The following is a 72,089-nucleotide window of genomic DNA, read 5'->3' as shown; positions in this document are numbered from 1 at the left end:
ACTAGGACCATGATTTATCCCTAGTGCATGAATTGACATTTTAGGAGCCTATTCTCTTTGGAGGGATACCTTGCTTAGCCTAGATGTAGTGGGGAGGACCTTGATTTTGCCTCAAAGAGATGTGCTAGACTTTGTTGAGTCCCCATGAGTAACCTTATCCTCTCTGAGGAATGGATGGGATGGATTGGAGAGTAGGTGGTTGAAGCAGAATGAGGAGAGGGAGTGGGAACTGGGATTTGTATGCAAAATGAGAAAAGATTGTTTTAAAGTAAAAATTATAAAAATAGGGCACATTTAATCATTACTTAGAATTAGCAGCAATAATAAAAAAAGTACACACATAAAAATCTCTAATTTCTTCAGTATATAACCTGACAAATACACATTTATAAAAATCATGTTCACAATGATATATTTAGTTTTAAATATAATTCATAATTTTAAATTAGAGCTTGATACCTTTTCTGGAGGGCATTTTTGTTTAGTAAGCTGACATAGTTTAATATTCCAGTTAATTTTTACCTTATCTGTAAAAGGGAAATTAAATTCCCTTAGAATCAGGCAAATGATTGGCCAATATGACTAAACAACAAAACCTAGGGAATATGTTTATTTTTGGTATTGTGATGATTAATTTTATGTGTCAGCTTAACTGGGCCATGAGGTGCCCAAATATGTAATGAAATATTCTAGGTGTTTCTATGTAGTAAATTTGGATACAGTTAACATTGGGTTCAGTAGACTGAATAATGCATAGTGACTTATCTAATGTGTGTGGGCTTCAACCTGAACATAAAAAAGCGAAAACAAAACAAAAAACCATAGCTCTTTAGGTAAGAGGCAGTTCATATATTTATTTGAAGCATCAGGTGTTCCTGAATTTTGAGGCTGTCTGTCTTTGTCCTGGAGGTGTACTATTGTTGCTTCTGGTTTTCTAATTTAAAGGCACTTCTACATATCAAGGAAACCATAATTCTACATGTTAACTGGACCAGTCCTTATTCCATATATACAGTATTCATGCATTATAAATATATACACCTATGTGGAATTATACTTTCATTTTTATAAAAAAAAATAGTTTTAGTTCATTTGTGCTGCTACAAAAGAACTCCATAAATAGGGTGGCTTCTAAACAATAAAACTTTGTCAACATCAAAGCTCTAGATACTAAAAATTGCAAACTTTAATAACTGACAGAATTGGTTTCTGGTTAAGACCTGCTTCATGCTTATAGATGGCCACTATTTTCAGTGTTCTCTTACGAAACAAAGGGGTCTTTTTATAAGGAACTTAATACTATTTATTATATAATCATCCTCTAGAGGTACCACCTGCAAATAATAGGTAAGTTATGTTCAAATTAGAATATACATGGTATTTTATTGTCATAAAGTGGACATACAGTGTTGAAAAATATGGAGAAAAAGCTAAATTTTTCACTCACAGGACAGGAACAGTACTGATAGTTTCTTCTCTTGGTTCATACTCTTTTAGTGGCAAGTTAATTAGCCTATATAAATTCATGCACACACACAGGAACATATATACCCATTTATATTTTCATGTGTATGTATATGTACCTCAGTTTGCATCCAGGTTATCATTATAGTTTATGTCTAATGTGTATTGGCTACCAATTAGTTGGAAACATTTTAGTTTCATAATAATTTTGGTTGTAAATGTGAATTATTAATATGAAATAGCTTCAGCCACCTGCTTCAAACAGCTCAATGCAGCTTAAATGACTAGACATGAAATTCAGTATATTAAACATTAAGTAATAAAAGAGTGTGACACCTCAGGCATCAAGAATAAACATGAACCTGTAGTCACACCTTGCTGCCATGATCACAGACTGCCGAGAGGTAAAGTTCAGATTAAACCTGGCCTTCTTTGTTGAGAAGGTGAATGTAAAGACAAGAAAAAGTCCATGTAGATCGAATTCACAGAGAAACTTACTGGAAGTAAGAGAGATGAACATAAAAACAATTTCTGGACCCCATAAAATATCTTCCTGATCTTGCTAATTCGAGTCTGAAGGCATGCCATGCCCAGGACAAAGGAGCAGAAATTGGAAGGAACAGAAAGAAGGGAAGGGGAAGAGAGAGAGAGACACAGAGAGATAATATTCAACAGTAATATTTGTGTGCAAATGCAAATTTAGTCCTAAATGCACAATACTCTGATGATGCCTAATCAACCTTACAGGGAATAATTGCAGGTTTCATAGAAAATACGTATGTATACAAAAGTAGTATGTTACATACCAGTGCTTTATGAACATGAGCTTGAACAAATTCATTACATTTGCCATCTAATTGGATTAGCAGGCGTGTAACAATGCAGAATACAATATGCTTAATTAATAGATTATAACTATGTATAACACATCGCAGTATACACCATAAGTAAACACAATTAGTAGCTGTCAAACTTGAAAGTCAATGTATCAAAGTTGATGATAAGATGATAAATGACCAGTGGCAGAAAAAAAGAATTGTTAAAACTATAATCCATATGAATTGGAAATGGACCTATGAAAATACATGTATTTCATGAAAAATGAAGAATTACTCAAAAATAGTATAATATATGACAAAATATCATTGACTAAAGAAAGGATCAGTGAAACTATGGATGTCAATATTATGAACTGTTTTATGGTGCAATTGTTTTAGTTATAAAAATAGAATCACCTTGAAAGGGATATTTATCTTATGCTACATTCACTACTGAGAAGACTGACAAATGTATTATTAATAATATAAAGTAGGCTATTATGTTTTCATTCTATTGTTATTATAATTTGGCTACAAGCATATAGGCACCATAATTTTTTGTGTTTAAAATGTTTAAATGCCTAACAGCAGAAAATGACAACTGTGCACAAGAAATGAATAAATTGCTTATTAAGGCAATAAACAAAATTCAAAACCTGAATGAAAAAAGAAAGTTTATCCCTCAGTGCTCTGGTGGTATCCTGGTAATATAAAATGCTTGCTTAGCATCCCTGAATAAAATCCTCAGCAACACATAAAAGTAGGAGAGGTAGGCACTGGTGAGTTAATGAACAAAGATGCTTTCAACTTGTTCAGTCACCTAAATGTTATGGAAAAAAAAACATTAAAATTTGTTATAGAAAAAAAAAAAAAAACATTCCGTGTTTGACAGCTTCTAGAAAGCCCAGATTTATATTGAAACTCTCAGTAGCTTTAGAGACTACAATATACTGGTAGCTTTGTAATAACAGATCAATACTAAATTTTTAGTTGTTGAATGATAATTCCAGACCATTGAACATACTGATCATGCAGTGTACCACTGAGCCTTATCTTTAGTCCTCTGTAGAAATTTTTGTTTTCAGAGTCTCGTTAAGTTGTCCATACTGACCTTGAACAAACTTTAGCTAAGGAAGGTCTTGAATTTGTAATCTTCCTCTCACAAGTAGGTGGAAATTCAAGTTATGTCTCAAGTCAGCCTAGTTTTTCATCTTTCCTATGCAAATTAAGCATTCATGGGTTTATTGAATGAAAATCTCTCCCATATTGTCTTATATATTTGAATACTTGATCCCCAAGAGGTGAAACTGTTTGGGAAGGATTAGGAAGTGTGAATTTCCTGGAACAGGTGTGTCACTGATGGAGAGATTTGAGGTTTTAAAAGCCAAAACCATTCCTAATTAGCTCTCTCTCTACCTCATGCTTGTTGTTTCAAAATGGAACCATCTGAAACTGCAAGCCCAATTAATTTAATAGATTATTTTAGAATAATTAAAACAGCATGTCTATTTTGTAATATTTGTGTTACTATAATTATATGTCTAATTTGAGAAGTTGGGTACTATATTAAGAAAATGTCTTTATTTACCTTGTAGTTCTGGAAGGCAAGGACATGTTACTAGCATTGATTTGACTCTGGTGACTATGTGACACCATGGAAGATAACATCATAATGAGAGTGCATGTGAGAGTATCATGTAACAAAACAAGTAGTCACAGATTGGGAAGCAGCCAATTTCTAACTTTTGTAAATATTTTTTGTCACTCTTTGGTACCTTATTAAGACAACTAAATGGGGTCCTATAATAACTGTATCAATAATTTTTTTTATGCTGATGCCCCTGGGACTTCTCTCTATACTCTAGTTCTTTTATTCTTTTATCCCCTACTTTTGACGATTTCATATATATAGCAATATGTTATGTTTATATTCACATCCACATTCTCCACTCAATTCCCATTTTTGTTCTTCTGATCCCCCTTTTCCTACCTAGCACCCCATTATAGGAACTGACACCATCTTCTCCAGAAACTGTTAGCAGTTATAAGCTCCTCAAGGAGGGATGGGGCCTCACAGGAAACTCCTATATTCATATAAACAAAACAAAACAACACAAACAAAAAAATAAACAAACCTCAAGGGCCCAATCTTCTATGGATATCTATAGTTGCTGTGTGTTTATGGTTGCAACAGCAATTTCATATCTGGTTGGCAGCATTTCATGACACTCTTCCCCATCTTCTAGTTATTAAATTCTTTCAGATATCACTTTTATTATGTTCTCTGTGCCTTTGAGATTTGATGCAGATATCACACTTAGTGCTAAGTGCTCATCAGTCACATATTCTTAGAACTTTGACCAAATATGAGGCTCTGTCTTAACTGTCTCCCTTTGCAAAAGTAGCTTCTCCACTTTATGCTATAAACTTGATGTGTTACGTATATACTTATTTCCTCTAATAATATAAACTGATTCTCAGGAAACTTGAAAGCTATGAAGCTGTGTCTTTTGGGAAATGCTTAATATATGTCCTCTTCACCTCTGAAGCTTAGAATTCTAATAATCATTTTCACTATGATCAGCCAACCACTTTTCAGCTTAATAACCATAAATTTTTTTGCCCACCTTGTCTGAGACAGTCTGTCCCATAGATAAGAATACACTTTTGGCCCTATATAGGGCTTCCTTTGATCATTGAGGGCTCCCAAGATCAACTTTTCTAGTATGTCACAAAGAATACTGGCTACATATAGAAGTAGGGGTATATAACACCCATCCTGGCTTGCAAATCTTGTGACTACATTACTAACCATTGGTTTTGGAGCAATCCTTTGTTTACCTTGGTCAATTCTTCAACAGTCTCTATTTGTCTCTCTATTTTTTTCCATCTTTCATATACTATCCATATATTCATATACTATCTCTTTCTTGCATTAAGGGTGATGTTGAGATGGACAGCAAACTTCTGTCTCCCTCAGTAAACAGCCATAGTCAGGGTTTGTGTTAATCACCACAGACAGGAAAAACAGGTCACTCCATGTTGAATCCTGTTAAAGAGATTTTACTGCTAGTGGACAGGTATAGGTTGCAGTCATCCCAATTGTCTCTGCATATGTTTGGAAGTAAGGCAATACTTGCAAATGATTGGTTGTTCCAACAGTTACAAATCTAGTGATGAATCCTTTCTCTTAGATAATTTTGGATTTCATGTTTTGTGGGGAACTGAGGAACCCTTGAGTGGGTGTGTGAAGAGTGGGTAAAGTCCTGAGTGAATGTATATTATTGACATATTTTGAAGCTTATAGAGTGCCAGTATATTTAGAAGCCTCTAATGTGTACAAGTATGAACATGATAAACATACAAACAAAGGCTTCTATTCACATGCATCAGACAGCAGGAGAAGTAAAGGAAGCATTGATTTTACAATGTGAGTTATGAATGCAGCCAATCTAGAGATACTCTCACCTGTCTCCAGGAATGCAGATTTGGTCCCATAGTAATGTACAGGGAAGAAGTATGTCTTTTCATAACAGAGGCTATTATCACTAACCTCATTGTTTCTCCAAAATTTCTTAAATTTTTAAACAAGAGTGTGTCAGAGCCTTATCCTTTTTCTGACTGTCTATATTATCATTCTTCCTACCAGATACTGTGACAGAATGTTGCCAGTATTATTGGATTGTAAGAATTCCATGTATATGCGCTTCTCCAGCAGTTTTGATACTTTTGCTCATCACTCCTCCCTCTCTACAACTGGATTCCAGGAGTTTGGCTCAGTGTTTAGCTCTGGATCTCTGCTTTTTCTTCCTTCAGCTACTGACACTCACAGACACCAGACTGACAGCTGGGGAACCAGCATAGGACCAAACCAGGCCCCTTGAAAGTGGGTGTTGCCAGGTGGTGATAGCCCATGCCTTTAATCCCAGCACTCAGATGCAGAGGCAGACAGATCTCTATGAGTTTGGACCCAGCCTGGTCTACAAGAGCTAGTTCAAGGACAGACTCCAAAGCCACAGAGAAACCTGTCTTGAAAAAACAAATAAACAGAAAAGAAAGGGAAAAGAAAGGAAATAAAGAGAAAGAGAAGGGAAAAGACAAGAAAAGAGAGTATATGTCATTTGGGAGACCTGGGCAGTCTATGGGGCCTCTGGCAGAGGAATATGTATTTATCTCTAGTGCGCAAATGGACTTTGGGGGCCTATTTCCTATAGAGAGATACTCTCCTAGCCTAGACACACATGGGGGGGCTATGCCAAATGATGTGACAGACTTTGATGATCACCCAAAAAAGGCCTTTCTATGGAGCAGAATAGGATTGGGATGTGGGTTGGTGGAGGGCATGGCAGAATGGGAGAATGGGAGGGAGAAGGAACTGTGATTGATATATAAAATAAGATTTTTTCTAATTTAAATAAAAAAATTAAAAAAAAATTCCATGTATATAGGCTTAGATTCAGCCAGTATGCTTCCATTCAAGATGTCTCCTGGTAATTAATAGTCTCAGACATGGAGTATAATTCAATAGAATTCTCAAATGCTGTCCTTCCAGGCCAGAAAAATCACTGTCATAACTAATCAAAGCTCTTAATTCAACTATTATTTGTAAGAACCAAGCATTTTTCTCAGACTAGGACCAATAATACTTTTTTCACCGGGGATGTATATACTCTCTCAGGTAACATTATACATGAGGTATGGCTTTTACCTTACTCCATAGGAAGCTAGGATTATAGCAATATACTATTTCTTACTTTTCTGTAGGCTGACTTTCTAATCCTCCATACTTTTTAGTTTCTGTCTCCTCTATATTGACAACTAAACTTCTCTTTCCCTCCCAAGAATTATTTTCTATCCATTATATCACTCTCCTTACTGGAAGACTCACATGGAGCAACTTCCTAATCCTTTGACTTAATCCAGAGTTTAAGGACTGATGTTTTAATGCAGGTCCCCATTGTCTCTAATGTCCCATTATGAGCACTACAATAGAATTACAAGTGACTGATGCTTTAGTTGCCTTGATGATACCTGAGAGAAAGATTTATCCATTTCTTCTGTGCCTTAACAGTGTGAGTTGTTTGAGACATAAGGAAGAGTTAAATAGCACATATGAGGCCAAGTAGCCTTTATAATGGGCACCAAGCTTCCTTTTCTGGTGCGGATATGTGCTCAGAGACAGCAGGTAGGAACATGACCACACAGGCAGGATCTTGAATTAAGAAGAATAATTTAAAAATATCTAAAGTAGATTCCATGATTTTAACTGACACTTAGTATGTAAGTTTCTACAAGAACACTGCTATAGATACCCATAGTGTTTATGTATTTTCCAAAAGGTCTGCTGTAGGGATAGAATGAGTCTTAGGTTACATATTTCCACCTTTGCCTGGGGCAAACTCAAGTGATAGCAGAAACTACATTTATGACTTACTGTATCCTGGAGAGGAAGGGGTCTCATCAGTTTATATTCACAATCATTGTGTCAAATATTGTCAGAAAACTTACTTTCAAAGGCCACTGGAAACACATAAAGTAAGAGAAAACAAAAGACTAAAGCACTCAGGGATGAAAAATCTAGGACACTCTGTCACAGGGTTATTTGGTCTTCATTCAGAGTTGTAATGCTGCCTTCCTTTAAGAAGTGGAATACAAGCTTCTGTACTTTCATGGCTTCCTTTTCAGTCTATGGAACTTACTTGTGTTTACCTGTTTAAAAAAAAAACTGAGGATTTCTCTGCCTGTCATCCCTACCCTGGACCTCTGAATAATGGAACCTAGTTTGGAATCAGAATTTTTGTAGTCCCACATCTTGGATACATTAAAATATGTTGCTTTATTTGTTTCAATTGCCATAATAGAACACTGCCGTGATTTGTGCAGTATAAACATGTATTGGGTTATAGTCCTGAAGAGTGGGGAACTAAGGAACTGTAGGAAACACTTTCTTCATGATGGTTAGTGTTAGCTTACAAGTTAGTGTAACTCATGAAGAGACATACACATACAAGAGACATTAATACTTGAACCAATTGTTTATGAATAGACAAATCTGTAAGTGCCCCTTAACAGTTAATCCTGCACCAATAAGACACAATGAAAGTTTTTAAACCTGGGTTTTGATGAAAATATACATATGAATGCAATTATATCTGATATTCTGAGGATCCATTCAGTGTCCTCATTTTGAATCCAGAGAAAGTCTGTGGCACTTATTTCCTTTGAACTGAAAATATCTTCTTATAAGAAGGCATATAACTCTCTGAAATTGAGTTGAGGGAAGGGGAGGCAATTTTATTTATCCATATTTGCCAGTAGTCTCCTTAGACAAAGCTGTGTTGAACAAATCGAGACTTCCAGATAAATTGCCCTCACAGGTCCTGTGACAGGATCTTCTGAGACTCATGGCAGGACATATGCTCATCACCCACATGGCTTACTATGCCCCTTCCCAGCAATACTATTTTTTTTGTTTTCTTTTATGAAAAATTATGTACTATCTCACTCTTATGGGTCTTATGATCTATTATTCCCCTCATGTCTGGAACAATATAGGAACAACTGTGTGTTGAGTCAGTCAGCAAGTCGGAATGAATCACATCTGGCAAAAGTTTCTTGATGATTCATATATATATATATATATATATATATATATATATATGTATATATATATTCAAGAGCTTTATTTATTTTTTATTTTTTACTTTACATATAGGTCCCAGTTTCCTCTCCCTGCCTCCCTTCCTTCCTTTCTCCCTCCCTCTCTCCCCCCTCACATGCACACCAACCACCCTCCCCTCCCCACCCACTCCACATGTAGGGTGATGCCATCCAGGAGGGGTCATCTAAAACAGTCAAGTCATTTGGAGTAGGGACTAGGATTTCTCGCCTTTCTCTAGGTTAAGGAAGTATCCCTCCATGGGGGATGCACCCGCAAGGTCCTTTTGTGCACCAGGACTACATCCTGGTTCCACTGTCTGAAGTCCCTTAAACTTCTCAGTCCTTCTAGTTGAGACCCATATTCAGGGGGGTCTGAATCAGTCCCATGCGGGATTCCCAGGTATCAGTCTGGGGGCCCTTTGACTCCTCCTTGTTAAGGTCCACTGTCTCTATGTGTTTCTGTAGCATAGTCTTGTCCTCCCTCTCTGCATCCGGATTCTAGTTTGGCTCAGTGTTTAGTTTTGGGTATTTGCTTCTGTTTCCAACAGGTACTAGATGAGGGCTCCCTGATGGTGGATAAGTTAGTCGTTGATCTCATTATTGGGGGAAAGGTATTTATGGTAGCCTTTCCACTGTTGCTCAAATTGTTAGTTGGAGTCAGTCTTGTAAGTCTCTGGACATTTCTTTATGTTCAGTTTTCTCTTCAATCCTATAATGGCTCCCTCGTTTATACTCTCTCTCTCTGTGTCTCTCTATCTCAGTCTCAAAGTCATTTACTTGACTCTTGTTAGGAGCAAGGTTTCTATTTTCAGTGTGTCTGCTCTAATGATCATAAGACCCTTACCTGTTGAAGACTAATTTCATTAGAAAGGAAGGCACACTCCTTCCTGAGAGGTTTTCCCTGTTGTGACTGAAGCCTATAGGTATTGCATACTCCATATTGTTCGAGTGGACTGTTTATCTCATTCTAGGCCCTCACATTTTCTGGTAATCATACCTGAAAATTGTACATCAACCTAAGGCCACTCTTAGACCAATGTCAGCGTCTTTCTTGAATCTCCTATGTCAGAAATCATATCTAGCCTTGAGCATATGGGCTTTTCTAAGGAATTATAGCAGTGGCAGAATTCCATGAGAGTTCTTTTGATGTTGGTGGCTCTTTTATTCCATACCCATTTTTATTTTTTACTTTGATTTACAATACAAGGCAGGACTTGTACCTCTACTGATAATGAGATTCTTAGCCTCATACAAAAGAAGCAAAGAAGAAATTAGGGTGCTACTCATATGCTACCCTTTTCTGGAACATCTATCTGTTTACCTACTTTTGTGGGAAAGTCTGGACATATCAGCATTTGATTATCTAACATGAAACTCAATAGAACATGTTAAGATTTATTATTCAGCTATTATGTCCCTTAGCATGTTAAAAAAATTAATGACAACTTTCTTTTGTCAATCTGGTTGGAGGACTCTAGGTCTGGGAGTAGACATCAATTGCTCTTCACTTAATCTTATGTTCTAGGACATTTACTTATAGAGCCAAACTTATGGGATCTTCATCATCATGCCTCATTTTCCTTTAATTAAAATCTGATTTCTACAATTGATCTGAACCACTATTGCATTTGTTAAAGATACTGACTACTGGTTCCAGACTCAATGGAAGAAATTGTACTGTAAGTCAGGCCTAGGACATTTGTTCTGACAGAGAAAAAACAGACCATTTCATTGCTTCCCTCACTAGATGTATCCTATTATGAAATTTTACATTGTATCAGTTTCTTTTCTACAGAGAAAAGGTAACAAAATGACTTTGAGAGCTATTGATAGTTTTATGTTATCTGACATTGTATATGTAGAAGATAATTTTGCAACTGAAGATTATTGTAATCACAAACATTATATATTTATTTTGAATTTTTATTATTCTGGATTTGTATTTCCAAAATATGGAGCATGGGTTCTCATGTGTGGTGATAAAAATGAATTATAAAATATAAAGTCCACCTTGGGCTTGGAACACTGGAAGATTGTATACCACAGATAAGTGCTTCTTAAGCAATCCCTAAATTCAGATGTAAAATCCTATATGGAGTAAGAACTCATGATTATACAACCCTATGTGGAGTGAGAACCCCTAAAAGCTATGCTAAACTCAGACAAGAAATTTAGTTCAGGTTTGTTAACTGCATGAGGCACCCACATTTGTCAGGATCTTATCTGCTTTTCTGGCACTGGATGTTGTACTTGGTGATATAAAATGTCTAGTTGGTATATTGTCTCCTCCATTATATAAAAACTCCATTTAAATTATTTTCATATATGTGCATATTTTAGGAAATTTCTAAAATAGTAGGTTTCCATAATGTTTTTCAAAAGGCCTTTGTGTGAGATAGCCTTCCCTAGGGTCCCTCCTTTACTGTACATTCCCATCCCTTCACCATTTAATCTTCTTATTCTAGTTTCCTCCTTAAATCTTTACAATACTATATTCTATTTTTCTCTACCTTGGAAAATTCCTGCCTCCTTGGTCATTCACTATATACCTAACCTTTGTAGTTATTTGGATTTAAGCTCCTATATTGAAAGTGTAAAAGTTAGCATCTTCGTATAAGAGAAAACATGCTATTTTTATTTTATTTTATTTTTTTATTATCTGAGTTAACTTACTCAGGATGATTGATTCTAGTTCCACTCATTTCTCTGAAAATTTCATTTTTCCATTGTGTAAATGTGCCACATTTTCAATTTGGTGGATATCTAGGTTTTTCCTAATTTCTTGCTATTATTAATAGGTTAGAAATGAACATGGATGAGCAAGTGTCTCTGTACTAAGTTGTAGAGTCCTTTGGATATATGAAAAAGAGTGGGATAGCTTTTTCTATTCCACAATGGTTTCCATATTAGCCACTAAACATGTTGCTTTTTAATGTGTATGTATTTGTGTAAGTGGCTGCATGTATGTATATGTGTACCATGTACATACATGGTACCCTCAGAGGCCAGAAAAGGGTGCCAGATTCCCTTGAGCTGGAGTTATGGGCTGTTGTCACCCACTCAATATAGGTGTTAGGAACCAAACCTGGATCCTCTGTAAGAGTAGCAAATGCTTTAAATATCTGAGCCATTTCTCTAGCCCCACATTTAACTTTTTTCACACTGTCATTTACATTGTGAAAAATTCCTTTACTTGGCTTTCTTTGGCTTCACACTTCATCCAATACTAAGTCATAAACAACAAAAAATGATTGGTGAACTTATTGATTATTTAATTAAACAATCCTTCATGAATAATACCTTGAAGATCACCAAATTCTAGTAGCATATATCCCAATATACAAAAATGAGTCAGCACCCCAAGGCTATGGGTATAGAGAGGAAAATCAAAATTTTACAGCACAGTAATGGTGTTGAAGCCTGTTGTTTTGGAGGCTTTGCCAACTAAACCTAAAGTTCATCTCAATTTTGTGCTCTGAGAGACTGCTTTCACTCATGACTGCAGCAGTATTATCCTGTGCTGTAGGTCACATTTCCAAATTTAATTGTTTCTACTCATTTTGCCACAGCTGTTTATATCATAACTGAAATCCAATGAGCTGGCTTCTCAGAGGACTTCAAGTTACCCTTCCCAACTCCATGACAAGAATTATATTATAAACCAGGATTTTGCAGTACTATAGATCATACCCAAGGTCTGCACTATTGGTTTTTGCCACCAGTCCCTAAATCAAATATTTATGTGGAACACTACCTACTTCTACATAGTTAATGATGGCATTCCCCCTCAGCATTTACTGGATTTTTCTACACTAAGCATACACTATTATTCCAAGAAAGGAGAATGAGAACTTCTCAGGGACTCCTTAGTCAATGATCTCAGCCTAGTCCACTGAGAAAAACAGTAACTGTACCAACTTACTGTGTATAAAGTGCCAGGCACAGGACTAGTGCTCAACCTCCAGCATTGCTTTATCTCTACACTGAATATAGGTAACCTGAGACTAAGTCAAGGGCCTAGATGTATGAAGCTAATACAAGGCCCAGCTGGCTGACTGAGTGCCACACTCTACCACACTCTAATGTGTCCCTCAGGGCAGAAGCATTAATTTAGCTATTGCCAGAACCCAAGTAGAAGGCTTGAAGAACAGATCTAAAATATTTGAAAAGTTTTTCTTAAATATGGACTTTATCTAGGAAATAGGAAAAAAATAAATGTAGGAAGATGTGTGATCTTCAGTCTATCTTTAGGGAGGTGCCTGCCTTATTCCTATTTTAGTAAAAGTAAAAGTGCATTAAAAATAGACCCAGGTTTGATTCCCAGCACCCACATTGAGGCCCACAACTTCTGGAACTGGTGTTCAAAGAATATGACTCCCTCTTCTAGCCTCCAAAGCTAATGCCTTCCCATGGTGCACAGATATATATGCAGGCAGAAACACTCAAATACATAAATTAAAATTAACTAAATCTTAAAACAACAAAATACCCTCTCCATTTGTCAGTTTGTGGGCACATACTTTGTTGCACTTAATTTTGTTCTACATCCAGTTCCCAAATGAGACATATTTATTCATCTTTTAAACCTTCACAACTCACACAGGACTGGGCACATGGGAGGCACTTGATAAATGCTTGGCCATTCATGAACCCATGATCCTTCTATTGTACAGGAGGCTGACATTCAGCATCAGTACCCCATGTCTGTTCTATAAAACACACAATGACACAATCAGCTTTTTAAAAAGTGAAAAACAGTTCCTGTTAAATTTTCAAATCAAGATGAGTCTGTCAGGTGGTTGTGAGACATAAAATACCAAGAGTTATTTGCCTGAATACCATTTCCTCATTTTGTTTTCCCTTAGCAAAGGATTAATCTTACTGTCTGTCAGCTGAACCATGGTTTTTTATGCTATACAATAATTTCCTTCAGTTTTATCATGTATAAAAGATGTGTGTCCTGACCAAAGGTCATCTTCTATCTTCTCTATCACTATTACTTTTGCTATTTCATCCTCTGACAGTGGTAACTTGGTTCCTGAGTCTTTGGTTACAATGACCACAAAGGATTGAACTGACTCAAGATTATTGGACACCACCACTTGATGTTGATAAACTTCCACAGCTATCTGAGCACAATTAATCATGATGGCAGTGTCAGTTTCCAGCTTTAAGGAAGCTACAAATGCTTTGGAAGCCCAATCTTTAACCACAGGAGAAAACATTTTTGGTACCATCTGCACTGTTATCTGTAGTGGGCCTCTAGATGAATAGATTTTGTGTTTAGGCATTTCAGAGACAGGGATATAGAAATGTGATGCTTCAGCAACCAGGCAGAACATCACAGCAGAGGCTACTGGGTTGAGAGCCAGGGCAGCAGCCTGCAGCAGATACAGGTAGTCTGCCAAAGTGGTAAACTCGATGGCCAGGAAGGTGCTGGCAGCAGCTCCCTCTTGGTTGCTCTGCAATGCTCCAGAAAAGCCCAGGAGTGCATTCTCTTCCAGCTATAGACTCAGCCATCCCCATCCCTTTTCACCTCCCCCCTCCAGACTGGGCTGCCAGCAGGCTGTAGGGCCTACCCTCAGGCCTGGAGGAAGAAGCTGAAGGCATAGGAGAAGGCAGAGCGTGCTTGGTACAAGAACAGAACCCAATGACCCACAGCCAGAAGACCTTGGCTGATTCTGCCTGCTGCTGAGGTTGTTCAGAAAGTGCACGGCTACACTTCCAGAGGAATCCTGGTGCCTCCTGATATGACTGGCACCATCTTCTTGCCCTGTACGCCAAGCTTGGCTGCAAAGAGAGTCATAACATCTTACCTTTGAATAACCCTTCAGGCCGCAGCTGATACCGCGAGACCAGGTCCGTTTTCACCATCTGCTGGATTTTTTGTCTGTTTCTTTCTTTCTTTTTCTTTTTCTTTCCTTTTTTTTTTTTTTTTTTTTTTTTTTTCTAGACACGGTTTCTCTGTGAAACAGTCCTGGGTGTCCTGAAATGCAAGCGGTAGATTAGGATTAGATTAGGATAGCATTAAACTCACAGGGATCCACTTACCTCTTCCTCCCAAGTGCTGGGATTAAAGGCGTGTGACCAGCTGCCGAATTTTTTTTAAGACTAAAACTGTATAGTAGTTTATGTGAGACAAAATAATTGATATGATTATCTGAAGCAAAGTAACAGTTCACTTAAAAGTACAAACACTTAAAAGGGTGCCAATTTAAGCAGAAAAAGAAAGGACATACTCATTTTTATCCTTCGTCCACTAAAGTCTACTGAGAATACTGTATGTTCCCTGCAAACAGAAAGTGAAAACTGTACCTCATGCTCCCTCAACTAGATGAGGGACAAGCTGTTTGATATGTCCTTAGGATGTAAGCTAGAATTGTCAGAAACACCAGGCCAATTTGTAGCTCTCTTTGCTATTCATTCTGCCTAATTGCACAACATTTCCTCATAATGTATTATGGAACACAAAAAGTATGGTATTACTAATCCTAGGAGAAATCCTTCTGGATATTACTCTTGCTTGTTTCTGTTTAAATTATCAAACCTGTAGGGACTCATAGCATGAAGGATCACACCAGACACTTGGAAGTCACCAGGTAGATATTGGCACCAAACCTTTGCTAATTTGCTTTTGGGTTCTCAAAGATGAAATGGTTCTTCCCACCAAAGAACATGTAATGCCAGCACTTTGGTCACAGAAGGACAAGAATTTCTACTTCTAGGCAAATTTGGACTATTTGGTGAGACTATAGACAAAATGCTATAAAGTGTAAGATAAAATTTAAAATAATATCTAAATGTTAATGTCATAAAAACAGAAATAGTTATTTCTATTGTTGTTTAGAATTCTAGTATTTGCAGAGAAACATTGAAGAATATTTTCACTTAAGCCAGAAATATTAGTCACTTTTATTAACTGTATTTAGAGTATATTAAATAAAACAAAATGAGTGAAGCACACTAGAATCTCAAATGTAAACATTTCTCCAGTTTTGGATGTTCCCCACCCTGACTCACAAAAAAAAAAAAAAAAAAAAAAAATTCTCAATTTAATTCACAAATATAAAATCTACCTTTATGCTCAACATATACCAATAGTGTATGAACCAAGGACTGAGAAACATACTCAGAAAGTATTTAAACTATCTAGTAAAAACGAAATGTTTGAAAAGTCACAGAGACAAGAAAAAGAATGGGGTATAAGGTGTAAGAAAGAGAAAGATGCAGTAAGAGCTATCCCACAGGTAAGGCTCCAAAAGTGAAAGAAGTGGGGAAGACCCTAGGGAAGGATGTTGTACTGTGCAAAGACCTAGAGGTAAGCCTTATACCAGCTACTTTCAGGCGCCATGGACCTAGGAAAACAAAGCTTAAGGTCAATATCTAATTTTTTAATCTGTTCACTTGCCTTTTACAGACCTGTTTTTATTACTTTGACTACTAGAAGCATTTTGTTGTCTGAGAGCCCTTCTGGAATAGTGAAAGAGAAAAAGAAGTGAACTGGAGGCAGAGGAATAGGAGGACTGAGGAATGCACCAGATAAATGTATACAGAGCTTTTGCCTTATTGTTTTATCTATAAGTCTTAAAAAGAAAACTACAAACTCAACATCCAGCCAGTGAGTCTGAAGTAGGTTCTATCTGGATGGAGTACACAGCTAGAAATTACAGTACTTTGAAAAACTACTGTAATTATATTGGTTACATATAGAGTACATGTTATTCTAATATCTTCAAAGTGTTAGATCATATAAAACAGTATCATAAAAATATAATACACAGGGCAAAAGTAATGTGTACAACCATGTTAAAGTTCAACATAACAGCACTAATTTGAGTGTAGGGTGGCCTGTCCTGTATGACTACATTTTTAGGTCTTAGATTTTGTGATAAGGCTAAATCCTTCCACTGCCCCTATGATGTCCTTCTGTCCAGCTGTCTCATTTTAGTCATTATTCACTTAGCCACATGTACCCTTTGATAAATGTCTGTGAAATAAAAGTTAAGATAACTTTAATGTTCAATATTATTCTCATCAGTTGGGATCTATTATTCATTGCAAGTCAAATGGTGTTGATGTAGTGGTTAATATGGATCTTCTCACTCTAGGTATCACTCAAAGTGCTGACAGAGTGTGGAACAAGCACTTGATTTTCATTCTTTCATGTATTTTTAAATTATGAAATTGTTGGCCGGCTACTAGTCTTTCTTATTGACTCACTTATTAACCCATTTCTCTCAATCTGATTGTTTCCATGAGGTCTTATCTTATTGGGGCAAGAGTGAAGACATCTTACTTCTCTCATGTCATACATCTTGATTCTTCTCTACTCCATCTCCAAGAATCCTCCTTGCTTCCTAGTTTTGCCTATCTTGCTTTCCTTTTGGCCAACAGGGCTTTATTCATTAACCAATAAGAGAAACATATTTACAGAATGACATCTCCCACAATAGCATCTTTTCTGTCTGAAATAAAAGGAAGGGTTTTAACTTTAACATAGTAAAATATATAACAAAACACCTATAATGTAATGAAAAATATTTATTTCATTAATATTATCAGGAACTAAACAAAATATTCTATCACCTATCATATCTTTGTGAGTATAAAGTCTTACATGTAACTTATCTAAGGAAAACTATATCCATAATTATCTGTCTTCAACTCCATCAAAGACCACAGAACAATAATATATAAACTCTAGAAATGACAAAGACATCTTGCTATCTGTTCACTCACCCAAAGTTCTTCTGTAATGTTCCACATTCAGCATATAGGCCATAGTATGTCTGGCAAACTCCTCAGCAAAGCAGGATGTTATGAGTAGGTTTTCTGGCAGCCTTGTCACACTGCCATGCCTGCCCCAAATAATACACAGAGACTTTGTATTTGATATATTGCTGTTGGCCAGTTACTAGTTTCTTATCAGCTAGCTCTGTCCTAATTATTAACCCATTCCCATTAATCTAAGTACTTCCACATGGTCTTATCTTACCGGAGAGAGGGGCTGGTGTACTTCTCTCTCTGTCCTCCATCTTGGATCTGTCACCTATCACTTCCTCTCTCTTTCTAGTCTCCTAATCCCCCTGATCATGCTTTCCTATTTGCCAACAGTGCTTTATTAATTAATCAGTAAGAGAATGACATCTCCTATCATCTCCTCTTTTCAGTCTAAATAAAAGAAAGTTTTTAACCTTAACATAGCAAAATATGTAACAAAACAGTTATCAAATAAGAACCACAGTTAACAATATTTAGTCCATTAACATTTGCAAGATTTAAAGAAAATATTTTATCATCTATCCTATCTTTGTGAGTCTAAAGTCCTATATGTGACCTATCTTTAATCCTAACTAAGGAAAACTATAACCATAACTACCTGTCTTCAACTCCATCAAAGACCACAGAAGAATAATATATAAACTTTTGATATGACAGAGGCAACTCGCCTGGTCAGTCACCCAAAGTTATTCTGTAATGTTACATCTTCAGCCCATAGGCCATAATGTGTCTGGCAGACAACCTCAGCAAAGCAGGAAACTTTAAACTATCAACCTGTATTGGCAGTTTGTCAGTCACTTTTCTCTGTGTCTTGCAGAATGTCTGGCAGACTCTTCCATAAAGCAGGAACCCTGTAGCAAATATCCATCTTGTAACAGCAGTCATTTTCCTGTGGGTCCTGCATGTTCAGTTCATACAGCACAAAGTCAAACAGTCCAGGCAAAAGTAATTTCTCGACCAAATGGATAGTATTGCCATATTGGGAGTAAACTGCATAACAAGTTTCTTGGATGTCCATCTTCCTTTCTGATGCAAGTAGTGTTGCCAGGAGCAGTTGAGACTCACTGTCAAGAAAAACCCTAAACCATTTTAAATGTCATATTCTATAGGTATTTGAAAGGTTTGAAGAATGCCTATCTATCTTAAATACATATCTGTATATCTAGAAATCCTAACTAACTTAACTATAAGTTCTGGCTACCATAGGAAACTATCTATAATCTGCATTGAATTATACATTACATTTCTAAATGAGCTATACAAATATAATACCTAAACAAGAGGAGAAATATACGTATCACAAAATTGACCTTAAATTGTATCAATAAGTGAAAATCCATTTCAAAACAAAGTATTCATATCTATACCATAATCCCCTTTTTATCTTTAAAAAGAGATTGGTTGTGGTCATTAATTTATAACCAACACCATTTAAAGGAAAACAAACATATATAGACAATATTTGGGAATTTGGGCATCATTCTTTCCAAACTGTTTCCTGCTGGTAGGGGGCACTGTCATGGGGATCCTAAGAAGATGCAGAAATCCTGGATGTAGTGGTCTGCAAGGCTGCATTGTCCCATAGATTTTTTGCTTTGGGGGGTGGTCTTTCTTCATCAAATCATGTTGGTCAGGAAGGAATCAACAGCTTATAATTGTCTGTGGGAATAAAAATAGAAATACTATTCCCCAGTAATCTGACCTTGGACTTAAATTTTGTAGTCAAAGCATTTTTAAAATATATAAATTGAATTAATCCAGCAGCATTTCCTTTAACTCTGGCTGCTATTTACACAGAAGTCAAAGGATTTAAAGATAACAGAATAAAATATACTATCCAAAGTTACTCTGTGCTTTCCATCTTTATGTGGCTTTTTTTTTAACTGTATTTCTTCTACTTCTATTTTTTCATTATTTGAGATATGGTTTCTCTGTGTAACATTTTTTTTATATAACCAAGTCCCTTTAAATGAAAACAAATATTTATAGACAATATTTGGTAATTTGGGCATCATTCCTTCAAAACTAATTCCTGCTGGTAAGGGACATTGTCATGGGGGATTATAAGAAGATACAGAAATTCTGGCTGTAGTCTGCAAGGCTGCTTTGTCCAGCTGTTTTGTATGTAGGATCACCTGGTACTCTGTATCGGGCGGTGTGGCTTGATCAAACCACATTACTCTGGAAGGAATCCATATCTTTTCATTTTCTATGGAAACTAAAATAGAAATCATTTTCCCCAGTAACTTGTCCTTGAACTTAAAATTTGGAGTCAAAGCATTTTTTTAATTTATTATTTTACATGTCGTTCCTAGTGGCCTCTCCTCCTTCTCTCCATCCCTCCCTTTTACCCTCTCTGCCCTCTCACATGCACCCTAACCACCCTCCCCTCCCCCCACCCCATTTCCATATGTAGGGGAATGCCATCAACTTGGGGTCATGTAGATCTGACAGGTCATGTGAAGTAGGGACTAGGGCTTCTCTCCTGTCTCTAGATTAAGGCAGTTATCCCTCCATGAGGGATTTGTTCACAAAGTCCTTTTCTGCACCAGGGATACATCCTGGCTCCACTGTCTGAGGTCCCTTAGACTGCTCAGTCCTTTTGGCTGAGACCCATATTCAGGGGGGCCTGAGTCCCATGCTGGCTTCCCACCTATCAGTCTGTGGTCCTGTTAGCTCCTCCTTGTTCAGGTAAACTGTCTCTATGAGTTTCTGTAGCCTGGTCTTGTCCTCTCTATCTGCATTCTAGTTCGACTCATTGTTTATGTATGGATGTTGGATTCTGTTTCCAACAGGTAATAGATGAGGGCTCAATCTTCCTAGTTGCCCATGTTCTCCTTTCGTCCCCCTTGTTTTCTCATATATCTCTCTCCATTTGCTGTCCCCTCCAATTCCTCTGTGCTCTGGGGGACTTGTCCCTTCCCAGTTCTGTGAGGGACAGTATACGAATCTCTTAGAATATACCTTGTATCCTAGGTCCTCTGGTGGTGTGAATTATAGGCAGGTGATCCTTTGCTCTAGGTCTAAAATCCATATATAAGTGAGTACATACCATGTTCCTATTTTGTGACTGGGTTACCTCATTCAGGATGGTTTTTCAAGTGCCAATTACTTGCCTGTGAATTTCAAGGTACCATTATTTTTTTCCGAAGAGTAGCATTCCATTGTGTAGATGTGCCACATCGTCATTATCCATTCTTCAATTGAGGGGCATCTAGGTTGCTTCCAGGTTCTTGTTATTACAAATAGTGCTGCTATGAACATAGTTGAACAGATGTCTTTGTTGCATGGATGCGGATCATTTGGGTACATGCATAAGAGGGGGACTGCTGGGTCCTGTGGTAAACTAATTCCCATTTTCCTGAGGAACTGCCATGCTGATCTCCAAAATGGCTGTATGAGTTTGCACTCCCACCAGCAGTGAAGGAGTGTTCCCCTTTCTCCACATCATCTCCTGCATGAGTCCCTCATTGGTGTTTCTAATTTTAGCCATTCTGGCAAGAGTAAGATGGTATCTCAAAGTTGTTTTGATTTGCATTTCCCTGATAGCTAAGGATGTGGAGCACTTTCTTAAGTGTCTTTCAGCCTTTTTGATTTCCTCTATTCAGAATTCTTTCTTCAGTTCTGTATCCCACTTTTAATAGGGTTATTTGGTGTTTTTTTGACTAGTTTCTTGAGATCTTTGTATGTTTTGGAATTAGCCCTTTGTCAGATATAGGATTGGTGAAAATCTTTTCCCAGTCTGTGGGCTGCCATTTGGTCTTGTCCAATGTGTTCTTTGTCTTACAGAAGCTTCTAAGTTTGAAGAGATCCCATTTATTAATTGTTGCTCTCAGTGTCTGTGACCCTGGACTTGTGCTAGTTTGCGGTAGGTGTGTGTCAGCTGTAGGTGTTCCCAGGTAGAGTTTATTGGGTCGCTTATTGAAACTATCATATCAAATGCAAATAGAGACAGTTTGACTTCTTCCTTTCCAATTTGGATCCCCTTGATCTCCTTTTGTTGCCTTATAGCATTAGCTAGAACTTCTAGTACGATATTGAAGAGATATGGAGAGAGAGGGCAGCCTTGTCTTGTTCCTGATTTTAGAGGAATTGGCTTAAGTTTCTCTCCATTGAGTTTGATGTTGGCAGTTGGTTTGCTGGATATTGCTTTTATTATGTTTAGTTATGTTCCTGTTATCCTTGATCTTTTCAAGACCTTTATCATGAAAGGGTGTTGAATTTTGTCAAAGGCTTTTTCAGCATCTAGGGAATTAATCATATGGTTTTTCTTTTTCAGTTTTTTTTATATGGTGGATCACGTTGATAGATTTTCATATGTTAAACCATCCCTGCATTCCAGGGATGAAGCCTACTTGGTCATGTTGGATGATTCCTATGATGTATTCTTGAATCTGTTTTGCCAGTATTTTATTGAGTATTTTTGCATCGATGTTCATCAGGGATATTGATCTGTAGTTTTCTTTCTTAGTTGTGTCTTTGTGAGGCTTTGGTACCAAGGTTATTGTGGCCTCATAAAAAGAGTTTGGCAATGAACCTTCTGTTTATATTTCGTGGAAGAGTTTGGTGAGTAGTGGTATTAGTTTTCTGTGTAACTTTTATGTGTCCTGGAATTCACTATGCATGCCAGGTTTACTTTGAAATCGCAGGGATCTGTTTGCCTCTGCCTCTGGAGTCCTGGAATTAAAGGTGTGTGCCACCACCCACAGCTAGTCTTTTTCAATTGTTCTCTTTTTTTAAACCATTTTTTCCTGTTTCTTTTTCTCTTTAAACCCTATGTATATTTTAAAACACACTGTAATCCTTTAGTGATTTTTCTTAACATGAGTCTGTCTTTACTGTTAATCTTTATCTTTTTGTAGCCATGAGTCTTTATCTGGTAAACAACAACATTGCTACACTGAACGTCACAGCTGTATTAGCCCCGGAGTATCCACGATGGTGGTGGGTACTTTTATTGCCAGAACTGAGAGCTGTGCACCCTTCCTTGGTCTATGTTGCCATCCACCAGCATGCTGCCACCTTGGATATGTGGCCACTGCCATTTCCAGCACATGTACATACCATCCAGTTGCTAGCAGAGTTTTTTAAAGCAATGCAGTTTTTTTGCCACTTATGCTGAGTCAGGAAACCTCCCTTAAAGGAGCCATGCAAAACTCTGTCTCTAGCAAAACAGAGCACAACTGGTAAAAATCTGATAAAAATTCTGCTACCAAGAAGTCTTACTTGCCTCTGTTCTTTTGTTTCTAAACAAAAGTTTTTATCAAGTTTTTTTTTTTTTTTTGCTTTCATCAAGTTTTAAGTGACAGTTCTCAGCCCCATGTCAGACACCATTTTGTTATGAGCAGGTTTTCCTACAGCCTGGTCACACTGCCATGCCTGCCCCAAATAATACACAGAGACTTTGCATTTGATATAATGCTGTTGGCCAGTTACTAGTTTCTTATCGGCTAGCTCTGTCTTAATTATTAACCCATTCCCATTAATCTAAGAACTTCCACATGGTCTTATCTTACTGAAGAAAAGGGCTGGCGTTCTTCTCTCTCAGTCCTCCCTCTTGGATCTCCCACCTATCACTTACTCTCTCCTCCTAGTCTCCTAGTCCCACCTATCTTGCCTTCCTATTGGCCAATAGTGCTTTATTCAATAACCAATAAGAGAAATATATTTACAGAATGACATCTGCCATCACAAGAAACTTTAAACTGTACACATGTATTTGCAGTTTGTCAGTCATTTTTTCTCTGTGTCCTTCACACTGTCTGGCAGGCGTTTCCATGAAGCAGGAACCCTGTAGCAATGTCCATCTTGTTTCAGTAATCACTTTTCTGTGGCATGACAAGTTTATACAGCATAAAGCCCAACAATTTGGGCAAGATACTGCTCTTGTCAAGCACCTGATTTTCAAACTGACTTATGAGCATTGAAAAGACAATCTAGTGCACTTTCCTTCTTGCTCACATGGATATTTGTGTTCCATTTGCCAACCAACCCAGTCACTTATAAGAGTTTATCCCCATGGAGTTAAAGTATGCATTCTCAAATTAGAGTGTTGAAGTCCTCTTCTGACATGTTGTTGGACCCTAGTTCTGGGTCCTGATGGGCCAGTGGGAGAGCCCAGCGACACAAACATCAAAACCAGGAGATGAAACAAGCAAGAGGTGTTTATTGAACAAGTGTACTCGGGTGTCAGCAATCTCGGGGAAAGCTGCAATTCCCCCAGAGGGTTTAGGCTCCTTTTTATAGAGACAAGCCACAAATCAGTATACATGCATGGGGCACAAGGTGATTGATTACAAAGTATGATCTCATGTTTGAGAGATCACCCAGGTATGACCTGTTCTTATACAAGGGATAACCCATAGAATGACTTGAAAAGTCCCCAGACTGCCCATTGGTCAGAACAGACAGGCTGTTTAATCTGGGACCATTTGTTCCAGGGTTGTGGGCCTATTTCCTTGTTGTGGGCCAAAACCTGTGAGAACCTTTTTTTCATCCTCTGGCTTTCTCTTTGCTGTAACTAGCCATATTTAACAAAATCAGTCTAGCATATAATCACTAGCCCCATCACCATAGTAACCTTTCTTGTTCTCATAATTCCTGATGTTTTCACCTATGTCAATGTCCATTCTTTGTGATTTTCTATATTATGCTTACAAGAACTATTTTCCTCCCCCTTTCCTACATCCTTGCTCTGCAAACTAAAATCTTTCATTCCCCTATTTCTTTTTGTTAGGTTTTAATCTTAAAATTCAAAGTCCCTCTCATTGCTTGAGGGACTGATATTAGTGGGTTAGAATTAGGGCTTGGGTTATAGATAGGTGATCTTTAATGAACTGGAATAAGCGGTTAAGAATGCAAGGCCCAAAGGTGAGCACAAGAAGGAGGATAGTCAGAGGTCCTAATATAGTAGACCCCAGGGTAGTCATCCAGGGGTGATGGGAGATGTCATATTGTGTGTGTTTTTCATACTGGTTAATAATAAAGCACTGTTGGCCAATAGGAAAGGAAGATAGGAGGGACTAGGAGACAAGGAGGAAATAGGAAGTAGGAAGGAGGAGTCAAGATGGAGAGTCTGGAGAAAGCAGTATGCTGCCAGCTCCCCAGTAAGAGAAATACATAGATCAACAGAAATGGGTTAATAATTAAGGCAGAGCTAGCCGATAAGTAACAAATAACCAGGCCAACAGCATTGTATCAAATACAGAGTCTCTGTGTGATATTTGGGGCTGGTGCGGTAGCAGGACTGGGCGGCAGGGTAAAAACAGTACTCCTTACACAGGGGAACTTAGTGAACCATCCTTCAAACCAGTCCTGTTGTCCTTCTCTCTCTCTCTCTCTCTCTCTCTCTCTCTCTCTCTCTCTCTCTTCCTGTCTCTCTCTCTCTCTCTCATTAACTGAGCCTTTCTCTATGTTTTTCCATAGAGTTTCTGATAACCCTCGAGTGGGTAACATAAAAACATTTTTCTCATCCGCCTATCTCTGCAGGTCCACTCGGAGTTCCTGCGGGCAAGATCCTTGACCTCCAAACCCAGGCCCCTGCCAAAGAACGAGGTCTCAGCTGGACAGCGCCAGTTTCCAGTGAGATCCCACTACCCTGCAAAACCTTCTCAAGTTCCAGCCCAGCCCTCGTCCTCTTCTGCCGGCTATTGGCCAGAGACGACAAAGAGGCAGAGAAAGAAATCAGAGAAACATCACCCTTTACAATAGCCACAAGCAACATAAAGTATCTTGGTGTAAGGCTTACCAAACAAGTAAAAGATCTATATAATAAGAACTTTGTGACTCTAAAGAAAGAAATTAAAAAAGACACCAGAAAATGGAAAGACCTCCCATGCTCTTGGTTAGGTAGGATAAACATAGTAAAAATGGCAATCTTACCAAAAGCAATCTACAGATTCAATGCAATCCCCATTAAAATCCCATCACAATTCTTCACCGACCTTGAAAGGATAATAATCAACTTTATATGGAAAAACAAAAGACCCAGGATAGCCAAAACAACCCTATACAATAAAAGAACTTCAGGAGGCATCACCATTCCTGACTTTAAGCTCTACTACAGAGGTATAGTTCTGAAAACAGCCTGGTATTGGCATAAAAATAGACAGGTACACCAATGGAATCAAATTGAAAATCCTGATATTAATCCACGCACCTATGAACACCTGATTTTCGACAAAACAGATAAAATTATACAATGGGGCAAAGACAGCATCTTCAACAAATGGTGCTGGCACAATTGGATGAGGGTGTGTAGAAGACTGCAGATAGACCCATGTCTGTCGCCATGCACAAAACTCAAGTCCAAATGGATCAAAGACCTCAACATCAATCCAGCCACATTGAACCTCTTAGAAGAGAAAGTAGGAGGTACCCTTGAACAAATTGGTATAGGAGACCGCTTCTTGAACATAACTCCAGGGGCACAGACACTGAAAGAAACAATTAATAAATGGGACCTCTTCAAACTTAGAAGCTTCTGTAAGGCAAAGGACACAGTTGACAAGACCAAACGGCAGCGCACTGACTGGGAAAAGATTTTCACTAATCCTATATCTGACAAAGGGCTGATCTCCAAAATATACAAAGAACTCAAGAAACTAGTCAACAAAACACCAAATAACCCTATTAAAAAATGGGGTACAGAACTGAAGAAAGAATTCTCAATGGAGGAAATCAAAAAGGCTGAAAGACACTTAAGAAAATGCTCCACATCCTTAGCTATCAGGGAAATGCAAAACAAAACAACTTTGAGATACCATCTTACCCCTGCCAGAATGGCTAAAATTAGAAACACCAGTGATGACTTATGTTGGAGAGGATGTGGAGAAAGTGGAACACTCCTCCACTGCTGGTGGGAATGCAAACTCATACAGCCATTTTGGAGATCAGTATGGTGGTTCCTCAGGAAAATGGGAATTAGTTTACCACAGGACCCGGCAATCCCCCTCTTAGGCATATCCCCAAAGGATTCACATCAATGCAACAAAGACATCTGTTCAACTATGTTCATAGCAGCACTATTTGTAATAGCAAGAACCTGGAAGCAACCTAGATGCTCCTCAATTGAAGAATGTTTAATGAAGATGTGGCACATCTACACAATGGAATACTACTCTGCAGAAAAAAATAATGATATCTTGAAATTCACAGGCAAGTGGATGGCACTTGAAGAAACCATCCTGAATGAGGTAACCCAGTCACAAAAAGAGAAACACAGTATGTACTCACTCATATATGGATTTTAGAACTATATCACCAGCCTATAATTCACATCACCAGAGGAACTAGGATACAAGGTGTATTCTAAAAGATTCATATAAAGTCCCTCATAGAACTGGGAAGGGACAAGTCCCCCAGACCTCAGGTAAAGTGGGGGAGGACAGATAATGGAGAGAGAAGTAGGAGAAAATGAGGGGGAGGAGAGGAAGGCATGTGCGACCAGGAGGATTGAGCCTGTTTAGGAATGGAAAATAGGAAAGAGAGAGAGAAAGAGAGAGAGAGAGACAGAGACAGAGAGAGAGAACATAAAAGAGGGAGCCAATATTGGTTTGAAGATAAAGTTGAACACAAAGAAAGGTCGAGGGAACTAGAAGACTGCTCCCAACTAACAATCTCAGCTCCCGTGGAAAGGCTATCATAAATGCCTTTCCCGGAGAGTGAGATCAACAACTAACTTCTCCATGCAGTCCTCAACTAATGCCTGTTGAAAATAGGAGCAAACACCCATACATAAACACTGAGTCGAACTAGAACCCAGAAGCAGATGGAGAGGACAAGACCATGCGGTAGAAGTACATAGAGACAGCTTACCTGAACACGGAGGAGCTAAGGCCCACTAGACTTATAGCTGGGAAGCCAGCATGGGACTGACTCAGGCCCCACTGAAGATGGGTCTCAGCCAGAAGTTCTGAGCAGTCTAAGAGACCTCAGACAGTGGAGCCAGGATGTATCCCTGGTGCACAAAAGGACTTTGCAAACATATGCCCCATGGAGGGATAACTGCCTTATTCTAGAGATAGGAGAGAAGCCCTAGTCCCTACTTCACAGGACTTGTCAGATCTACATGACCCCAACTCGATCGCATTCCCCTACAATTGGTATTGTGGTGGGGGGTTGGGAGGGGAGGGTGTTTAGAGTGCATGTGAGAGGGCAGAGAGGGCAAAAGGGAGGGAAGGAGGGAGGGAGGGCTGGAGGGGAGGGAGGGAGGGAGGGAGGGAGAGGGACCTGGGATCGACATGTAAAATAACAAATTAAAAAAAAAAAACGCTTTGACTCCAAAATTTAAGTTGAAGAACAAGTTACTGGGGAAAAGGATTTCTATTTTTGTTTCCACAGAAAATGAAAAGATGTGGATTCCTTCCAGACTAATGTGGTTTGATCACGCCAGACCGCCTGAAACAGAGTACAAGCTGATCCTACATTCCAAACAGCTGGACAAAACAGCCCTACACACTACAGCTAGGATATCTGAATCTTCTTCGTTTCCCCCAAGACAGCGCCCCTTACCAGCAGGAAGTAGTTTGGAAAGAACGACGCCCAAATTCCCAAATATTGTGTATAAATGTTTGTTTTCATTTAATTGGACTTTGTTATATAAAATTAAAAAAAAAATCCTCAAAGCTTAAAAAAAAAAAACATTTTTCCTTTAGGGCCGCACATACTCCCCCATCTTTTAGGGAGAGGAGGTCAAGCCCTCTGCAATTCTGAAGGGCCACCTCAGCTAGGGATGCCAGGGAGTGTTTTAGTCTGGTAATAGAGCCCTCTATAGCTTTAGTTCTTCTGTCATGGATGACTTTAATTCCTTGTATTGTTGGGGGCCTTGTATGTGAGCTGCTGCCCCTGTACCCACTCTGGCTGCCAACCCCATCCCCATAAGGACAGCTAGGGTAAGCGTTATTTGCTCCCTTCAGAACCGGCTTGGGTATACTTCATAGGTCTGCTCTAAATAATTAGTGGGGTGGTAAAAGACTCAGGATAGCAGGCAAATCAGGATGCAGAAGTCCTTGGTGGCATCTAGGGTTCGAGTATGTACGCATACCATAGTGTCAGCTCAGTATTGCATGCCCACCAGAGTCAGGTAGGAGTCAAGTAGGTGGGTGAGCCCAAATTAGAGTGTGTCTGGTTACAGATGGGCCAGTGCATGGGTGGTGGATTGCCTAGGCAGACTCCCTGCCCTGAAATTTGAGTCAGGGTCAACTTGTGGGCAGTTTTCCAAGTTTTCCAGTTACATCCATTAGCTGAAATGGTGTTATTATATTTCCCTGTGGTGGTCACCCCTTTATAATAAGGGGGACCAGAGGCCAGACATAACCAACAAGGGTTAGGGAGGTTAGGCTGTGTCTGCTTAAGGGCTGAAAATACCTCTTGAATTAAATTAAATATTCCCTGCCTGATGGATGGGGATTCTGCTGCCAGTGTGGGAGGAGGGTCGTATAGGGAGGTTAGGGCAAGATGACCAGCACCGGGAGTTAGAATAGCAGGTGGTTTGGGTCCGATAGGGATATTTATGTCTAAAGAGCTTGCCAGGCCTTGGTCCATCATGACAGTATTAGGTCATATTGGATGAGTTTCCTTGGGGGCTACCATGCAGGAGATAGTTAACAGGGTGACTGGGTCAACACCTTGCATATAGGGACGTAATCCCCATGTTTTCCCTGTGGTTCAGTCAGCCTGCTTTCCCTTGTCTGTGAAGCTAATGATTAGAGGATTGAATCCAAACCAGTCTTTCCCTGTGGCACCAAGGCAGAGCCCTTCAGGCATGTAATCTCTTTTCATGGTGATTAGGTCCCATGACAAACTAGTTTTCCAATAGACATCTCCTGTAGTTTCGCATCCCCACTCAGCACAGTACCCATCCATTGCACTTCCACAATTTTAAAAAAAACAATTGTGCCAGCCGATAGCAGGGCATACATGAAACCCCAATTTGCTTATAGTGTTTTACATCTCCAGGGTGTTCTACATCTGGGGATTAGCCCTCCCATGCCTCTACTCATTAGGACACAGAGGTCCACCTGCAAGTCTGGAAACCCAGCATCCCTGGGGTAGCTCCCTGAGGAGGTCTGGTTTATAATTCCTTCTGTCTCAGGATTAAAAACCTGCCAGGTAGTGATGTAAGGGGCATGCGGTTGAGAGATGTACAGAAGCTTAGGGGGTATTAGGGTTAAGAGCATAAAAGTCATTACAAAGTTTTGTTTTTTGAGATTCTTATCTTGAGTGGGTTTTGAGTGCGTTGAAGCTGCATGATTCTTCTGCTTCTGGGTCTGAAGTTGGTGCTGGCTTAATATGCGAGGTGTGTACCCAGGCAGCAATCCTGTTGACATTCAGGGCTGTTGGGGTGGTCAGGAGCATGGTGTAAAGTCCCTTTTAGTGGGGCTTTAACATCTTGGACTGGTGTCTCCGCACATAGACTCTATCCCCGATCTGGAGCGGGTGAGGCTTGACTGGTGGTCTTTTTTCTCAATAGACCATAGCCAAGAGCTTACAAATCTGTTCCTGAACTGCTTGCAGTGCTTGCAAGTGTGCCTGTAGGGTTGGGATATTGGCATAAGCAGATATATCAGAATCAAAAAAATGTAATGGCTGGAGATGTTCCCCCATATAAGATTTCTAATGGTGTGAGTCCATGGGGGCCAAGGGTATTCCTTGCTCTATAGAGAGCCATTGATAGGAGCTGAACCCAGTCCCTAGTGCCAGCCTCCAGTGCTGGTCTCTTTGATTGTTTTGTTTATTTTTTCTACCTGTCCTGAACTCTGGGGTCTATAGGCACAATGTAATTTCCAATCAAGCCCCAGTAATTTGGCCACCAGCTGACTTACCTGGGAGACAAGAGCAGGCCCGTTGTTTGACTGTATTACCTTAGGCAGGCCGAACTGGGAAAAATTTCTTCCAGTATCTTTTTTACTATTTGAGCCATTTTTTTTCTTGGTGAGGAAAGCTTCAACCCATCCTGAACACATGTCTATAAAAACTAGCAAATATCTGTTACCATACATGCCAGGCTTGATCTCTGTGAAGTTAATTTCTCAATACATGTCAGGGCAATGACCTCTGGCTCTGACATCCTTTGCTATTTTTAGTCTCCCTGCATTGACCTTGGCACAGGGGACACAGTTGCTGACTACCTGCTGTATGAGGGAGTCTATAAGGGGTATATGGAAAAAGAGTTCCTCTCTGGCCAACAAAGTGGCCAGTATTTTTTACCTAAATGAGTCAATTTGTGCAAGTCAGTCACCAAAGTCTTAGCCTCTCTCTGGGGGAGGACTAGTTTTCCTTGGAATCTCAATTCCTGGGTTTTTTGACTCATATTTTGCACGTATCTTGCTCAGGATGGCTAGGTCTTCAGCTGAGTACTGGAACTGAGGCTGTTTGGTGGGCCATTTATGTTTCTCAGTCTGCAAAGGCAGGATCTGATGTCCGAGCTCCCTTCGCAGTCTCATTCGCTAGGCGGTTCCCCTTGGTAGTGGGATCCTCTCCTCATTGATGGCCCAGATAATGCATAATATACTCAGTCTCTTAGGCAAGTATAGGGCTTTGTAGCAAATCCAGAATTTCTGTTTTGTTTTTGATCTCCCTTCCTCCAGAAGTCAGTAGTCCCCTCCTTCTCTAAATTTTCCCATGCCCATGTGTGGTAGCGAAAGCATACCAGCTATGAGTATAATGCCTGGGTGAATGTGATAAGTTTAGCTCGCTGTGCCGATGTACAGGGCAGCAGCACACTTTCACCAATGCAGCTCCAGCTTTTCACTTACCTTCTTGGAGGAAACTGCTCCCGTCCATGAACTAGGTCACATCCATATCTGGCAGAGGTTGAGCAGTCAGATCTGGGCGTATTCCATGCCCTTCAGCCATCCCTTGCTGGCAATCAAGAGGGACCTTCTCCTCATGACCTGGGTCCGGCAGGAGGGTGTCGAGGTTCAAGGAAGTTACTGGCCCAAATTGTATTCTTTTTGGAGCCAAGAGCAGAGTCTGGAAGTGACCCAGGCGTGCATTGGATAGTCAGCGGTCGGGAGACTGGTGGACTATAGTCTCTATTGCATGGGGCCTTTCCTGCCTTCCTGTCTCTGGTCTGGGCTGTACTATGGTGGCCAAGATTCTGATTTCTGCTTAGTTTCTTAGTCCGTTTTCTATCTTGCTTTATTAAAAGCCTGTCTCCATCAATCTCTCCAGGTAAGCTGCAAGAGATTCTTCCCCTCCTTGGGTAACTTCTCTTACCTTGGCGAAATTGGTTGAGCGTCTCCTGGCACCCCTGAGACCCACAAGGAGGACCTGGCAGTAAATATGGAGTTGTTCCCTACTGGTAGGAGTGGTGTAGTTCCAATAAGGTCTATTTAGCGGGAAAGCAGCATCAATCTCATTAGGGAGCTGGATGCTTCTAAGATAACTTTCTGTTTCTCCTCCATAGTGAGGAGAGTCTGGAGGAGCTGTACTCAATGAGCCCAGTCAGGGCCAGGGATCTTGGGAAAAGGAAGGGTTAATCCTGGGAAGAGGAATTCCAAGGAGCTGGCCCCACCCCCTGTGTGTCCCACTGTGGTGAAGGCTGGAGGCACTGTAGGGACCTGGGCTGGAGGAGGGGGAAGATAAGACCTAGGAGGATCAGGTCAGGGGTAAGAGCAGGAAACAGGAGGTTTCCATGGAGCTACATTAAAGTTAGACAAAGCAGTGGCCTCTTAGGGAATCATGGAGGCATGGCCTGGCTGCAGGCACAGCTCAGGTGGAGAGCTGTGGGGAGGGAGAACCCCCCACCAGACACTGTCCCCTCACTCTGACTCTTCAGCTGTTACCCCAGGGAAATGCCCAGCAGTGAGTGGTGTGAGAGGAGGTGGGGGTGGTCGAGGGGGTGACTGAAGGGGCAGAGGATGCTGGTCAAGGAAGGGCCAGACCCAGGGAGATGGTTTTCAGACTAGACACCTCCCAGGTGACGATGTAGGCAGGGTGCCCGTGAGGTCTGGTATCAAAAACTCTGTCCTTTACCTGTAGAATTGCAGAGAGGTTAAAAGTACCATCCCAAGGCCACCTGATGTTGAAGGTGGCCATTCAGAACTTCAAAGTGACTACCACTCTTGCTTCTTGACAGTGACAGATTGGTGAGTGGCTCACTCCCTGACATCCTTTCAGTGATCTAAAGTGAGGGGAAAAGGAGTCGTTAGTTACTGTCCCATAGCAGACTGATGGTATAAAACAAAGAACATGAATAGACTGACAGTAGTAACAACACAAAGACTGACAATCAGGCCAGAGGCCACAAGGCTACAAATTGGCGCCAAACTGAAAGTACAATATCAGACAGGCCCATGGATTGGAATCTGCTGCTCCCAGGGACTAGAGCTGCCTGTTTACTCTCACCCCTATCAGACCGCCCTTGGAGCATCCTCCTGAGCATCCTCCTGAGCTGAACTAGGAGGTCTCCTGGTTCATCAGCCCGCCTCTTGAGTCTCTATAGAGCCTGCACATGTTCAGATTAACAGTCAAACATGAAACATGAATCTAAATGTACCAGCCGGACTTAGCTCCTTCTGGTCTTGGTAATGAGTCAAGGGACTCTCTGCCCTCCTGGCTGGCTTGTCAAATGTTAGACCCTAATTCTGGGTTCGTGATGGGCTGATTGGAGAGCCCCGCTATACAAACACCAAAACCAGGAGATGAAACAATCAAGAGGTGTTTATTGAACAAGTGTACTCGGGTGTCAGCAATCTCGGGGAAAGCTGCACTTCCCCCAAAGGGTTTAGGCTCCTTTTTATAGAGACAAGCCGCAAATCAGCATACATGCATGGAGCATAAGGTGACTGATTACAAAGTATGATCTCATATTTGAGAGATCACCCAGGTATGACCTGTTCATATACAAGGGATAAACCATAGAATGACTTGGAATATCCCCAGACTGTCCATTGGCCAGGAGTGACCCAAACAGGGTTGTTTAATCTGGGACCATTTGTTCCAGGGTTGGGGGCCTATTTCCTTGTTGTGGGCCAAGACCTGTGAGAACCTTTTTTTTTTCATCCTCTGGCTTTCTCCTTGCTGTAACTAGCCATATTTAACAAAATCAGTCTAGCATATAATCACTAGCCCCATCACCATAGTAAGCTTTCTTGTTCTCATAATTCCTGATGTTTCCACCTATGTCAATGTCCATTCTTTGTGATTTTCTATATTATGCTTGCAAGAACTATTTTCCTCCCTCTTTCCCACATCCTTGCTCTGCAAACTAAAATCTTTCAATGTGATGGGAATGTAATGATGGGCTTTAGAAGTAATTACATTTCAATAGTGTTATATGTAACCCCTGTATAAAAAAAAAAAAAAAAAAAAAAAAAAAAAAAAAACAGCCTGGGACTGAGATTGGTGGATGGTGTCAGGATTGAAACACTTAACAGACCATCAGGAGAAGTTAAGAAGCTGCTGTCACCACCACTGTTTATTACAGAGAGTTATGGGCTTATATACCCAAGCCAGGGGATGGGCTAAGCATAAGAGGAAGTCATGCACTATCCACATGGGGTCAAGGTATGGGCACCGCACACTGGAAATTTCTGAAAACAACCTTGTTTGCACGGAAGATCTACAGCTGAGTGGGGAGAAGAGAGCTGTAAGAGACAAATACTTAAATTTCCCAATAGTTCCTCCCTTTTTATTTTTTAAATGAAGTGATACCTTGCTTAGGACACCTGAGGAAAAAATACCTCATCAGTCATGGGGAAATGATCTCATCATTCCCTGTCTTAGGTGGCATTGATCAAGCTAGGAGTTGCCCGTCATTGGTTATCACTTCTCCAGGATCTGCAGCCATACTTAGACTGATTCAGGTTATACTCTCAAAGCCATGAGTGCCTGTCAGGTGACACGTGCCTATTTATTGTACTTTTTGCATAATCCAGATGCAGGGACTAATACCCAGGACCCCAGTAGGGAATATGCAATAGACCCCAACCAGGGCTATACCCATTCCCCCACATGGGACATGAAATTTTATCAATTTTCCTTTTCAGTCACTTGTCTCTGTAAACAATAATTGGGAATTTGGGCATCATTCTTTCCAAACTGCTTCCTGCTGGTAGGGGGTACTGTTATGGGGATCCTAAGAAGACACAGAAATCCTGGCTGTAGTCTGCAAGGCTGTCTTGTCCCAGGGAATGCTTCAGGGAGTCCTGCTTGATCAAACCATGTTAGTCTGGAAGGAATCCACAGCTTTTCATTTTCTGTGGAAACAAAAATAGAAATCCTTTTCCCCAGTAACCTGTCCTTAGACTTATATTTTGAAGTCACAGCTTTTTAAAAATCTATAAATTAAATTAATCCAGCAGCATTTCCTCATCTCCCTTATCTAAAGAAAGATCCTCACGACTATGTTCCCTATGAGTCTTTTTATGACAAAGCCTCAGCTTACTACAGAGTTCTTCAATTTCCTCTATTAAAGTTTCCTCCTCCAAATCATCCTCTCACTGGACTCAGAAAATGTTAACCTTTTTATATCATTCTTTTTACTGGGGATCTGACTAATTGTTACTTTTCATCTAGTTTCCTCCTCTTGAACCTCTCTAAAAGCCTCCTTAGTTGTCTGTAGTTTTTTTTTTTTTTTTTCACTTTAACTTTTTCTGTTAGTAAGGCAACTTCGACTAATCTCCACAAAGAGAAGGTGGCTATCAGAATGCTGTCAAGACCCTCTTTATGTAGCTTCTTCTGTAGATCTGATTTCACTTGTTCTCAATGAGGAACATTTGGTCCTCCCCGGTCAGATACCAAGGACTAACTTTCTCTATGTTGTCTGCAGCTTTACTTTTAATTTCTGTTCCTTGTTGTTTTAAAAGTTTTCTTATTTGTTCCTTTGTTTCATTCTCACTTGAAGCAATTCCCATATTGTTTTATGTACCTTGTTTACCCCAATGCACTCCTGCTGGCTACAGAGTGGCCCTGACCAGGATTCCTCACTTTCCAAATCTCAGTGGGACTTCCACTTGCCACACCCATGCAGCCTGGGACCAAGATTAGCAGAGGGTGTCAGGATTGAAACACTTAACAGACCACCACGAGAAGTTAAGAAGCTGCTACCAACACCACTGTTTTTTACAGAGAGTAATGGGCTTATATACTCAAGCTAGGGGATGGGCTAAGCATAAGAGGAAGTCATGCACCACCACACCTGGGTCAAGTTATGGGTACTGCATACCAGAAAGTTCCGAAAACAACCTTGTTTGCTCAACCTTGTTTGCATGGAAGTTCTACATCTGGGTGTGGAGAAGTGATCTGTAAGGGACAAGTACTTAAATTTCCCAACACTGACATGTGATAGGAATATAATGATGGGCTTTAGAAGTAATTATATTTCAATAGTGTTATATGTAGCATTAGTTAAAAAATGCTTTCATTAAATGTATTTTGATCATGTTTTTCTCCTCCCTCATCTTCTTCCCAATTCCTTCATGTTCTTTCCTCCTTTCTCTTTCCAAAAAGAGAGAATCAATAAAAAAATAATAGAAAAGTACACTAACGGGAATGAAACAAAAAGAGCCACCCCATCATTTTGTAATGGCTAAATACTCCTGGGCACGAGGCTTGCTTTATGTGGTGGATATACACAGTGACACTCTATTGAAGAAAATTGATTTTTTGTTTTCCCAATTGGAATTGATTGCAAATAGGTTTTCTATTAAGGGTGTGATACATGTCCACTTCACCCTCTCAGAAATCCATCTGACTTGAACCTTTGTGCATGCTGCTACAGTCTCTGTTGTGGGATAACTAAGCTTCAATGGGCATGACAGCTGGCCTAGATCATTCACAGTAGATATTTCCAGACAGCAAGCCTGGGTCTGCCAGAGGACCTAGACAACAGCAAGTCTGATGAGAGATGACATGAACCTATGGACAGTGACCACTTCATCTCAGCAGATGCCAGTTTTTTGGATTTCCCCTGGAGAAGGGTTGGATATATAAGGCTAACCCTTTCCTGGAATAAACTGAGCTTCTTGTTTCAACTTGTTTCCAAAGCCTGTGTCATTGGTGTCATGCCTACTTTCCCTCACCCGCAAGGGGCACCAATAGGATCCTGCAACATTCTCTGAGTCCATATGTGCATCATTCCAGTTGTGTCTAGAAGACAGTATCCTTGGAGTCAGCCACCACTTCTGGATTGTACAATCAAACATTTTGCATTCTCTTTCACATTGATCCCTGAGCCTTTAAGGGAGTGGGTTGATGGAGACATCCCATTTAGGACGGAGTGAGAGAGCCCTACCCATGTAGACATTAGCTACACTAAAACAAGGAAAAGTAGAGTTTTTCCTGACTAGTCATCTTATGACCTGCTCTCCCTGCTGTTCTTTCTCTTCTTTTTTTTTTTTTTGACTGAAATCCTTTATATGTGTAACACTTTCCTCTTACTAAAATGTAGCCTCTTGTTAAAACTTCTCTACCTGACTGACTCCTTTCCTCCTTCAATCCTGATCTCACTCTTCCTTCCTTCCCTTTCTTCACTTGTCTTTATTTTTATTTTACATATCGATCCCAGTTCCCTCCCTCTCGCCCACCTCCCTCCCTCCCTCTTTCCATCCCCCCACATCACATGCACCCCGACCACCCTCCCAGCCCGCCCACCTCCCTCCCTCCCTCTTTCCATCCCCCCACATCACATGCAACCCGACCACCCTCCCAGCCCATCCTCCCTCCACCTAAAGGGTGATGCCATGCAGGAGGGGTCATCTAAATCTGTCAAATCATTTGGAGTAGGGAATAAGACATCTTTCCTGTCTCTAGGTTAAGGGAGTATTCCTTCATGGGGGATATGCCCGCAAGGTCCTTTTGTGTACCAGAAATACATCCTGGCTCCACTTAGACTGAGGTCCCTTAGACTGCTCAGTCCTGCTGGCTGAGACCCATGTTCATGGGGTCTGAGTCAGTCCCATGCTGGATTCCAAGCTATCAGTCTTGGGGCCCGTTAGCTCATCCTTCTTAGGATCAGCTATCTCATGAGTTCTTCACTTGTCATTTACCTTTGTACATCCTTACTCTCCTGTTCTTTTCCTCCCTCAAAGTTTTAAATAAGGATAGTATTGTTAGGAACTGAGTCAGCTGTCTCCTTGTCCTAACATTTTTCTGCACCCAGAACTGGAAAAATTAAATTACAATTAAGGTGATATTCCTCCAATCCACACCAGACCCAAGTATATATTTTATCTGAGCTGCTAGAATAGACTTATAGGATTTTCCCCATCAACTGTAAGGTATACCATCTAACAAAATGACATTTATTCATTACTTTTAAAGTTCAGTTAGCCCAATACCTACCATACTAATGAATGAAAATTGCATCTGTTTTCCAGGTTTGGGGAGTTTGATATTTCAACATACCTTGATCAATGAATTTCAACTGGATTGCTTTAATAAGAAACACCATCCTTATTTCCCTTTTACTTTATCCTAAGTCACAAAGGGGAAACTCAGTATTTTGGTAAAACTGCAGAAATTGTCTCAAAATTTCTAAAATTAGAGGCTAGAATATTATTTTACTTTTCCAACACTTTCACATGGATTTCTGAAGACAATATATTTAAAATATATTTGTTTAATATCAATACATAAGAACAAAGACTTATTCATAAAGATTTGATATTTATTTACTTATTTTACAAGCCAGGCAAAAATACTTCGTTGAACTTATAGCATTTAACTTTACCAAACTACATAATGAAACAAATTAAAGAAAACCAGGCTTTACCATGTTTTAATGCTCTACTATTCCCAGTGTACTGACCTACTAACTCTAAGACTATTTCATATTTTCAAGAAAAATTATTTTTGTATTGCTTTACTTCATTATCTGGATGACAGGAAAACTTCAAGCATCATCAGGAATGGTAGAATTTGCTGGTGATTTTACTGGAGAATCTTTACCAGCTTGGTCAGTGGCATCAGAATCATCTTCATCTCTGGCCTCTGCTCCTTCCTGCTCTTCCTTCACAGCCTCTTCGTAAAGGGCAGAGATGGCACTCGGTGTTGTTTTGTTTATCTTGGCCAAGAACTCCAGGACTTTCATCTTGCTTATTTCAGCATGGGCTTGGGGACCCCACAGAAACTCATAGCGTGGAGGATCACTGTCAGCCACCTGCCGGTATTCCAGGTACTTCAGCTTCACTAAATACTGGGTCATGAGCTTACGGGGCTCACCAAAGATGCGGTGCTTCTTCCCTGGATAGATTTGCTTCTTCTTCAGGATTTCCCAGATGTCTTCCTCACTGGCACAATTGCCTCTAATGTAGATGATACCCAGAACACTCATAAGGAAACCAGTCTTTGGTAACCCTTTGCCAGCACGAATCCTCCCATTGTTAGGGAGCTTCAGCTTGCTGATGAGGTTGTATGAGGGCTCACTGGAGTTGACTTCCCTCACTTCCACAGCAAAGATTTCGTCGAGCTTCTCAGAGGCTTTCCTGAGGATCTCAGGGAAGTCTTTCTCATACTTCTTTGTGATAACCTTCAGCATTTCTTCCTTGGTAGTAAGCTGCTTCAAATTGTAGTTGTGGAGCAGGTATTGTAAGAGCAGCACCACCTTTCTGGCTATCAGATCACGGTGCAGAACGATGGTGCAGGGCTTGTCTTCAAAGGGGCATTCCCTTTCCTCATATTTATCACTTTCCTCACTGGAACTCTCATCTGATTCAGAGGAAGAAATACTCAGAGGAGTTGAGGCAGATGGTGTTGCTTTCTGGGTCCCAGCCTTGGGAGTACTGGAAGACTCAGCCCCAGGCTGGCTATGGTAAGCAGCAGAGGACTCTCCTTCTGCCTCTGGTGTTTCCTCTGTTGTTTCCCATGCACCTCCATAAGCCTGAGCCTCACCTCTGGCCTGGTGGCGTTTCTCCCAGGCATGGAGCTTACTCTTCTGACCTCGAGGCATGATGACTCTGGCTAGGGACAAGAACAGAATATGTTGAAAGGATGCTGCTGATGAAAACACTTGTAAGAAGCAGAAGAAGATGATATGAACACTTTAACCAGAGAGAGAAAAACCTGTTTGTAACTAAGGCTGCCTCTTCAGGTTTCCATCAGTGAAGCACTTTAGGAACCCACTGGCCTTCTGTTCTCAACTGCCTGGTCCCTAAGGAATAAGCAGAGTAATCTCTGGTTACAATCTATCATTCCTGCCTATGCTGAGTTTAGCTGGATTAAGCAGGCTGGCGCTCATGCCTTTAGGATCTTCCAGTTTGGGGAGCCTCTAGGTTTCCAGTGAGAATCTTCATGCGAATTTTTGGAAATCCTAATTTTGTTCTCCACTACTTTCCAACTGTCTCCCTGTGATACTCTTGTATGTGTTCTCCTCAGATATTTCTTAAACTCCCTTGTAGACAAATTTAGGCCATCTCCTCTAACAAAAATCCCTTACCACTATGTCAGCTACAGTGACATAGCATGAGAGTAAATGGGGGCCTGTCCCATTACTTCTGCACAGAAAATCTAGGTTCCTAGGTGGGGAGAAGTACCCCTATTCATTCCATAGAGTCCTTATCTGACTTCTGACCATTCTTGGAATACTTATCTGAATAAAGTAACCTTTCATTCATCCTAAGAATGTCATTACTCTTAAGACTATTCTGCCACTAATTGACATAGTAGTCTTGCATTTCCCTCCAAGGAGTGATGGCAAGGGCAAGCTATGAACCTCCTGAATGTATTGGGATGGGAAATTCCCTCAGAACAGACTCTACATTCCTCACCTTAATTCCCTGCAAAAGATGATCTTGCCTCTTTTGCCCACATGAAGATCTTTCACCCTCAAGTCAAGAGCCTCAAGTCTCCAATTGAATAGGAACAGACAGCTTATGTCTGTGGGACACCATGCTTGGCCTTCTCAGACTCCTACAGGGAAGTATCTCTGCCTACGTTTTTCTGCATTTTCTATAGTTATTGTAGGCTTCTTTCCTCTGCTAAAATGTAGCTCCACATTCTTACTGACTGTGCTACTTTTGAGCCCATAAAGTCATAAAAGAAAATGTATCAATTGTCCCGGTCTTCTCAAGGCTCTTCTAAATTGTTACAAGTATTTTTATGGGGTGTTACACTACTGTACATATGGAACAGCTTCATAAGGTGTGATGTGAGTCCCTCTCTGAAAGCAACATAGACTAGGAACAAAGGTGTATGTGGCAGGCGAGGGAGGGACAACTTTTATACAAACTGGACAGATTAAAATGGTGGTGCCTAGCTATAGTTCTGTAAGGTTGAAGCCTCATGAGCTTTCCTCCTTCCACATTAGCATGCCTATTGGTGTCCTCCTCGTCCAGGTCATGTTTGAACTACAGTCTGCATGTAACATTATATGAACTGATATGGTTGTCTTTTGTATTTAGTAACACACATACACATACCACTACCACCACCACTAGCAACAAGACTGCCACCTACACCATCACCACAACCACCACCATCACCATCAACAACGAAAAACAAAGAGACCATGAATTTAAAAGAGAGAAAGGTGAGCATGTGGAATGGTTTGGGAAGACAAATGAGAAGGGGACAAATGGTGGAAGGAATGATATTGTAGTCACAAAAAGTAAAATTATTTTTAAAAATACCAACATAAAAATGATGGTCATATGTTGCAGGAACACATAGAGACAGCTGACCTGAACAAGGAGGAGCTAATGCCCCCCACAGACTGATAGCTGGGAAGCCAGCATGGGACTGACTCAGGCCCCCTGAACATGGGTCTCAGCCAGAAGGACTGAGCAGTCTAAGGGACCTCAGACAGTGGAGCCAGGATGTATCCCTGTTGCACAAAAGGACCTTGCCAACAAATCCCCCATGGAGGGATAACTGCCTTAATCTAGAGACAGGAGAGAAGTCCTAGTCCCTACTTCACATGACCTGTCAGATCAACATGACCCCACCTAGATGGCATAGCCCTACATGTGGAGTGAGGGGGGCAATGGGAAGGGAGGGTGGTCAGGGTGCATGTGAGGGGAAAGAAATGGTAAAAGGAGTGAGGGATTGAGGGATTGAGGGAGTGAGGGAGTGAGGGAGTGAGGGAGTGAGGGAGTGAGGGAGATGGAACTGGGATCGACATGTAAAATAAAAATAATTAATTAAAATAAAGGTGGTCATAGGTGGGAGGTGGTAGTACATGCAGTAGCAGGGTCAGAGACAAAGCAGGTGAGTTCGAAACCAGCCTCGTCTACAAAGTAAGTTCCAGGACAGGCTCCAAAGCTACAGAGAAACCCTGTCTCAGAAAAGATTTTTTTTTTAAAGTATAAAATAAAATGGTGGTCACTGAGGTAAGGGTAGGTATCTTCTGCAGTGGCGAAAATAGACAACAAGTTCTAGTTTTTGAGATGGAGGTGCATCGCTTAATCTGGCTAAAGCTGTTAGAAAAAGCAGTTTCCTGTGGGACTGGGACTCTTCTTTATAGTTCGCAGAGAGTGGGAGTTAGGACAAACTTTGTTGGCCTTGGCTGTATTTTGATACTGGACAAGACATAAAATAAAATAGGGCTTCCGTTAGATAAGCCGTCTGCTTTTGAGCCTAGGCTGTCTTTTGAAATGGCGCGCAACTGACACAAAACCCCGGAAGTCCCACAAGCAGCCTCGAGGAGACATGGAGGGATATGGCGGCCAGAAGGAGGGAAGCTGTCTCATTAGAGTGCTTTATTCTGAGGTAGACCAAGTCTGGCAACAAGGGGACTTATAGGCTGGGTGGAATGGAGTTATGGTCCTCGGCTTCGAGGTAGGACTTTAAGACAACAAGTAGAAGGTGGGTGGCGACGGAACATCTAAACTGAGACCAAAGGCCATGGGTTGAAGAGCACAGGGAATTTGATTCTGAGAAGACTGTTTTTCAACTTCATTAAAACTTCTTACCTTTAAACGACAGAAACTGGGGCTTATTTCCTGGTTATGTTGAGTCAGCGGCTTTGGACAGCACTCCTCAGCAACCCAGTCCTCGAACAGCGAACTGCGGAGAAGGAAATCACTGCTATCTCTTAGGAAAGGACCCAGAAGAGAGAATTACTGGAAGCCTGCCTCTCTGGCGCCCCTTGTGGCGTGGGGTGCACTTTCTCAGTCTCATAGACGATTGTGCATTTAATACTTGTGGAGCTTTTAGTTGATTGCCTGTGCAACTCCACCTTCAAGGTATTTGATTAGTACAGGAAAGAGACTAAACCATGAGTGTTTGTAGGTCCCAATCTGTTGAAGTTTCCCCCTTTATTCGTCAAACCCCTTGTTTATGTTCATATTCTTTTTACTCTGGCAGTGGATGCAATCCTGTATTTTGAGCACAAAATTTGATTTTTTAAATCATCTGTGTTATAGTTTTGTGTTATCTCTCTCTTTCTCTCCGTGTGTGTATGTTTTCTTTCTTTTTTTAAAAAATATAGTTTGTATGTTTGTTTGTTTGAGAGAAAATAGAGAGACACAAAGAGAGATACAGAGAGAGAGAGAGAGAGAGAGAGAAGGTATGGAGTTGAGTGAGTGAGTAAATGGGAGGATTTGGAGGAAGGGAAGCCACAATCAGAACATACTTTTTGAAAAATATTTCAATAAAAGTATATGGAAAAGGTCAATTGAATGTATATTTTTCTATTTGGATTTTTTTAAAAAAATATCACTATTTAAGAATACTAGGCTGAGGAAATAGTTATAATTTGCATTTCATTTTTGTATGTGGATACCGAACTACACATACCAGATGTATCTAATCAACTTAAGCGTCTCACCATGAACTTCTACAACTAAGGGAATAATTTTACCAATAGGAATTTCAAGAAAAACTAATCCAAGTTAAAAAAAAAAAGTAGTGTAGAAAAATAATGTTCAAAACCCCAAAAGGTAGGCTTTATTGTGGGAAGACTAGAATAGCACAGCCTGTAGATGGATTCAGATCAACAGTCTGTCCTTGTTCTAACATGTAATATCTTAAGAATCTTGAAAATATTTTACATTCATTTTCTATTTTATTTATATGTGTGTGTTTGTATGTATATATGTGTGCCACCTCTGTGTGTGTGGTGCTGGTAGAGGTCAGAAGAAGGCATCAGATCCCCTGGAACTGGAGTTACAGAAGACTGTGAGCTACCTTGCAGTTGCTAAAAAGTGAATCCAGGTCTTCAGGAAAAAACAGTGTTCTTAACTGGCGATGCATTTATCTAGCCCTTGAGAACTATGTTAGTTATCCATCACACAATTGAGACTATTAAAATTTGTCATGGACTCAGTGTTTACTGAGTATTTTATTTTTTTCTTTTGTATGTATGTGTGGGTGTGTGAGATACAGGGCTGGTAATGTCCAGGGACTTGTATAAACCGGGTAAACACACTAACACTGAGTAACTTCTCTAGAATTTTGATTTTTTTGTTTGTTTGTTTTGTTTTAGTACCTCATTAAATTGCTCAGGTTGATAGTCAACTCTTTTTGTACCTTAGATAGGCCTTGAACTTGCATTCCTCCAGCCTTATCTTCATGAACAGCTTAAATTACAGGGCACGACACACAGCTCATTAGTTGAAAACTAACCACTAGTGTAACAGTAGGAACTGGGGCTTAGGAAACTTGCTTTTTATTTATTTTCTTTTGAAACACGGTCTTACTGTGTATCCTTGGGTGGCCTGGACCTTACTATATAGACTAGACATACGTCGAACTCTTAGAGATGCACCTGCCTTTTCCTTATAATTGTTGAAATTAAAAATGTATAGCATTATACTTGTCAATACTTATATTTATATTAAGTAATGAAGATATAAACTTTATGTAGATTATGACCCTCATGAAAAAAGATCAGAAATATTGTATTCTAATTTGCATCATATCAGGATGAAACAATAAAGAAAGTATGTGAAGGGGTGAGGGGCTCACCAGAACTAAGTTGGCGAGCTATTTGACCTTGAACATTCTGTCTTCAGGATAACAAGTAGTAAATATTTGTTGTTGTTAAAGCTATCTAGTCTATGCTATTATGTTATTGAAACGCAAGTAAATCAAATCAGTTTTATATAATAATCGAATATGTGTCATGTAGAAAACAGCTGTCAAGGTAACTGCCAAATATTTAGTAGTTAATGAATAGCAGGTATAGTAATTTTATACTGGGTAATACCACCATCCTCTATGAGTTACGCAGGAAAAAATGAAATGCTTCCAAATAACAACTAAATTTTTGCTTTAGCAAGTAAAATTGGATTCTTCCCTATGGTAACAGATGTTATTGAATTTGGATATTGGGCTTATTCTCCACCCAACTATACTTCAAAACTCCTAGAGTTTTGTTGAACATCAAATCTTTCATTGCCTTGTAATTCTCCTTTCATCTGAATTATTTATTTTTTCATTCATTTCATACCACTCAAAAATCTTCCCTGAAGTTTGGTAAAAATACATTTAAGATACTCTAATAGGTAAGCACATTAAGAAGAGTTCTGGACAAACCATGTTTATACAATGGTGTCTGTACTTCTAACCTTGGGGGATATTACTCTTATCCTTCAGAAATTCTATCTGGCAATACACAAAGAATGTCTATTTGTGCATTGTATTCTAGTATATGAGTAAAGTAAAATATTTCTTATTATTATACATTGTAGGTTTTTTTCTTTTATCTTTTTATTCTTCTTTCATACAATATATTTTCACCACAGCCTTCTTTCTTTTCTCACATCCCAGTCACCTGCCTACCGGCCTTCTTCCCCAGATGCTTCCCCTCCATTTCCCTTCATAAAAGATCAGGCTTTCTAGGGATTTCACCTGAACATGGAATAGCAACATGCACTAAGATGAGGCACAAACACTCATATCACTGCTTTAATAATGCAGTCAAGTAGAAGGAAAGGGTCCCAAGAGTAGGCAAAAGAGTCAGCGACACCCCAACTCCCATTGTTAGGAGTCCTACAAAAACAAAAACCTCATACTAAACAATCCCACCATATATGTATAGGATCTAACTCAGATCCATGCAGGCTTTTTGATTGCCACTTCATTCTCTGTGATACCCTATGAAACCTGCTTAGTTGATTCTCTGGGTGGTATTCTTCTGGTATCCTTGACCCATCTGGCCTAGAATCCTTCCTCCACTTCTTCCACAGGGTTTCCCAAGTTCTGCCTAATGTTTGGCCATAGATCTATGAATATTCCCCATCAGCAGAAGGAGGAAGCATCTCTGATGAATATTGGTCTAGGCATTGAACTATGAGTATAGCAATATATCATTAGGAATCATTTCATTGCCTCTTTTGTAAGTTGTGCTTTGTTTTACCTTAAGTTTCTGAGCCACCCAGGAATTCCCCACTACCATTAGGTTTCCACATTATGCCCTACATGTCCCCAATTCCAGTTGTCCCTCCCTATACCCACTCATGATCTCTCCTATTCCCATCCCCACCTGTCCCAGGCCACCCACAAATTTTATTTTATTCCCCCTTCTCAGAAAGACCCATGACCCTGCCGCCAGAGCCCTCCTACTTCCTTAGCTTTTCTGAGTGAGGCAACCCAGACCCAGAGAGATAAACATGATCTTCACTCACTTATAATGGGATATTAGCTGTTAAGTAAAGAATAATCATGCTACAATCCACAGGCCAATTATAAATTTATTGTATCCCCTCTCTGCAATATTCATGTTGCTGACTACACCAGAATTTGACATATTTGGAGATGAGATTTTTTAAATAAATTATAAACCATTAGGATACATTACGATAATAATTCACACAATGGGACTGAGACATTCTTATTTGAAGTGCCGGGACACAGAAGGATAAACCAAGGATGTACACATGAATAGAGACTTCCTATGAATAAACAGCAAGAAGATACCACTTAAGCTGATGACATAGGCCTCCAAGGAATATAGATCTGCTGAAATCTTAATATTGGACCTCTGGCTTACAGAATTGGGTAAAAATAAATAAATGTATTCTATTTAAGCCAAAGTGGTACTTTCATAGTGTCCTACACAAATTAATATATTTTCCCTGCGTACATATTACTTCTGGACTGTCTCAGACCACAACATTCCTCAGATTCATTTGTTTTAATGACCCATTTACTCTGTGTGTGTTAGAGAAGAATTTTCATAATATAATTATCTGATATTTAAAAACAGTAGATAGTATATAGATAAGATGGAAATTAATTAATCATTTGCATGTTTATTATACTCATAGTCAGAAGAGTCTTATATTACTTGAAATACAGGAACACATGGTAAATAATCAAGGTCTCTAGAAGTCAGATTATACAAATCAAGGAGGAACATTGTACCCTATGCAATGTCAGTACATGTGAGGTTGTGGGCTGAAACAGAGTAAACAAATTCTTGACCATTTGAGGTCCTGCTGGTTCCACAAATTGTCAAGGCTGTATATAATACTAATGTATAATTTTACAACCTCCTCTACAAAGTAGTTTTTAATTCAGTTGATGGGAGATAGTATTCTGTAAATATATTTCTGTTATGTATTAATGAATAAAGCACTCTTGGCAAATAGGAAGGCACAATAGGCAGGACTAGGAGACAAGGGAGATGTAGTAAGGGATGTCAAGATGTAGTACTTGAGAGAAGAGGTCCAGACAGAGGACCCTCTCTCTAGTAAGATAAGACTATGTGGAAATACTTAGATTGATAGAAATGGGTTAATACTTAAGACAGAGATAGCCAATAAGAAACTCTAGTAACTGGCAAACAGCTTCATATTAATACTGTGTCTCTCTGTGTTACTAGGGCTGATACAGCTGTGGGACCAGGCATGGGGCAAACTGCTCATAGCAAAATGGCACCTACAACATGGGTATTAAGAACTTCCACTTAAAACTAAACAAAAGAAAGATTTTAAAAACAAAATAACAGAGACAAAGAATTCTAGGTAAATAACAGAGACAAAGAATTCTAGGTAGCAGCATTTTTCTCGGTTAGGCTCTGTTTTGCTACACACAAGTAGAGACTTGCAGAGCTCTTTAAAGAGAGTTTCCTGACTCAGCATAAGCAGCAAACCCTGATAACAACTTAATGGTGTGTATGAGAGCTGGCAATGGCAGTGACCACATCTCCAAGACAGCAACATGATGCTGGATGGCAGCATAGGCCAAAGCAGTGAGCACAGCTCTCAGTGCTGGCAGTAAACTTGTCCCCACCAACTTTGATAGACCGTGGCTAAAACAGCCGTGGCTTTCATTTTATCAATGTTGTTTAGTAGATAAAAGACTCCTACACAGAAGGAGATAAAGATTTACAGTAAAGACCGATTCAGATTAAGAAAAACATCTAAGGGTTTACATTGTTATTGTTACATTGTTAGGCTCCTGAGAGAAAAAGAAACAGGATAAAGTAGTTTAAAAAAATAGAAAGAGTGGCTGCTTGTGATGGTGCATGCCTTTAATTCCAGCACTCGGGAGGCAGAGGCAAGTAGATCTCTGTGATTTCAAACCAAATAGGGTATACAGAGTTAATTCCAGGGCAGGGAAAAGTTACATAGAGAAACCCTGTCTCAAAAAAAGTAAAAAATATTACAAGAAATAGAGTAATAAAAAAGCCATGCAAAAAATGGAAAGTGCACAGAGAATCTGGATACTATATGCTATTGTTTTGTCTTTGTATTGTTTGACTGCTAAGGAAATAGCATCAGCTGTTAAAAGAAATGCTGCCAGATTAAGCCAATTTATATATTTTAAAAATGCATTGACTTCCAAATTTAATCTTAGGAAAGGATACTGGGGAAAAGAATTTCTGTTTTTGTTTCCACAGAAAAATGTAAAGCCATGGGTTCCTTCCAGACTAACCAGGTTTGATCAAGCAAGACCCCCTGAAGCAGTGTCCCAGGTGATCGAACTTTCAAAACATCTGGGGGCAAGACAGCCTTGCAGACCTCTACAGTCAGGAATTCTGCATCTTCTTAAGATTCCCTTGACAGTACCACCTACCAGCAGGAAGCAGTTTTGAAAGAACAACACCCAAATTCCCAAATATTGTCTATAAATGTTTGTTATTTGGATATAAATGGTTAATGATCACAACCAATCGCTTTTTAAAGGTAAAAGGGGAATTATAGCATAGAAATGAATATTTTGTTTTGGAATGACTTTTTATTTATTCATACAAATTTAATGTCAATTTTATGATATATATTTTCCTCCTCTTGTTTAGGTATTGTGTTTATATAGACCATTTAAAAATGTAATGTAGGACCCCTGATCCTGCTGCTCCTGTCTAGGGTCCCCATCGAGAGCACCCTTGGAGCTCTGATACACACCCATCAATCCCCACCGCCAGCCTACCACCCTACCCTGTGCCATACCCTACCCATGGTAGTGCTGCTCTGGTTGAGCACTGGGACAGAGGGTGGAGGCAACAGTCCAACCTACTTCGGAGACTTCTCGGGGCAACTCTGAACAAAGGAGACCTGACTACCCACGCAGGACCACCCATAATTTCCACCTACTTGGTCTCTGACCCCACCTCCAGTTCTCTGCAGGAGTCCCGGGCCCCTCCCAGAGATCGGCCTTTCTCTGCTGGACCACTGTGAGTAACTGCTGGCATCTTCTACTGCATCCTCATCCTTGACCCCATCCCTGGATCCCTGTCTGCAGAGAAACCTCCTAGAGAGCTTGGACCACACAGAGCTACAGATATTGAATCTCAGACCCACATAAGCCCATCAGGGAAGTACCATAGAGAGAGGGGGAGACCCCACCAACACTTACTGGAAGAAGCTATGGGAAGAAGGAAATACAAGAGAACACCTAACAACAGAAAGACAAGCATGACACCACCAGAATCTAGGGAGTCTACACCAACTAGAATGGAACACAACAACAAAGCAGAGGAAGCAGAAGGGAACGACTTTAAAATTACCATCAAAAAAATGATAGAGGCCCTCAAGGAAGATGTGAGAAAATCCCTTAAAGAAATGGAGGAAAAAACAAACAAAAAAGTGCAAGAAATGAACAAATTCTTTAAGGAAAATACAGAAAGCCAAGAAAAATCAATTAAGCACGTGAAGGAAACAGTTCGACTTGAAAACTGAAATAGAGAAAATAAAGGCAACACAAACTGAAGGAATGCTGGAAATAGAAAAGCAGGACAAAAAATCGGCAACTACGGACACAAGCATAACCAACCGAATTCAAGAGATGGAAGAGAGAATCTCAGGCACAGAAGATAAACTAGAAGAAATAGATTCATCGACCAAAGATAATCATAAATCCGACAAATCCTTAACACAAAACATCCAGGAAATGTGGGACACAATGAAAAGGCCAAACCTAAGAATAATAGGCATAGAGGAATGTGAGGAAGCCCAGCTCAAAAGTGCCGAAAACATATTCAACAAAATCATCGAGGAAAACTTTCCAAATCTGAAGAAGGACATGCCCATGAAAGTACAAGAAGCATACCGAACCCCAAATAGGCTGGATCAAAGAAAAAAGACCCCTCGACATATAATAATCAAAACACCTAGCATACAGAATAAAGAAAGAATATGAAGAGCAGCAAAGGAAAAAGGACAGGTAACATATAAAGGCAGACCTATCAAAATTACATCTGACTTCTCCATGGAAACCCTCAAGGCCAGAAGGTCCTGGATAGATGTTCTAAAAGTATTAAGAGAACACGGATGCCAGCCTAGGCTACTATGTCCAGCAAAACTCTCAATCACTATAGATGGAGAAAAGAAGATATTTAGTGACAAAACCAGATTTTCGCAATACGTATCTACAAATCCAGCACTACAGAAAGTATTAGAAGGAAAATTCCAACCCCAGGAAGGTAACTATGCCCACAAAAATGTAGGCAACAGATAATCCAACTACACCAGAAACCAAGGGTAAAGCAGAACTAATATATAAACAATTCCACTGTCAACAACAAACCTAAATCAAACAAGCATCAATCAATGGCCCTTACTAACCTTCAAAATTAATGGTCTTAACTCACATATAAAAAGACACAGGATAACAGAATGGATACGAAGACAGAATCCATCCTTCTGCTGCATACAAGAAACACATCTAAGCTTCAAAGATAGACATTACCTCAGGGTAAAGTTTTGGGAAAAGTCTTTCCAATCAAATGGAACTAACAAGCAAGCAGGTGTAGCTATCCTAATATCTAACAAGTTAGACTTCAAACCAAATTACTCAAAAGAGATGAAGACAGTCATTTAATATTCATTGCAGGAGAAATCCATCAACAAATTCTCAGTTATTAATATCTATGCCCTTGATCCAAAGTCACCCACATTCATAAAAGAAACAAATAAAATTCAAAGCTCATATAAAACCTCACACACTTATAGTGGGAGACTTCAATACTCCACTCTCAACACTAGACAGGACCACAAATCAGAAAATCAACAAAGAAACAAAAGAATTAAAAGAAGTTATCTCTCAACTGTGGTTAACAGACATCTATAGAACATTCCATCCAAAGACATAAGAATATACCTGCTTCTCTGCTCCACAAGGAACCTTCTCTAAAATCGAACACATACTAGGTGACATAACAAACCTCAACAGATACAAGAGAATAGGAATATTCCCCTGTATCATATCAGACCTCCATGCTTTAAAATTGGAATTCAACAACAACACAAATAGAAGACAACCTGGAAATTCATGGAAACTGAACAATGTGCAATTGCACCACTCCTGGGTAAAAGAAGAAATAAAGAAAGAAATTAAGGACTTTATAATATTCAATGAGAATGAGGATACAACATACCCGAACTAATGGGACACCTTGAAAGCAGTGCTAGGAGGGAAGTTCATTGCACTAAGTGCCCATATGAAGAAAACAAAGGAGAGTCACATAAGAGAATTAACAGTGCAACTGAAAGCCTTAGAACAGAGAGAAGCGAATTCACCCCGTAGGAGTAGAAGCCAGGAAATAATCAACTTGAGTGCTGAAATCAACAAAATAGAAACCAGGAAAACAATACAAAAAATCAATGCAACGAAGAGTTCGTTTTTTGGGAAAATCAAAAAGATAGACAAATATTTATCCAAATTATCGAAAAAGCACAGAGAGAACATGCAAATTAACAAAATCAGAAACGAAAAGGGGAACATAACAACTGACACAGAGGAAATCCAGACCATTTTCAGGTCGTACTTTGAAAATCTGTATTCCACAAAAATTGAAAATTCAAAGGAAATGGACAAGTTTCTGGATAACTATCACTTACCAAAATTAAATCAAGAACAGACAAACAACATAAATAGACATATAACCCGCACTGAAATAGAAGCAGTCATCGAAAGCCTTCCAACCAAAAAAAGTCCAGGGACAGATGGATTCAGCGCAGAATTCTAACAGACATTCAAGGAAGAACTAATACCACTACTTCTCAAACTGTTCCACAAGACAGAAAAAGAAGGATCATTGCCAAAATCTTTTTATGAGGCCACAATAATTTTGGAAACCAAACTTCACAAAGACACAACTAAGAAAGAAAACTACAGACCAATATCCCTGATGAACACCAATGCAAAAATACTCAATAAAATACTTGCAAACCGAATTCAAGAATACATCAGAGAAATCATCCACCATGACCAAGTAGGCTTCATCCCTGGAATGCAGGGATGGTTTAACATAAGAAAATCAATCAACGTGATCCACCATATAAACAAACAGAAAAAGAAAAACCATATGATTATCTCCCTAGATGCTGAAAAAGCCTTTGACAAAATTCAACACCCTTTAATGGGAAAGGTCTTGGAGAGATCAGGGATAACAGGAACATACCTAAACATAATAAAAGCAATATACAGCAAACCAACTGCCAACATCAAACTGAATGGAGAGAAACTTAAGCTAATTCCTCTGAAATCAGGAACAAGACAAGGCTGCGCTCTCTCTTCATATCTCTTCAATATCATACTAGAAATTCTAGCTAATTATATAAGACAACAAAAGGAGATCAAGGTGACCCAAATTGGAAAGGAAGAAGTCAAACTGTCTCTATTTGCAGATGATATGATAGTTTACATAAGCGACCCAATAAACTCTACCAGGGAACTCCTACAGCTGATAATCAACTTCAGCAAACGAGCAGGATACAAGATAAACTCAAAAAAATCAGTAGCCCTACTTTTTTCAGAGGACAAAGAGACAGAGAAAGAAATCAGAGAAACATCACCCTTTACAATAGCCACAAGCAACATAAAGTATCTTGGTGTAAGGCTTACCAAACAAGTAAAAGATCTATATAATAAGAACTTTGTGACTCTAAAGAAAGACATTAAAGAAGATACCAGAAAATGGAAAGATCTCCCATGTTCTTGGATAGGTAGGATAAACATGGTAAAATGACAATCTTGCCAAAAGCAATCTACAGATTCAATGCAATCCCCATTAAAATCCCACTACAATTCTTCACCGACCTTGAAAGGATAATAATCAACTTTATATGGAAAAACAAAAGACCCAGGATAGCCAAAATAACCCTATACAATAAAAGAACTTCAGGAGGCATCACCATTCCTGAAGTTAAGCTCTACTACAGAGCTATAGTTCTGAAAATAGCCTGGTATTGCCACAAAAATTGACAGGTAGACCAATGGAATCAAATTGAAAATCCTGATATTAACCCACACACTTATGATTTTTGACAAAACAGCTAAAATGGGGCGAGGACAGCATCTTCAACAAATGGTGCTGGCACAATTGGAGCAGGGTGTTTAGAAGACTGCAGATAGACCCATGTCTGTCGCCATGCACAAAACTCAAGTCCAAATGGATCAAAGACCTCAACATCAATCCAGCCACACTGAACCTCTTAGAAGAGAAAGTAGGAGGTAACCTTGAAGAAACTGGTATATGAGACTGCTTCATGAACATAACTCCAGGGGCACAGACACTGAGAGAAGCAATTAATAAATGGGACGTCTTCAAGCTTAGAAGCTTCTGTAAGGTATAGGACACAGTGGACAAGACCAAACGGCAGCCCACAGACTGGGAAAAGATTTTCAGCAATCCTATATCTGACAAAGGGCTGATGTCCAAAATATACAAAGAACCCAACAAAACACCAAATAACCCTATTAAAATTGGGGTACAGAATTGAAGAAAGAATTCTCAATAGAGGAAATCAAAAAGTCTGAAAGACACTTAAGAAAATGCTCTACATCCTTAGCTATCAGGGAAATGCAAATCAAAACAACTTTGAGATACCATCTTACCCCTGCCAGAATGGCTAAAATTAGAAACACCAATGATGACTTATGTTGGAGAGGATGTGGAGAAAGTGAAACACTCCTCCACTGCTGGTGGGAGTGCAAACTCATACAGCCATTTTGGAGATCAGTATGGCGGTTCCTCAGGAAAATGGGAATTAGTTTACCACAGGACCTGGCAATCAATCCCCCTCTTAGGCATATACCCAAATGATCCACATCCATGCAACAAAGACATCTGTTCAACTATGTTCATGGCAGCACTATTTGTAATAGCAAGAACTTGGAAGCAACCTAGATGTACCTCAATTGAAGAATGGTTAATGATGATGTGGCACATCTACACAATGGAATACTACTCTGCAGAAAAAATAATGGTAACTTGAAATTTGCAAGCAAGTGGATGGCACTTTAAGAAACCATCATGAATGAGGTAACCCAGTCACAAAAAGAGGAACAGAGTATGTACTCACTCCTATATGGATTTTAGACCTAGATCAAAGGATCACCAGCCTATAATTCACACCACCAGAGGAACTAGGATACAAGGTGTATTCTAAGAGATTCATATAAAGTCCCTCACAGAAATGGGAAGGGACAAGTCCCCCAGAGCTCAGGGGAAGTGGGGAGTGCAGCGAATGGAGAGGGAAGTAGGAGAAAAAGAGGGGGAGGAAAGGAAATCATGTGTGACCAGGAAGATTGAGCCTGGTTAGGAATAGAAGACAGGAGAGAGAGAGAGAGAGAGAGAGAGAGAGAGAGAGAGAGAGAGAGAGAGAGAGAGAGAGAGAGAGAGAGAGAGAACATAAAAGAGGGAGCCAATATTTGTTTGAAGATAAAATTGAACACAAAGTAAGGTCTAGAGAACTACAAGACTGCCCCAACTAACAATTTGAGCTTCCTTGGAAAGGCTATCATAAATGCCTTTCCAGGAGATTGAGAAAAACAACTAACTACTCCATGGAGCACTCAACTAATGCCTGTTGGAAACAGGATCAAACACCCATACACAAACACTGAGTCAAACTAGAACCCAGATGCAGATGGAGAGGACAAGACCAGGTGGCAGAAACACATACAGACAGCTTACCTGAACAAGGAGGAGCTAACAGCCCCTAGACTGATAGCTGGGAAGCCAGCATGGGACTGACTCAGGCGCCCTGAATATGGGTCTCAGCCAGAAGGACTGAGCAGTCTGAGGGACCTCACACAGTGGAGCCAGGATGTATCCCTGGTGCACAAAAGGACTTTGCGAACACATCCCCCATAGAGGGATAACTGCCTTAATCTAGAGACAGTAGAGAAGCCCTAGTCCCTACTTCACATGACCTGTCAGATCTACATGACCCCAAGTGGATGGCATTCCCCTACATATGGAATTGGGGTGGGGAGATGTGAGGGGAGGGTGGTTAGAGTGTATGTGAGAGGGCAGAGAGGGTAAAAGGGAGGGAAGGAGGGAGGTAAGGATGGAGGGAGGGAGTTTGGGGTGGGGAGATGGGAGGGGAGGGTGGTTAGAGTGCATGTGAGAGGGCAGAGAGAGTGAATGGTAGGGAAGGAGGAAGGGAAGGAGGGAGGGAGGGAGAGAGGATATTAGGGATGGAGGGAGAGGGAACTGGGATCGACATGTAAAATAATAAATCAAATTAAAAAAAAATGGTTTGACTCCAAAATTTAAGTTGAAGAAGAAGTTACTGGGGAAAAGGATTTCTATTTTTGTTTCCACAGAAAATGAAATGATTTGGATTCCTTCCAGACTGATGTGGTTTGATCACACCAGACTGCCTGAAATAGAGCATGAGGTGATCCTACATTCAAAACAGCTGGACAAAGCAGCCTTACAGACTACAACCAGGATTTCTGAATCTTCTTCGAATCCCCCATGACAGCGCCCCTTACCAGCAGGAAGTAGTATGGAAAGAACGACGCCCAAATTCCCAAATATTGTGTATAAATGTTTGTTTTCATTTAATTGGACTTTTTTATATAAAATAAATTAAAAAAAGAATTGTAAAAAAATAAAAAATAAATAAAAAATAAAAATGTAATTTATAATTTAGTACAGATTATAGATAATTACCTATGATAGTCAAAACTTATAGTTAAGTTAGTTAGGTTTTCTAGATATAGAGAGATATATTTCAAATAGCTAGGCATTCTTCAAACCTTTCAAAGACCTACAGAATATGGCGTTTAAAATAGTTTAGGGTTTTTCTTAACAGTGATGCACAACTGCTCCTGGCACACCCCCAGTGTCAGAAAGGAAGATGGACATCGAAGAAACTCATTATGGAGTTTGCTTTCAATATGCTGGGAGTTGTCATTTGGGCAAGATACTACTGTTGTCTGGAGTGTTTGACTTTATGCTATAAAATCTGTACATGCAGGACCCACAGGAAAGTGACTGCTGAAACAAGATGGACAGTACTACAGGGTTCCTGCTTCATGGAAGTGTCTTACAGACATTTTGCAGGACACAGAGAAAAGTGACTGACAAACTACCAATACAGGTAGACAGTTTAAAGTTTCCGGCTTTGCTGAAGAGGTTGCCAGTCACACTATGGTGTATAGGCTGAAGACCAGAATTTACAGAAGAACTTCTGGTGACTTACTAGGCAGGTTGTCTTTGTCATTTCTAGAGTTTATATATTATCCTTCTGTGGAATTTGATGGAGTTGAAGAAAGATAGTTAATGGTTATAGTTTTACTTAGTTAGGATTAAAGATAAGTTGTATATAAGAGTTTAGACTCACAAATATAGTATAGATGATGGAATATTTTCTTTAAATCTTGCTAAATGTTAATGGACTAAATATTGTTCTTATTTGATAACTGTTTTTCTATAAGCTTTACTATTTTAAGGTTAAAACCCTTCTTTTTATTTAGACAGAAAAGAGGAGATAATGGGAGATGTCATTCTGTAAATGTTTCTCTTATTTGTTAATGAATAAAGTACTATTGGCAAATAGGAAGGCAAGATAGGAGGGATTAGGAGACAAGGATGATTCTGGGAGATGTAATAAGGGGTGTCAAGATGTAATACTTAAAAGATGATGTCAGGACCCTCTCTCCAGTAAGGTAAGACCACGTGGAAATACTTAGATTGATAGATGGGTTAATATTTAAGACAGAGCTAGCCAATAAGAAACACTAGTAACTAGCCAACAGCTTTATATCTAATACTCTGTCTCTGTATGTTATTAGGGATGATACAGCTGTGGAACCAGGCTCAGGGCAAACTGCTTATAATATTCAGTAATCTTTCTTTTTCATTAACATTTTGATATATCATATAGAGGCCTATATATTGTTCATCAGTCTCATATAACAGACCTTGGCAGTTACTAAGTGCCTTGTCTTGAACTTTACTCTCACTTTTATCTATTCTTATTTTGCTGTAATGCCCATATTACATCATAGTTTTTTCCTCATACAATTTTATTTCCTTCCTCTGTAATTCTTTGGGATGAAGCTTGACCTTTTTCTGAGCAGCACCAGTATTATTACAGAATTTCCCAAACAGCTGATACTCAGTTGATATGAGAATATGAGAGATAACAAGGAGAACTAATTTCTTAAAATCAATGTCCTCTCCCTAAACACAGTTCCCACTCAGTTTTCATTCAAAGAATCTTTCAGATCTAGGCTTCCCTCTCTATGTTATTCAAGTGAAGATGATACAACCACAAAATATTATTCATATTAAATTTTAGAGGGCTTAGATAGCTTATAGGTAAGAATGCTTTCTCTGTATGCATAAGAACCTGGGTTTTTGGTGTCCATGTACAAATTTATACATGGTCTCTCATTGGCCAGTTTCCCCAGTTCTATAAAGACAGAGACAGGAAGATCCATAAAACTTGTTGGCCATCATCTTGGCTCCAGCTTCAGGGAGTCCATATAAAGGTTATAGACTATAAAATGATAAAGTGGACTACCCATTGCCCTCCACTGGATTCCTCAAGTGTGCATATGCACATAACGATACATATTCATTGGCATATGCTACATTTTTCCATTGGTCTTTGTAGCTTACATACTGTCTCACCTTCCTTTCATGTTCTTGCTATCAGGCTATCATTTTTTTAAGTGACTGGTAGATAATTTTTCTAGTACTTATGACCCCTAGTACTATTAAATGAGACTATTATTTAGAGAAGATGCTTAATTAATATTCATGTAAAAAGAAAGTATTAAAAGGGTAAAAGCTTTGAATTATTACAAATAAATCTCTCATACCCTTGGAGCAAACTTAATTCCAAATTTATTGCAATTAACAATAAGCAAAGGATAAAATGTACATCAAACAGATGCAAACTTTTATATTGTTACACCTTTATTGATACTACAGTTATATAAAAACCACATTTCCAAGACTATTCTACCTTATGATGTATGAAAAAGTAATTATTTATGCTATATTAAGTCATTTAAAAGCGTCAAACTCATCTTAAACCTGACAAATATCAATAAACATGTCAGACAAAATGTTAAGGAGCATAGACTGTGAGATAATTAACTATGGTTAAAAGAACTTTTGCAATATAACAAAGAGTAAAATGTCTGTAATTTGCTCATTATAGCAGGACCATAAGATACAAAGTTCGTTTCTTCTAGCTTATAATACGTTCCACCACACAGACTGCTGACTACTCTTCAACAGCCTGGAAAACTCTCGAAGCCACCTAAATGTGGGAGGAGCTGTGGATTATGTACCTAAGATAAGGCCTGGAATCAACAACATTGCCAGGCACAGGTGTAACTCTCCTTGCTGCTCTATTAGCCTCATCAATCAGAGCCTCCTCATACAGACTAGGGAAGGAGCTAGGAACATCATCATTGATCTTAGCTAAAACTTCCAGCACTTTCATCTTGGTGGTTTCAGCATAGGCTCTGGGACCCCACAGGAATACATGGGTTGGGGGATTAGTTCCAGGCAGCTGGCAGTATATGAGGTAATTTTCCTCCACCAGATCTTTTGTTATGAATTTCCTAGGTTCCCCAAAGATTGGATGATTTTGCCCAGGATATATGCCCACTACTTTCAAGAATTCCCAGACATCATCTTCACTGGCACTGTTGCCATTCATGAAGATCACAGCCAGGAGAGTCATCAAGAGCCCTGTCTTGGGCAACCCACTATTGCCACTCAGACTTCCCTCGGTGGAGAGGCCCAGCTTGCCCACAAGCATAAATGACTGAGAACTGGGATCAACTTCCTTTAGCTCTAGGCCAAAGACAAGCTCCAGGCGCACAGAGATTCTTCTAATGATCTCAGTGAAGTGTTCTTTGTATTTCTTGTTAATCACCTTCAACATATCTTCCTGTGTAAAGCGCTCTTTCTCCTTGAATTTCTCCAGTATAAACTGCATCAATACACCTGCCCTCCTGTTAAGAGGATCTCTGCGTGCAGAGCGAATAGTGGAGGCTATCACAGAGGTGCTTAAATTTCTCTCAGCATGTATAACAGAAGACTCAGCATTTGAATCAGAAATCTCACCACCTACAGCACCTGTCAAGGACACACTTGAATCATCAGAAACAGAGGCTATATCCCCTTGAGTATCCTGGGGAATGTAGTTATCAGGGGAGCTGGGAGGATCCCCTTGACCAATAGTTTCTGCTGCTTCCTCTTTTGCAGTGAGCTGAGCATCATGCAGACTTTGACTCTTCTCCCGTACATTTTGACGTTTGGCACGAGAGCGGCCCTTACTCTTGTGTCCTCTAGGCATGGCTCAAGGATAGCAAAGCAAGGATGTAGGCAGGAGACTTGGCACAGCAGAAATCTGGAGGGGCAAAATGACAATGTTTTAGTACCCTACCTTCACTGTATTTGAGAGTACCTTTCCTTTAACAAGGTTCACACTCAGCTGCTTTCCTAAATAGGTTCATAGGGACTCACCTTGCTCCTATTTTCCTGGGCAATATGTATCCTGATAAATCTGTGGAAGAAACCAATTCTGGTTAGACAACTGCATTATGACCAGGTTTGTGATATCCTGGGGTAAGAGTATGGAGAAACATTGATCCCCATTTGCTAAAAGGTTTTTGGCACAGTCTGGAGACCTATACATCTGTCTCTCTGCTATTCTAATGTTAACACTATAGTGCTTCCTAGTATCACACAGAAGAAAATTTAAAAAGAGCATATTACCCCTTCCACTCATTCAGGAGCAAACAAGTGCAGGCAAAGAGGGAGATATTTGAGGTCTCTGCTGTTTCCAGGAGTGTAGCTCCCACAGTGATCAAAGTCCTCACTATGAACTATTCATCCTGTAATGGCAGGCTCTTCAGAACAAGTATCTTATGTCCCTGTTTCCCAATGACAACTATCAGGGGCAAGTCCATCTTTAGGCTTTCCCTTGAACACAATCAGGGTACTGTAGAGGGATGCAGTTCTATATGCCACCATGCCCCATCCAGCTTAAAATACTCCTTAATTTTCATGACTTTATAGTATTTCAGATAGAGCTTGCCCTTCTTCTGAACTCTCCAGTTTCCCAAGTAGGACTTCCTTCGTGCGAAGAGCAAGGGAAATAATTGCTGCTGAATCCAACTTCCTGCTGTCATGTGATTCTGGAGACCAGAGTAGAGGCAGGGCCTTTGTGGCATCATTTTCAGGTGGATTATAGATCAGAGGATTCCCAGTGGATCTCACATTGTCACATTTTAAATTCTGATTGTCTTTTAAAGCATCTGACACCAGTAGAAAACACACCAGACAGGAGGCTGTACCTCTCACACCAAGCAAAGCCTTACCACCTCAGGATGAAAGGAGAAGTCTAGGTCTCACACTTGCACCCCCCTTTACTGTGCATCTATCTGGTCCTGTGAGTAGAAGACCAGAGTTGTAAGTATACTAGCCCCCTCTCTTATTCCAGAGAAGATGGTTGCCAGGCAACATAATGAAATTGTGTTTATTTGCCTGCGATGAATTGTGTACCTCTTGAAATGAATCAATGGTCCCAGACAAAAGATCTCACTTCCTTCAAAATTACTTCTTTGAAAATTCCATATAGTATGTTATGATCATATTTCCCCCTCCTCCCTACTTACAGAAATCAGTGCCCTCTCTTTTTTTCTCCCATTCATCAAGTTTAGTTTCACTGGTCATCTATTCTTGAATGTGAGGCCTTCCAGTGGAGCATGGAAGACTTACCAGGGCTAAAACTATTAATGAAAATTCATTCTCCTCTCCCAGTAGCTATCAGTTGCTAATAGTGCCTCTGCTAGGCGAGAAAAATCATATTTAACTTCCCTCTCTGTGCTAGAATTTGGTCCTGCTTGAGCTTCACAGTGTGTGTATATGCTTTCATAATTTCCATGAGTTTATATGCCACCAGAGCCCTGACAAGGAAGTGAGATGGAGCACTTCTGATTATGGATAGGGCTCTATGGAGTCTAGTTTATCTTATGGCTGGGACTCTGAATCATTACAACATTGGGTCTCTTACCTTTATTCCTGTGTGATCATCTTTTCACGGCATGGGAGGCAGAAATTTTCAGATGATATTAAAGGGTTTTCACAGATTTCTCCTGTTATAAACCTACTCACCTGACAACACTTAGGATGTTTTATTCAGCTGAGCAGAGCCCACACTGGTGATACTGAAGGTAAAGGTGAAGTCAGGGTCTTTTATTTCCAGGATGTAGTAGACCTGTTCTTTGAAAAAGAAACCACATGGGTTTGTCAGTCCTGTTTTAATCTCAAAGGTAATAGTTCCCAAATAACAAATTAGTAACTGATTAATAATTTTCTCAAAGCCTTTTTCATCTTATGAAGTGAGTCTAAAGATCTTAAGTCAGTGTGTTCTTTCTTTCCTGTGAGTTCTGTCTAAGTAGGAAATAAGGTAGAGTTTTATTAAAAATCGTGGCTACAACTCTGCAGGTCTCTTCCTTTTGTGATAACACCCTTAAACTGAACTTTTGTTACATGCCTTTTCATAGGAAATTGTTCACCTTTCTAAGGACTAAAGGCCAGCCTGTAAACCGCCAAAATATCAACTCTAAATGTATAAACTCCATTTGATCACTACTTTTTTGGCTTCCAAGACCTAACAGCTTCTAGTAGTTGCTGGTGCACAGATGAACTGAGAGAGGTTTTGGGTCCTTTCTACTTTGTGTTTTAGAACTCCTCTGTTTTAACTCTTATTGCCATGTGGAATGCTGACAAGGCCTTATGTTTCTGTCTTCTCTGATTTTAATTATCCTTCCTTAAACCATGACATCCAAAATTCCAAGAAGAAAAATGAGAATCTTGAAAACTATAGCTGAAGTCTTCCTTCACTTACATCATGGGCATTTCCAAATGTTTCAGTAGTGAATTTAAACCACTTTCATTTCTATTATTCCATTTTAGTCCAACCTTTCTATTCTATGAAGGTGAGAATAATAGTATAACATAAAATTCTAAATTTGTGTTCACCCAATCAGCCACTAATGAGCGTTCAGGTGGTTGTTATTAGAATATCTGGATATACTGTCTGGATCAACCTAAATGTTTATCCTGTCCTGTTCTGATGGGCTCGAAAGTACTTCACATTATTATCAGTGGACTCTCTGCTCCAAGAAAAAAGAAACAAGGCTGAACTTAAAATTATTCTTCTACCTGAGACTGTCATCTGTTGTATATTAAAGGTTACACAGTTGTTTCTACTCTAGAACATGCCTTCACACAGGAACCAATCAAAAGACCCTCAGTGTGCCTCAGTGCTCTCTGATTTGGTTAATCTGTATGATGCTATACATTTATTCCTTTAAAATTTTGTGTGTTTGGTTTTGGGCATTGAAAACAGTAGCCACATCTTGATTGATATCTTGGGCACTATTGATAAAAACTTTTATCTGCAAATTTTGGAACTGATACCTTTACAACAGACTTTGTCTTGAGTACACACAGGCTCTTGGGGTTACTCCCCTGAGTATATAAGTAAATCTTGTAATTTTCTGCAAGGTTTAATTTTATGTTCACTTTAGATACTGTTACAGTGAGGAATGGCATATTTTCTGTTACATGTTCTAAATTGTTGTGTTCTAAGTAGAAAATTTCAATATCTCTTTTTGGGAGCAGGCAGATCACTTTTGCCACAATGTTGCTTTGCAGTTTGGTAAAGAAGGATTTACTTGGATGTTGTGCTGCCCTCAGTGTTTAAAGTTGGGACTTAACCTCAGTTCAAGGCCCAGCTCTTGGACAAAAAAATGAATACAAAAGTGTAGTTTCAGAGAGACAAGAGAGGAGATGGACTTGAGTTCTTGTTGATGAAGATAGTTGGTGTTGGGTTAAGATTTCATTTTATGTTCATTTTAAACATTATTATAGTCAAGAATGGTATATTTTTTGAAACATTTTCCAATTATTGTTGACACTAGTTAACTAATAGACAAAGACAAACTGTCTATTATTATTATCAGTTAACACTGGAGTACACCAGGAGCCCACAGGCTGAGTAGCTGCTGCTACGGTAGCCTGTGTCTACCCAATTCACCAGATCTCTGCTCCAAAACTATAGATAGAGCTATTTCTGAGCATCATCCACAGAATTGCTGATGCTGATAATATGTTGTTCTTGCTAATGTTGCTAAAATGGCCTACCCTCTCTCCCAATGTGTTCTATCATGGTCTGTGTAGTTAAGATGCAGGCTGCATTGTGTACTTCTCAGACCATTGCACCATACCTGGGTCAAAGAAGAAAAAAAAGAAATAAAGGACTTTCCAATATTCAACGAGAATGAGAGGACACAACATACCGAACTTATGGGACACCTTGAAAGCAGTGCTAGGAGGGAAGTTCATTGCACTAAGTGCTCATATGAAGAAAACAGAGGAGAGTCACATAAGAGAATTAACAGCATAACTGAAAGCCTTAGAACAGAGAGAAGCAAACTCACCCCGTAGGAGTAGATGCCAGGAAATAATAACTTGAGGGCTGAAATCAACAAAATAGAAACCAGAAAAACAATACAATCAATGCAACGAAGAGTTCGTTTTTTGAGAAAATCAACATGATAGACAAACCATTATGAAATTAACGAAAAAGCAGAGAGGGAACATGCAAATTAACAATATCAGAAACGAAAAGGGGAACATAACAACGGATACAGAGGAAATCCAGACAATTTTCAAGTCATACTTTGAAAATCTGTATTCCACAAAAATTGAAAATTCAAAGGAAATGGACAAATTTCTGGATAACTATCACTTACCAAAATTAAATCAAGAACAGACAAACAACTTAAATAGACCTATAACCCGCACTGAAATAGAAGCAGTCATCGAAAGCCTTCCAACCAAAAAAAGTCCAGGGCCAGATGGATCCAGGGCAGAATTCTAACAGACATTCAAGGAAGAACTAAGACCACTACTCCACAAACTGTTCCACTAAAGGAAAACAGAAGGTTCAATGACAAACTCATTTTATGAGGCCACAATAACCTTAGTACCCAAGCCTCACAAAGACACAACTAAGAAAGAAAACTGCAGACCAATATCCCTGATGAACATCGATGCAAAAATACTCAATACTGGCAAAGCTAATTCAAGAATACATCAGAGAAATCATCCACCATGACCAAGTAGGCTTCATCCCTGGAATGCAGGGATGGTTTAACATAAGAAAATCTATCAACGTGATCCACCATGTAAAAAAAAAAAAAACTGATAAAGAAAAACCATATGATTATCTCCCGAGATGCTGAAAAAGCCTTTGACAAATTTCAACACCCTTTCATGATAAAGATCTTGGAGAGATCAGGGATAACAGGAACATACCTAAACATAATAAGAGCAATATCCAGCAAACCAACTGCCAACATCAAACTGAATGGAGAGAAACTTAAGCTAATTCCTCTAAAATCAGGAACAAGACAAGGCTGCCCTCTCTCTCCATGTCTCTTAAATGTCGTACTGGAAATTCTAGCTAAAGCTATAAGACAACAAAAGAAGATCAAGGGGATCCAAATTGGAAAGGAAGAAGTCAAACTGTCTCTACTTGCATATGATATGATAGTTTACATAAACGACCCAATAAACTCTACCAGGGAACTCCTACAGCTGATAATCACCTTCAGCAAACTAGCAGGATACATGATAAACTCAAAAAATCAGTAGCCCTACTTTTTTTTCAGACGATAAAGGGACAGAGAAAGGAATCAGAGAAACATCACACTTTATAATAGCCACAAGCAACATGAAGTACCTTGGGGTAACACTTACCAAACAAGTAAAAGACCTATATAATAAGAACATTGTGTCTTTAAAGAAAGGAATTAAAGAAGATACCAGAAAATGGAAAGATCTCCCATGTTCTTGGATAGGTAGGATAAACATAGTAAAAATGGCAATCTTGCCAAAAGCAATCTACAGATTCAATGCAATCCCCAATAAAATCCCACCCCAATTCTTCACCGACCTTGAAAGGATAATAATCAACTTTATATGGAAAAACAAAAGACCCGGGATGGCCAAAACAACCATATACAATAAAAGAACTTCAGGAGGCATCACCATTCCTGAAGTTAAGCTCTACTACAGAGCTATAGTTCTGAAAACAGCCTGGTATTGGCATAAAAATTGACAGGTAGACCAATGGAATCGAATTGAAAATCCTGATATTAACCCACACACTTATGATTTTCGACAAAACAGCTAAAATTATACAATGGGGTGAGGACAGCATCTTCAACAAATGGTGCTGGCACAATTGGATCAAGGTGTTTAGAAGACTGCAGATAGACCCATGTCTGTCGCCGTGCACAAAACTCAAGTCCAAATGGATCAAAGACCTCAACATCAATCCAGCCACACTGAACCTCTTAGAAGAGAAAGTAGGAGGTACCCTTGAACAAATTGGTATAGCAGACTGCTTACTGAACATAACTCCAGGGGCACAGACACTGGTAGCAACAATTAATAAATGGGAAGTCTTCAAGCTTAGAAGCTTCTGTAAGGCAAAGGACACAGTTGACAAGACCAAATGGCAGCCCATAGCCTGGGAAATGTTTTTCACAAATCCTATGGCGGTTTTTCAGGAAAATGGAATTAGTTTACCACAGGACCCAGCAATCCCCCTCTTAGGCATATACCCAAAGGATCTACATCCATGCAACAAAGACATCTGTTCAACCATGTTCATAGCAGTACTATGTGTAATAGCAAGAACCTGGAAGCAACCTAGATTTCCCCTCAACGAAAGACTGTGGTCACCTTGACTAATAGTTGTATTTGAAGGTTAGAATTGTTTATTAGGGATGCTTGGTAGTGCTCAGCAAGAAAGCTTTCTGGTGTGTGTAACATTTTGGTTCCCACCAGCTTTCAGATTTCATGTTTGAAAGCTCTAGATTATAGTAAATGCATAACACCTGGATTCCATCTAGATTTACCGCAACTATGGTACACATGCTTTCCCACTGAATCTGAAGTGATTACTCATTTTAGCTTTCCATGAGTACTTCTACCACATACATACACATTGCATAGCTATTTGGAATCTTGATATGTGGCTATGAATAGGCTGAAGATTATGCTTTCGTTATTTTTCTTGGCTATGCTAGTTTTATATACTTATATATGTCTGAATATTCTACATATGACAATATCTTATATATTTATGAATACATCACAAATGATCTTGTATCTGATGCTGAATCTGAATGTGTTTATATTATATGCAAATGACAGCACTTTGATATTTTAATGATAGAATTATAGTGATACTATAATTTCTGTCCATTCTTCACATTTATTTCAAGTTTGTGTATGGTTTTTATGTTTTCCATGTTTTTTATCTTTGTAACATTTCACATTTACATGGTTGTTGATAATTTTGTGATGTGGACATTCAATTATTCAATTGCTGAAAGTTAACAATATGACAAAGGTTAAATTGATACCATTTTTTTCCCTAAAGTGTGATCAAATGTCTTTTTCTGTCTCACCCTCCCTTCCTGGGTTTGCAAGTGAAAACCAACATGCTCAGCTACACTTTATTTGCATTCCTTGGGCTCTGTCTATTTATTAATTCACCATGTATTTTATATTTTATGAAATAAGATGTTAGTCTTTGAGTTTTATAGTGTTCCTTTGGCAAGCCTCCTTTTTAACATTTGTATCCAGGAGAACTAAACTATAACAGAAGAGAAATAAATTCCCTCTTTTTAGATGGTTTGGAAGACTTTACTAATATGGTGATTACATTGTCTTTCACCATTTAATACAATGAATAATACAATGAATACTTAAACTTAGCTAGTTTGGAAAAAATTTGTTGATGCCTTAGATTTTATTACAGTTTTACTTTATACCATTCAATATTGTTTTCTATTCTTATGAACCTATTTAATCATTTATAATTTGCTAGTTGTTTTCTAAATCACTTGGGTTTCTATATGAAATAAACAGAGCATAATATTTCTAAGAAAATTATTTTGTTATTAAAATACATTAATATATACAACAGAATAATCATGAGCTCAATATACCTGACACCAAATATTAACACTTCTCAGTAGCTATAATAATCTTGACCAGACAAAAGTTTAAGAGTAATCTTAAAATAATATTAGATACTTATGAGATGTAAAAGGAGTGGAGGTAGGAATAGAGAGACAGACAGACATGGGTTAAGGGACTAGAGAAATAGAGAGGTGGGAAGAGGCAAAAGACAAGACATATCCCTCAAAGGCATAGCCTCACTGTGACCTATTTATTCGAAGCATATCCTATCTCATATAAACCATTAGGCTATGAAGCTATAAACAGATGAGGGTAACTTTCTCTTGTCATCCAGTCACATTTCAACAGTGCCATCAACAGGGGAACAAGTCTTTTACACATGAGCCTTTGAAGCTATTTAATATATAAACCATAACACAGAATGTTTGTAATTTCCTTTATGTTGATATTAACAATCATTAAGTATGATCAATCTTTTCTATTGGTCCACTATTGGATTAAAATTGGTAATTCTACATTTTTTCTCTATTAGCAAAAAAATTCTATAGTTAGATATGTATTTACTATTTTAAAATATGTATTTTATATTTATGAGTGTTTTGATGTATGTATATATTTATATTATTTGCATAACTGGTTCCCTTGGTGGTCCAAATAGAGCATTGAGTGCCCTGTAAGCAGAACTACAGATGGTTGTGTGTAATGAGAATCTAACTTGGGCCATCTGAAAAAGCAACAAGCACTCTTATTTCTGAAACATCTATCAAGTCCTAGAATTCATTATTTTTTTTAACTAGTACCATAGTTTTCTGATTCTTTCTATTATAAATAATAATATGTACAAAATGTGTTTGCTTTATTATCTAATTCATTTCTGCTCTTAAACATTATTATGCCCTACCTTCTAATTACTTAGATGTACTATGTCATTGTTTTAATAATTCTTGAACTGTTTGAGTGCTGCAAGCAATTTTAGTTAAAAAATGTATTAAAGGCCATGATATCCTTCAAGGTACAATTTATGCTGCTTATCCTAAATCACATAGTGTAGCTTTACATGAAGTGTTCAAAATGTTCTAAAGCTGGATAAGTGTCAGTATTATACTCATAGAACTTTTGAAGATATTGATATCCATATATGTGGAAAAGATTATACATTGAAATACATATAAATTTGACAGAGTTGGTTTTATTTCTAGAACTGAAAAGATTTAACATGAAAAATAGTCAATATAATTAGTTCATTATATTGGTCAAGTGGAGATTATCAGGGAAGCAAAATCCACTCTATATAAATTGACCCACACTGGCAAATGAGGCTAACTTTTCATGGGTTGAAGGAAATGCCAAGGATGTGAATGGGGGATGATGGGAGATGTCATTCTGTAAATATGTTTCTCTTATTGGTTAATGAATAAAGCACTGTTTGCCAATAGGAAAGCAAGATAGGTGCGACTAGGAGATGAGGAGGATTCCAGAAGTACTAGGTAAGAGATTCGAGATGGAGGGCAGACTGAAAGAACAGAACACCAACCCCTCTCTCTGTTAAGATGAGACCATGTGGAAATACTTAGATTAATAGAATTGGGTTAATATTTAAGACAGAGCTAGCAGATAAGAAATTAGTAACTGGCCAACAGCTCTATATCTAACACAGCATCTCTGTGTGTTATTTGGGGCTGGCACAGCAGAGGGACAAGACAGATCAGCAGGAAAAAAAAACCTTACTCAGAGTCTCAAGGAATGAAGATGCTCAAGGTATCAAGATGTTCTGCAAACAGAACAGGTCTATTTTTATTACTAAAATGAGTTGATGTTTACAGTTAGCTTAATCTAATGCAAGATACAGTGAGGGGATATACTTGATGATATATCTTATTATGTTTAGTCATGTGAAAGAGCCAACAATGTTCCTTCAAGACCTTACTTTTCCCATCGATAAGGTGGATATGTGTCAGGGAAACCCCAGCATGCCCTTGTTTTCAAGTACATCCACTAATCACAGATTGTTTATTTTTTTTAGAAGGACATCTTTTTGGGAAGAATATTTTGTACTCTGTTCTTAGATCATAGTGAATTCACAGCTTTTTTATACAGCCTCCCACATATCTTTATTCATTGTAAGAAGTTATTCACTTAATAAGCCAATCATGGGTAGTATACACAATAATATATAACAATTCTTATAACTCTAAGATAAAAGAATAAAGTCAAAAGATTTTGTTTTTTGACAGTAGGGTTCGCAGTTAGTCACATGGTAAACCATAATTGATCAATAAGGAAGAAATTGGCACCACAATGATATTGAAAAAGCTGCCTTCTACATAAAGGAGGATGAAGATTCTTCATACTTCTTGGATCTAATATACACTTGTTGTTAACTCCTGGATTGTACAAGCATTCAGATGTTAGAGAGCAAAGAGTATCAAAAATGTAAATTAAGGGTGGCACATGCATTTAATCTCAGCACTTCTGGAAGCAAACACAGGTGGATGACCTCTGAGTCTGAGGCCAGGCTGGTCTACAGGGTGACTGAGTTCCAGGTCAGAAAGGGCTACACAGAGAAACCCTCTCTTGAAAAACAAAAACAAGAAAATATAAGCTAATAACAGTTTTTGTTTTGTTTCAAAATTTTCCTTTTATCTTTAATTGAGTCTTTGGAAATTCCAGGTCATAAACTGTGACCGTGTTCATCTCCTAGTTCATCTTTGTCTGTCCCTCACCCCTGTAGTATCTCCTCAAGGAAAGCTACAAAATAATAAATTAAGATAAACAATTTAAAAAGGAAATCACAAACTCCTACATTTTTCCCACCTCTCCATCATCTCTTCATTCATTCTAATGGCAATGGGAGCTGCTGTGGATCACATAGTATACCCCTGTGTTCAAAGAACATCACTTGAGAATGTTCATTACGTAATGAGTTGTTGGTCAAGTTTTATTGATGGGAGGATAGATGATAGGATATTTTTGTTAGTTTCTGATAATGTTAATGGACTAAATATTGATAACTATAGTTCTCATTTTATAATTGTTTTGTTATATATTTTACTATGTTAAAGTCAGAGGCCTTCTTTTTATTTAGACAGAAAAAAAAGGAGATGATGGGAGATGTCATTCTGTAAATATGTTTCTTCTATTTGTTAATGAATAAAGCACTGTTGGCCAATAGGGAAGCATGATAGGTGGGACTAGGAGAGGAGAAGGATTCTAGGAAACATAGGACAGAGTCACCATATCATCTCAGGAATTGAGGACACATGAGTCTGGTGTTCTTGGTAACATAAGACCATGTAGAAATACATGTATTAGTAATTATGGGCCAATAATTCAGACAGAGCTAGCCAGTAAGAAACGCTAGTAGCGGGCCTACAGTTTCATAAATAATACAATGTCTCTCTGCGTTACTTAGGGCTAATGCAGCTGTGGGACCAGACTGGCAGGAAGGTGCATGTTAAAATTTTACAGTTGATAATAGAAGGAAGGAAAGGAAGAATGGACCCAATAAATGCAAATACATCCAGGCCTAACATATCTTATAGATAGATACATGAGAAAAACCTCATACCTAGGTGGTATGTAATAATGCTTTATAAAATCAGTGTGTATTCATGGCAAAAGAATTTCACCATAGTGGTAAAGGAGTAAAGGGTATCTTCCAAATCAACAGCAATAATGTCATACTTAATTTGAATGCTTTACCTTAAAATTGGGAGATAGAAAAGATGCCTATTATCACTGTATCTGTTCAACATTTGAGGAAGTTATTAAAAAGTATAACAATTAAGGAATAGAGATTAAAAACTTAAAAAGCAGCTGTTAGCATTAATAGACAGAATGTACATGAATGTTTCTAAAAATAAACAGAAGAATGTATATGAATTTTTCTAAAGATAAAAAATATAATAATATTATCTTTACTATTGATGCTTATAAAGTTAAAATAAAGACATTTTGCTATTTTAGTAACAGAGAATATAAAGATGAAAGTAAAATATAAAGTATAAACTATTATAGCATAATACTGTTCTTAAGGGATAGGCACATATTATTATATTACTAATGATATACGTATTTCTAATAGGAAATATATAAACATTATCTACTAACATTGATTGCTGTTGAATATTAATATTTTGAATATGTCACTATTATTTAGAGAACTTAATGTAAACACAAGTTGAAAATTTTGATATGTTTGTCCAAAATAATAGTATTCAATATTAAGAACAGGTTAATTTTTCCCAAATTTACTTTATAATCTATGATAATCCTCATTCTTCTAAAAGAAACATCATAGATCTTATGTCTTAAAATTGGCAAGCTGATTTTAAAATTTAATGTTATTTTAAATGTACAGATGGTGTCAGTATGCTGTCGATGACCAAAATTATGTGAGATCACAGCATAGTAGATATTAAAAGCTACTAAAATCTATAGTATTCAAGAATTTGTAGGTCTACTTTCAGAAGTAAACATATAGAGCATTAGAAATGAATAAATCTCCTAAAACAGGCTTACCTATACATGAACTCCTGGTAATTTCAATATGTCCTTTTAGGATACTGAATAAATAACAGGCATTTTACTAAAACGTAACAGAGAATAAGCTATCAAAACTGAATAAAACTTGCAACATAACACTCATTCACACAAAAGGTTAATCATACAAAGGATTTAAACTAGCCTTTAAATACTGTATGCTACTTTTTTAAACTTCTAGTAGAGAATAGTAAAAAGAATTTCTTATACAAGGGAAT

At 38.9% G+C, this 72,089-nt stretch overlaps 2 protein-coding genes and 1 pseudogene across 2 annotated transcripts; all 3 read right to left on the bottom strand.

Moving 5' to 3' along the window:
* Nucleotides 1-13,849: 13,849 nt before the first annotated feature.
* Nucleotides 13,850-31,508, bottom strand: LOC127218041 (phosphopantothenate--cysteine ligase-like; annotated as a pseudogene).
* A 7,054-nt stretch (nucleotides 31,509-38,562) lies between these two features.
* Nucleotides 38,563-39,618, bottom strand: LOC127218039 (melanoma-associated antigen B3-like). Its single transcript, XM_051179051.1, has one exon. The coding sequence runs from the start codon at nucleotides 39,616-39,618 to the stop codon at nucleotides 38,563-38,565; it is 1,056 nt and encodes a 351-aa protein (XP_051035008.1).
* Nucleotides 39,619-58,564: 18,946 nt separating this feature from the next.
* LOC127218034 (melanoma-associated antigen B1-like) lies at nucleotides 58,565-59,623 on the bottom strand. Its single transcript, XM_051179047.1, has one exon. The coding sequence runs from the start codon at nucleotides 59,609-59,611 to the stop codon at nucleotides 58,565-58,567; it is 1,047 nt and encodes a 348-aa protein (XP_051035004.1). The 5' UTR covers nucleotides 59,612-59,623.
* Between the last annotated feature and the right edge of the window lie 12,466 nt (nucleotides 59,624-72,089).

Source organism: Phodopus roborovskii, unplaced genomic scaffold (assembly GCF_943737965.1).
Source record: "Phodopus roborovskii unplaced genomic scaffold, PHOROB, whole genome shotgun sequence".
Classification (NCBI taxonomy): Eukaryota; Metazoa; Chordata; class Mammalia; order Rodentia; family Cricetidae; genus Phodopus; species Phodopus roborovskii.
Note: the sequence above shows the minus strand (reverse complement) of the source record. Positions and strands in the feature narration are given on the sequence as shown.

Excerpts from the sequence above, each read along its gene's own strand:
- LOC127218039 (XM_051179051.1), bottom strand. The coding sequence starts at position 39,618 with ATGCCTCGAGGTCAGAAGAGTAAGCTCCATGCCTGGGAGAAACGCCAC.
- LOC127218034 (XM_051179047.1), bottom strand. The coding sequence starts at position 59,611 with ATGCCTAGAGGACACAAGAGTAAGGGCCGCTCTCGTGCCAAACGTCAA.